This window comes from Macaca fascicularis, chromosome 18, assembly GCF_037993035.2.
Source record: "Macaca fascicularis isolate 582-1 chromosome 18, T2T-MFA8v1.1".
NCBI lineage: Eukaryota > Metazoa > Chordata > Mammalia > Primates > Cercopithecidae > Macaca > Macaca fascicularis.
In genome coordinates this window covers 16,255,933-16,328,021 of record NC_088392.1, presented here as the reverse complement: position 1 = coordinate 16,328,021, position 72,089 = coordinate 16,255,933, and the positions used below count along the sequence as shown (strand labels likewise).

The 72,089-nt window shown below is 36.1% G+C and overlaps 2 pseudogenes; both read right to left on the bottom strand.

Annotated features, from left to right (window-relative positions):
* Positions 1-42,268: 42,268 nt before the first annotated feature.
* On the bottom strand, positions 42,269-48,371 carry LOC141409032 (uncharacterized; annotated as a pseudogene).
* A 12,961-nt stretch (positions 48,372-61,332) lies between these two features.
* LOC123570100 (U7 small nuclear RNA) lies at positions 61,333-61,385 on the bottom strand (annotated as a pseudogene).
* Positions 61,386-72,089: the final 10,704 nt, after the last annotated feature.

The following is a 72,089-nucleotide window of genomic DNA, read 5'->3' as shown; positions in this document are numbered from 1 at the left end:
AACAGCGTCCTATCTTGAGATCCTTTAGGGAACCATTTTTGAATAGATTAAAATTATTTGCAATAAACATGTAGTTTGCCTTTAAGTAAAACAGAGCTTTTAAAGTATCCCCAAATATTGGTAAATTAAATTATGGCATATTTAAGCAACAAAATACTAAAAAATAACGTGTAAAAGAATATTTAATATCTTGGGAAAGGATTTATACCCTTCATTGAAGGAGAGTACAAGTTAATGTACAAAATAGAGCCTTAAATACGTAACGTCAGTACACATATTTATATAATTATTTCTGTCATTAGGAATATAGAGAGACTTATAATGGGGGACAACTTAAAGCACAACAAGCTGTTAAAAGTTCCTATTGTGGCATGGTAGGATTACAGGTCATTTCTATTTTGTTTTCATGCTTTTTTGCAGTATATAAACATCTTACAATTAGTAGCTACTAGTACTACTGTAATCATAAAAAAGAATGCCTTAAAATAATCTAGTGCAGGTGAAGTACAGACTGAAATATTACTTACAAATATAATATGTGTGTATATATGTAATATATACACAATATATAATATATATTATATATAAATATATATATATTTTATATATATATATATATATATTTTTTTTTTTTGAGATGCAGTCTCGCTCTGTCACCCAGGACGGAGTGCAGTGGCGTGATCTCATCTCACCGTAACGTCTACCTCCCAGGTTCAAATGATTTTCCTGTGTCAGCCTTCTGAGTAGCTGGGATTACAGGCATGCGCCACCATGCCCAGTTAATTTTTATATTTTTAGTAGAGATGGTTTCACCGTGTTGGTGAGGCTGATCTCGAACTCCTGACCTCGTGACCTGCCCGCCTCAGCCTCCCAAAATTCTGGGAGTAGAGGCGCGAGCCACCGTGCCCAGCCACAAGTATAATATATTTTACTGGTATAATTTTATCAAATACAGAAGAAACTTAATTTTTATATCTGGTAATTCTTATCCAAATGATCATGTTTCAATTAACCTTCAAATAAAGTTGCAATATTACTGCTTTGCTTTTGAATTTAAAAGTTTCCAGTTAATATTAGGTAACATAATTGCATTACATAATATTAGATATAAGAGTCTCCAAATGTTTTGAGAAATATAAATACAACCTTTGAAAACTCTTTGAAGTAAGCCGTGTTCTCACCTATTTATTAAGCAGTCCAAATGGAAGGACAGAGATTAATTGATTTCTTCCTAAGATTAGATGGTGAGTTTAGCTTGCAAGGACATTTTGTTTTTCTTCCCTTTGGGAGATGTTTTAAGCTGATTAGTGAAACTACAATATCAACATAATAACGTCTGTCAGAAAGCTTGATGAAATCTTTTTTAAAGACTTAAGGTACATGTCTTTATTATCTTTGCAAGTCTGAGAATATAACTAGGCATTAAAATATAATTGTTAGGAGATGTTTTTGACTTTGGGTTGGCTAGAAAATTTGCTTATTTAAACTATGAAATGTTATACTTTTCCAATAATTTCTTAAATATATATTTGAAAACATACATAAATGAAAATAGAAAATTATGTTTGCAGTGGCTACTAGCCAGTCACAAATCTCTTCGCTTAAGAAAAAAGAAACATTGAGGATGGAGAGTATAGATTCATATCTCTAATGAATTAAATGAGATTAAAAAGAAAGGTGGGGCAATAAATATTTCAAGTAATTCTAATAATGCCAAGTGAACACAAATATGGAACTGAAATTTGAATTTTTTTCCAGAGCACTATTTAGATTCTAGATCACGTGAGGGTGTGGTAAGAAGGAAAATTTTACACAGAGCCAGATTTATTCATCAAAATGAGAGAAGGGCAGAGTTGTGGAGAAAACAGTTGTGCAAAACTGTAGGACAAATATCTAAAAGAACTTCAGATGAATTTTAGATTTAATATTGTGGAAAAAAATGCTGGACCAGAAATTGGAAGATGGACTAATGATATATATCTGCATTGCTATCTTTGGAACTAATTTTTTCTTGCCTATGAAATAGTGGTTAGAAGAACTATTATCCATTTAAAATGATATAATTGTATAAAATAATCATTGTCTTTTGTTTTTCTACATGTAACTCAGGAGTAAATTTGCCCTATGTTGAAAATTGCATACTGGATACATTTTAGATTGTCTTTTCTTAAAGATTCATTGTAACATGTAGCATGAGACAAAATTGATCTTCAGTTCAATTTACCATCATAGGATAAAACTAATTCTCACTTAGTGCTATGTGGGTTTGGAAAAGACCTTGTAGTGACCCAACATATTTTCTACAAGACTGATGTGTTGTCATATTGCTTAATGAAAAAAGTATTCTTTTGTGCTGCAATTTCAAAGGCCAGGAAGTTCATGAACAATTAAAATAGGAAGATGTCATAATTATAATATGCATAGCAATGGGGAATAAGATCCTGTTTTATCAAAACCACCACGAGATCTGTTCCTTTCAAGTTATGTTTATTGGTTGACTTTTATAAACCACACAATATATTGGCTTGGAAGACACAAGAGTTAGTTCACTATCAAATAGAGAGAAACACACAAGGTACATCGACTATGTGCATTTATCTCTTCTCTCTACCAGAACATCAATGAAATGGACAAAGAAAATGGGATTGAAGGCAATAGTGGATAGAACATCTGAACATGTTTGACAGATAGGAGTCAGAGCAGAATTAATTGCGGAACAGAAGACAGCACTGCAGAGGGGCACATTAGTGAGAATCAGCAAAGTTTCATGTTGAGGACTCCAGGCACAGTTGAAGACAGGGCTGAACTCCGAGAATGAAAATAGGAAGATTAAGAGAAACTTCATACACTGAATTCTGATACTTCCAGCTAGCCAAGTCCCCTGCAGAGATTAAAATTTTATTCTTTGAGTCTCTGGTATAAAGACTGCTTTAAGGTGAGGATGACAAGTCTGCAAGGTGGGTCCTTCTACAGAATTTCTAATCATGTGTTTAGGGGTCTTGTTCTTATATATGTAAAAACAGCAAAACTATCATCAGACTTTTGGAAAAAACTTCTATGATGGAAGAGAAAACAAAGCACAAACAACACAAACAGAAACAAGGTTTGTGATGAGAAAAAGTTATTTTAGGGAGCAGACAAAAGAACATTTAAAAATATAATTAGTAACTTCAGATAGGCAAAGATATTATATCCTAAAAATAAAGATTAAAAAGAGCAATTAAAGAACAAGATGGGAAAAGTCAGAAATGTTAAATGACAAAGACTCAAGAGGTTTAACAAACAAAATGAAGTCAATATTTTAAAACAAAGAAATAATGTTTTTAAAAAAGAAAAATAACAGAGGGAAGGCATGAAAAATATGAGGCTTATTTAGTCTTTAAGTCTTCTAAATCTGTGGTTTACTTAATGAGAATTAGAAAAAAACTGATACAGCAGAAGCAGAAGGGAAAGAATTATAAAGAAAGAAAGCACGAACAAGTATTGCCTTGGTTTAATCCCCTCTTCTGCGAACCATGTCCTTCAATGGTACATAAAAGGTAATTGTTAAGTCCTTGTTTTTGTCAAAATGTGTCTTTCTTCTATATTCACAGTTGATTGATGAAATTTTAGGTTTAGATGTGTAGGTCATAGATAATTTCCCTCAGAATTTTAAATATTTGTTCCCACAATCTTCTATTATTGAGTGTTACTGTTGGGGGAAAAAATAGAGGATGCAAAAACAGAGTTCATCAAGGAAGAGAGGCACCAGAACTTCCCACAGTGAAAGCTGTCCACAGGCTTTTGTAGAAAACAGGCTACTTGGAACCAGGCGGACAGAGAGCTGAGGGAGGGAGCTCAGGGTGTTCTCCTGTGAGAGAGGGAGACAGGGTATTTCGTGAATAACAATCCTCAGAAAAAAATCATTGTTGAAGACTGACACATCTGTTGGTGCTTTTAAGATAAAAGAAACAACCTACACAAACAAACAACATAAAAATAATTGGTATAAGAGTAGATTTTAAGTGTTTGCACCACAAAATGGTAAGCTTGTGAGAGAATGCACATCTTAATTACCTAGACTTAGCCATTCCACAGTGTGTGTGTATGTTCAGGTGTATATATTTCAAAACATTGTGTTGTACCCTCAATGCATACATTTTTTTAATCTGTCAATTTAAAAATAAAACACAATAAAATAATTGGTATGAACTCCTTGAAAAACAAAATTTTACATGAGAGAGGGAACATTAAAAAAGATTTTAGTTTGTTTTCTGAAACAGGAGTGGGACTTTTTGGAAGAGGAATAGATAGTAAGCAAAGCAGATAAAATTATTATTAACTACAGGTAAAGTAACAGAAGTGGTATATGGATAGCAAGAATATGATCATGGAAAATTACTTCAGTTTGACTGGGCACAGTGGCTCATACCTGTGATCCTCGCACCCAGGTTAGAATTGCTTGAGGCCAGGAGTTCGAGACCAGCTTGGGTAACTCAGCGAGAATTTGTCTCTACAAAAAAACAAACACTAAAAACTAGCCCGGTATGGTGGTGGTGCATGCCTGAAGTCCCAGCTAATCAGGAGGCTGAGGTAGTAGGATCCCTTAAGCCCAGTTTAAAGCTGCAGTGAGCTATAATCAGATTACACCACTGCACTCCAGCCTGGGTGAAAGAGTGAGACCCTTTCTCTTAAAAAAAAAATAAAGAAATCATTCAGCATGGGACACCCTTTGCATAGTCATAAATTATAAAAACAAACTTGGTTTAGTAAAGATTTGCGACATAAAAACATTAGAAGAGAAGGGAATCAAGGAAGTGTGTGTGGTTATACTTAACACAGATACATTCTCAACTACAAGAAACTTAGGAGATACTATATGAGTTTCATAAAGAAATGTCAGCATATGCATATTATTTAGAAAAAAAACAAAAGAATTGAATTTGCTGCCTCTGGATATCAGACTTGGGGATTAAGGAGGAGGGAAAAGAAAACTACTATTTTTGTTTTATATGATACATTCATATAAAATATGTACCTCCATAGCTAACAAAAATTAACTTTCAATAAAATAAATTTTATTTTTACATATGTATGTATGTATGTATGTATGTTTTCAGTATGAATTACATGATTCAAGAATTGCAGAACATACACTAAAAAAAGCTAAACAGAAGGGTGTGCTTAGTATCTGGAAACCACTATAGTAGCAGAAGAGACATTATTGAAAGCATTGAAAAAAGACAGTGACAGTATACAATTTATATTTTAGCTTCTCTAGTCTTTTATTATGGAAGCACTCACTGTTTTGACTTCTATGATACGTCATTCTCACGGTATCACTTTCCTCAAGTGCTTTTCCAACTTTTTATTCTATTCTCATTCTAAACTTTAATACTAAAGTCTCTCATATTTTAGTACTAAATGCTTTTTTTACTTAATTTTTTTTTTAATTTTACATTAAGGGTATTCATGGGCAAGTTTGTTACAAAGGTATATTTCATAATGTTGAGATTTGAGTTTCTATTAATCCCCTCATCCAGATAGTGAACATAGTTCCCAAGGAAAAGTTTTTCAGCCCTTTATCCCCCTTTTCCCTTCCCCCTTTGGAAATCCTTAGTTTCTATTGTTCCTATCTTTATGTCTGTCCATACCCAATATTTAGTTCCTACATATTTGTTTTTCTGTTTCTGCATGAATTTGCTTAAGATAATGGCCCCCAGCTGCATCCATGTTGCTTCAAAGGTCTTGATTTCATTTTTAATGGCTGTGTAATATTCTATGGTGTAAATGTACCACATTTTCTTTAAGCCACTGTTGATGGGCGCAAAAGTTGGTTCCATGTTTTGATCATTATGAATAGTGCTGTGATAAACATCATGCAAGTGCAGGTGTCTTTTTGGTAGAACAATTTCTTTTGGGGTTAGATAACCAGTTACTGCTGGGTCCTAAAACCTTTTCTCTTTTCATTCCAAGCCCTTTTTTGAACTGACTACATGGACACTTAGAACATTAAGAAATAGCTGTGCTCTGAACTGACCAGTGATGTCTCCAGTTCAGAACTCTCTTCTAGGTTCAGCACCTGTGTATGCAACTGTTTATTTGACATCTTCATGTGAATGTATCTAACGGATCTCACTATTGCCATGTCCAAAACTGAACTCATGCCATTTACCCCACCACCAAGTTTTCTTCAGAGGTTTCAGTTCTTAGTGAATGCTACCTCTACCACATTGTACCTCAAGCAAAAAAGTGGGAATTTTCTTTGAGAAATGTTTGTCCCTTTCTTTCTGTAATGAATCTATCACTGTTGATTTTCCATTTTAAATATCTCTTCAGTGGATATATTAGTCAGTTTCATGCTGCTGATAAAGATATACCCAAGACTGGGTAATTTATAAAGAAAAAGAGGTTTAATGGACTCACAGTTCCATGTGGCTGGGGAGGCGTCACAATCATGGTGAAAGGTGAAAGGCACGTCTTACATGGTGGTGGCAAGAGAGAATGAGAGAGAAATGAAAACAGAAACCCCTTGTAAAACCATCAGATCTTGTGAGACTTATTCACTACCATAAGAACAGTATGGGGGAAACCATTCCCATGATCCAATTATCCCCTACTGGGTCCCTCCCACAATACATGGGAATTATGTGAGCTACAATTCAAGATGAGGTTTGGGTGGGGACACAGCCAAATCATATCAGATAGATATCAAAAATAGATATATTTTCTCTATATCTACTTGCCTTGCCTTATTTCAAGTGTAGATAAATACAAAAGCTAAGTGTTTTACTTGAAATCAAAACTGACTAGAATAAGAACAGTGGAGCAGGAAGGTGATTTGGGAGTTAAAGGAAAGTTGACAGGCCTTGAAATCACCATTGAGGCTGGGCACATCACTGGCTCGTGCCTGTAATCTTAGCACTTTGGGAGGCTGAGGTGGGTGGATTGCCTGAGCTCAGGAGTTCGAAACCAGCCTGGGTAACACGGTGAAAGCCTATCTCTACTAAAAATATTAAAAAATTAGCCAGGTGTGGTGGTGCACACCTGTAATCCCAGCTACTCAGGAGGCTGAGGCAGGAGAATTGCTGGAACCCGGGAGGTGGAGGTTGCAGTGAGCTGAGATCGTGCCACTGCACTCCAGCCTGGGCAACAGAGTAAGACTCCATCTCCAGAAAAAAAAAAAATAATAATAATAGAAAGAAGGAAATCACCATTGAGGAGAGTACACCAAATTTCATATAAGTCAAGTTTTTATGTGTTCCAGATTCTTCCAGATTCTTACAAATATTCTTCAAGTTGTTTGCAGTACCCTCTTCAATGTGTGTCCTCAAAGCAATATTCCATGTTATTAAAATTGTTTCTAACTTACTGGAAGTAACTGCAATAAGAAGAATCATATAATTAGACATCCAATTTGTTTTGTTTTCTGCCAATTATAATGATAATTGACTATATAATAACAATTTCTGAATATTAAAATATATTTCTCATTTTGCTCATGACTCTATCTGTAGATGAAAATTCACTTTCAAAAGCAAATGTCATTCTTTAAACAATTTTTTTTTAAAATAGGAGACTGCTGTTGCCATACAGAAATTAGTGCTCCCGGGCTGAATTGTGAGAGTATCTTATTTTCATGGAGATATCCATGTCTACAAGGGAAAAAAAGATTTCTGACATACTCCGAATGTCTAGTATGAGTATACTGTCCACTAGTTCTACTTGTCTGAAATTAAAATATGGCAGAACAGGAGAACAAAAGTTTTGGGGACGCTTGTCATTTTCACTGACTCTCTTCTCTTGCATGTAATCTACTCCACAAGAACTGAGAAGTAGAATTCATAGTAGTAGCAGGATGAAAAGACAGCTCAAAGAAGGGGAAAAAATCAATAGAAAAAAATCAATGTGAACGTTGTAAAAGCTATACCAATTAGCTCTCTAATATATGGCCTTTTGAAGTGCCAAAGAGCATTTTTAAGTGCTCCTTTTTATTTTTATTCGAATAGACTCACTGCTAATGGTACGGAAGCAATCATGTGAAACCAAAAAGAGACTAAACCCCAAAAAGAACCTTCAAAGGCTAAAGGAGTATTTATAGTCTATACGATGGGTCTTTTATATTCACACCTTGTTTTTCTTGCTTCCTCTGGGCCACCTTCAATATATGTGAACATAAGAACTTGCAGAGTGTGTTTCAATCTCTTAAATAGAGCAAAAGAACAGAAGAGAACCATAATTTGTACCTCTGTGTGATATTTTGGGAATACATTTATTGTTTTACTTAAACACATTATCGTTAAGGAGTTTAAATTCACAAAAAGAGGACTTTTGGTGGTAGAAATAATGAGACTGAATATCTTATTTTTAAAATCTCATTTGGATTCTCTGTTTTTTTATGCAAAGTGTCATAAAAAGATTGAAGGCTATATTGTTCTTCATTCACTGTAAACCTTTCATTCCCCCAGTTAAACTCTTACAAAGAAGATGAGAAAGGTGAAAGAAACTGATCTTGGGATAATAAATTACAACCAGTTTTAAATAATATTAACTCTTACTTACATAATTCTTATTGTAACCCAACACTGTTATCCTGTTTATTACCTTGTCAATTCTTCTGATCCTTATAATTAGCCTATGAGGCAGGACAGATATTGTCCCCACTTGTAGATGAGAAAATAGAGTCACAGAGAGTTAGTAGTTTTCCCAGGGCCAATGAGTAAGTGGTTTCATCCCTGGTGGTTTGGCTCTGTGCTCTTAAACGTTTAGATGCCTTTCAATAAAACATTATTTGATTGCTACAAATTATAGAACTTTATCTTATTTAGGATAGAGTAATTAGAGTAGCATGCTAACAACAAATACTGGGCTAGAAAATGTGTGGATTTCAAATCACTAAATTGGAGATAGTAGAAATAATTGCAATACAAAACCTGCTTTTATTATTCATTCCTGTATAACAAAAAAAAGACAGGTAGAGAACAGGCATTCAATACATATCTGTTGAAGGATTAATTAAATATGGTAGTTCTGTTGGTATTTTAAAAAATAAGGAGATTCTTTTTCTGTCCCCCAGGCTGGAGTGCAGTGGCGCGATCTCGGCTCACTTCAAGCTCTGCCTCCCGGGTTCACGCCATTCTCCTGTCTCAGCCTCCCGAGTAGCTGGGACTACAGGCACCCGCCACCACACCCAGCTAATTTTTGTATTTTTAGTAGAAACAGGGTTTCACCGTGTTAGCCAGGATGGTCTCGATCTCCTGACCTCGTGATCCGCCCACCTTGGCCTCCCAAAGTGCTGGGATTACAGGCGTGAGCCACCGCGCCCGGCCAGGAGATTCTTTTTTCTCTGACTTTCTCTGAGATTGAGTAGAAGTATAGATTACTGAGAACAAAACATACATCAAAACTATAGCAGACATCTCATCAGAAACCTCACAAGTAAGAAAAGAGTGGCATGAAATATTGAGGAGTTCAAAGAAAAAATACTGCCAACCTAGAATTCTATAGCCAGAGAAATTCTCCTTTAAATTGAAGGAGGCATACAGTTGACTCTTGAACAACGGTCTCCTTTAAATTGAAGGAGGTGTACAGTTGACTCTTGAGCAACACAGGTTTGAACTGTAGATCCACTTATACATGGATTTTCTTCCACCTCTGCCAGTTCTGCAACAGCAAGACTAGCCCGTCCTTTTTCTCTTCCTCCTCAGACTACTCACTGTGAAGATGACAAAGATAAAGACCTTCAGGATGATCCACTTAATGAATTGTAAATATCTTTTCTCCTTTATATAATTTTCTTAATAGCATTTTTTCTAACTTACTTTATCGTAAGAATACAGTATATAATACATATAACACATAAAATATATGTTAGTTGATTGTTTATGTTATTAGTAACACTTTCAGTCAACAGTAAGCTAATAATGGTTAAGTTTTTGGGGAATCAAAGTTTATATGTAGATTTTCCACGGTGCAGGGGCTGGCATCTCTAACACTCACGTTGTTCAGGGTAAATTATACTTTCTTGGGCAAACAAGAACTGAGGGAATTCAACACCAGCAGACCTGCCCTGCAAAACATGATAAAATAAATTCATCAGGAAGATGATATAGGTCAGAATATCTAATCTACATAAAGAAAAGATGAGCTTCAGAGAAAAAAATAAAGAAAACAAAAATATTTTATTTTTCTTCCAAATTGATCTGAAATGTGGCTGTTTGTTAAAGTAATAATAATAATGTATTGGGCAAGTACAGTATGCAGATAAGTAAAATAAATGTCAGCAATATCATGAGAAATTACTGGGAGCAATTGGAATTCTCTATTATAGGATTTGTGTATTATGTGTGAGCTAGCATAGTAATATTGAAGTGGAATTAGGTTAGCTAAAATTGCATATTTTAAACTCTAGAGAAACTACTGTTTTTTAAAAAAGAAGTATAATTGATATGCTAATAGGCAATGAAATGGAAATAAATAAAATGCTCAATTAAAACCAGAAGATGCAGAAAAAGTGTGGGGTGAAGTGGAGAAGTAAAATACAAAGGCAATGACAAGAAAAGGGTTATAAATATGGCAATTATTAATCTGACTTTATTAATAATGAATTTATGAATTTAAGAATGTACCAATAAAAAGGCAGAGATTGTAAGAGTAGATTAAAAAGACAAGATCCAACTATGTGTTGTATATAAGATCCTATTTTAAATATAGAGAATTAGATAGGTTACAAATACAAGAATAGAGAAAATTGTATCATGCTCACAGTAACCAAAAGGAATCTGGAGTTGCTATATTATTTTAGACAATGAAGACGTCAGAACAAGGAAATCATCAAAGATAAAAGTGGCATTGCATAATCATATAGGAATCAATTCTCAAAGAAGTCGTAACATTCTTAAACATCTATGTACGTAACGAGAGTGTTAAAATATGAGCTAGGCCGGGCACAGTGGCTCACGCCTGTAATCCTAGCACTTTGGGAGGCTGAGGCGGGTGGATCACCTGAGGTCAGGAGTTCAAGACTAGCCTGGTCAACACGGTGAAACCCCATCTCTACTAAAAATACAAAAATTAGCCAGGCACGATGGCGGGTGCCTGTAATCCCAGCTACGCAGGAGACTGAGGCAGGAGAATCACTTGAACCTGGGAGCCAGGAGTTGAAGTGAGCCAAGATTATGCCATTGCACTTTAGCCTGGGCTACTGAGCGAAATTTTGTCTCAAAAATGGAAATAAATAAATAAATAAATAAAATATGAGGTAAAACTCATAGAACTGTAAGGAGAAATAGAAAAAACCCTGTTGTAGTTAAACTTTTTAGCACATCTTTCTTAGGAATATATAAAGAACAAGGGGAGAAAATCAGTAAGGTGTAAATGATGTGAATAGCACTGTGAATCCAATTGATCGATATTTAAAACATTTTCATCCTACAAAAATAAAATACACATTTTTTGAAGCTCACATGGAACATTCACTAAGACAGAACAAATTTTTAACTGTCAAATACACCTTAATAAATTTAAAAGAGTCAAAGTTATATCATGATTGCTCTGAAAGCATAATGAAACTATACTAACAATCAATAACAGAAAGATAGCTGGGAAGTCTTCAGATATTGGGAAATTAAGTCATCCACTTTTAAGTGGCAAATAACCAAATGAGGAAGTATCAAGAGAAATGAAAAAATATTTTGAGATAAGTAAAAATGAAAATAAAACAAAAACTTGTGGAATGCAGCGAAAGCAGTGTCTAGAGGAAAATCTATAGCCTTAAATGCATATATCAGAAAAGTAAATTAAATAATAAAATTAGTAACTAAGCAAGCAACAATCTTCAGGAACTAGTGAAAAAAGAACAATTTAAGCATAAATTGTAGAAGAAAATAAGCCATACAAAGGGAGTAAAGAAATCAGTACAATTGAAATCAGGAGAACAATAGGGAGATCATGTGAGCAAGCAAGAGCTGTTTCTTTGAGAAAAATCAACTAGAATTAGTGAACCTATAGTCTAACGCAGAAAAAATGAGATTAATCATAATTTTAAGATATCAGAATAGGAAGGGTCATTTCTACTAGTCCCATGTACATTATGCCCACACATTTGATAACAGGTGAGCTGAATCAGTTCTGAAAAACATACAGTACCATATCTCACATAAAGAGAAAGAGATCATCTGTAGAGTCTTATGTCTCTTAAAGAAATTAAAACTGTATCATAAACTTCAAAGAAAACATCAGTCTCAGGTAGTTTCACTTCTGAAACGTATTAAGGAAGAAATAATTTCTTCCAAATAGTACAATACAAAAATGTGAATAAAAAGCATAGCTTTAAAGTGAAGAAATTGGACAAATTCTATCTCAGATCAAGAGTATTAGTAACAGTGATAAGATATGTTGATTTTATGTTCCTTTGATCTGATACAATGAAAATGACATAACTGGTTTCCTCCTAAAAACCCATGACCCCAGGTTGATCATAAGAAAAACACCATATGACCCTAACTGAGAGAGATTCTATAGTATACCTAAAAATTTTCAAGTTTATCAAAAGCAAGAAATTTCTGAGAAACTATGACACCAGCAGAGGAGCCTGAGACATCACCACTAAATGTAATGTGCTATCTTAGATAAGCCCTGGTGAAAACTAAGGTCAAAATAAAGTATGAACTTTAGTTACTAATAAGGTATCCATGCTGGTTCATTAATTGTGGCAAATGTGCTGTTCTAATATTAATATAAGCTTTTGGTAATAGGGAAAACAGAGCATGGAGTATAAGGAAGTCTAATTTTTACAATTTTCTCTTCATCTAAAGCAATTCTAAAATATTATTTGTTAGCATTATTTAAAAAACACTTAAGGAAAATTGTATTTTAGTAGAGGCTATGTCTTCAAAAATGAATATGTGTGAATGCTCTAACTAAAACAGTTTATTTAAGAAAACATAATTATCTAGAAAGAGTATATATTATGTATAAGAATGCAATTATCCATGTCACTTCTGGTTCTAACTACTTTATTTGCTTAAATAGTGCCCTTCAATAATGCATTAGTAGAGATTATTAAACATTAATATTATTAAAAAAAATAAAACTAATGATTTTATAACTATTATTTAAGCCACTGAAATGAGATTCCCAGATTTCTATTGAACCCCAGCTGGGTCTTGGAACTTGATATCTCAAAAATTCCTTACACAGTAGCAGAATGGAAACAATCACATTAATTAAGATCATATTACTCTATTTTTTTTTTTTGAAAACATTTACTGTCAATCCCTTTAATAAGTCTTTTCTAGAGTCATGGTTTTATTTTAATGGGCATATGAAAATATGAGAAAAGATGAAGAATCTGATTCCTATCAGCTGGATTTAATAAGTAATAAGGAAATAATAGTGGCCTGATCCTTGATTGTATATTTTACATAATTTCATACCCCTGGAAAATCAAGCCTTTCCAGATCTATGGCACACTTACTGGTTCCTTACATTTTGTCTCTTATAATGTACATATCAATAGCCAGATAGCTGATTCTCCTATCAAATAGGACAAATGGACAAGACTAAGCAGAAATAAGACCCCTCTAACTTGTCCCATGTAGTAGTTATTCCAGATTTTCCTCATTGTAACTCTATTTGACAAGTCATTTTGTCTTACCTGCAGCTATGTTTACATATCAGTAAAGTGTGCATAATCACACAGTACCTAACTCATACTTCTTTGGGAGTATTAAATTTTGTAATAGATAAAAAGCACCTCATATGCAGTATGTTCTCAATAACTGTCAAACACTGACATTTGTTTTTGTTGATCAGGGGAATTACTAAAAATATTATTGATGAAAACATAAAGTTGAGTTCAAAATAAATGAGTTACCAACTCAAGGTAAACAAAAACAACAACAACAAAACCAACCACAATATATGGGGAGCTGAAAATACTGTCTTCAAGAGGGGTTTCACACACATAGTAATTTCTTAGCGTAAGGTTGCCATCTTTTCTTTTACTCCTTGGCCTCCTTAAAGCATATTTCTTAATGAGTAGAAAGCAATACACTTAGATTATCTTTGTCAAAATAGGCTAGAATGCTTTGTAAATCAGTTCCCGAATCTCAGTGACTTAATACAGTGAGGTTTATTATCCATCAGGTTGAATGTCTTTGAAGGTTGGCTGCTTGCCTTTGATTTGCTAAACTGAGTCATGTGGGATACCTAATTTCAATAGAATAAGGATGTGTAAGTCCATCAGGTGTTAAAAAAAAAATCAGAAATATTTGGTAAATATTTCTAATGATACGATTTGGTGTAACCCTTTTGACTTCTTTTCTCCTTTATGTATATCTATATACATTTCTTACATTTATGTATGGTTAAAATTAAGATCACACATTATAAATAAAAAATTTATATCCATCTTTTATTTAACAATTTATGGGTTTTAATTGCCCATGTCATTAAATGCAAATGGAAATGTGATTTTAATCAAATTTTATGATATGGATATCACAGAATATATTTAGATCCTGTAATATTATTAGACATATAATTTGCTTTCAACTGTTTCTATTTTAAATAACTCATGATGAAAATTTTCAGAAATACTCTTGCCCTTTCCTTGAATTTCGAGATACGTAATTTCTAGGTCAAATTTATGTGATATTAAGGAATCTGGATGAAATAATATCAATAGTTTTCCAGAATGGTTATTCAGCACTATGGGAGAATACCTATTCAGTGCAATCTTATCAACGTTAATAATAAGAGGTTAAATATCTTTGCACATTTCGTTGGTAGAAAATGTTGACTCATTATTTTAATCTCCTTCAACTCATGTTTACTGAGGTTTACTAATTGCCGGATGCTCTTTTAGTCACTGAAGATATAGAAATAAATTGTTTACTTTCATGAGCTCACAGTTTAGCTGTGATGACAAACAAACAACAAGCAAAAATACGAAATGTAGCTATCTCTCTGTATAGCTATATATATAGTATATGTATGCATGCATATATCTACACACATATGTATAATAATACAGCACATGTAATCAGTGGGTTAAGAATATTACACAACCCACCAAGTTAAGAGAAAAGTAAAGAGGGGGCATGCTATTTTATATAGATTGATCAGAGAAAGAGTCTTTGATAATGTAACACATGAAAAATGACCAAAATGAGAATGAGGTAAAGAAGGTATGAATGCAGGTATTTGGGGTTTGTTCTCTCCAGGCAGAATAAACCGCAAGTGCAAATAGAGATGTGAAATGCTTGAAAATTGAGTGGAAGAGAAGGCATCTGCAATTAGAGCAGTATTAGTGAGGGGACGGCATCACATTGGGCAAGGGAGGTGGTGTGGTTGGATGGGAGCTCCTGAAAATCACCTAAGGCCCTATAGGCTCTGACAAGGTGATATGGTTTGGATCTGTGTCCCCACACAAATCTCACATTAAATTGTAATCCTGAGTGTTGGAGGTTGGGCCTGATGGGACGTGATTGGATCATGGGGGTGGTTTATAATTGTTTAGCACCGTCTCTGTACAGTGGTTCTTGCGATATAGTTCTCAGGAGATCTGGTGGTTTAAAAGTGTGTGGTACCTTCCCAGTTTCTTTCTTCCTCCTGCTCTGGTCATGTAAGACATACCTGCTTCTCATTCTCTTTCTACCATAATTGTAAGTTTTCTTAGATGTCCCCAGAAGCAGAAGGCTGTATAGCCTGCAGAACCATGAGCCAACTAAACCTCTTTTCTTTATATGAGTGCAAGAATAGACTAACACAGAAAATTGGTATTGAGAAGTTGGACAATGCTACAAAGATACCTGAAAATGTGAAAGTGCCTTTGGAATTGGGTAATGAGCAGAAGTTGGAAGAATGTGGAGGGCTCAGAAGCATACAGGAAAATGAGGGAAAATTTGGAACATGTATGGACAGTGAAGTCTAGGCTGAAGAGGTCTTAGATGGAAATGAGAAACTTATTGGGAACCGTAGCAAAGGTCATTTTTGTTATGCATTATCAAAGTGGTAGGCTGCACTGTGCCACTGCTTTAGGGATCCATGGAAATTTGAACTTGAGAGTGATGTTTTAGGGTATCTGGTAGAAAAAAATTTCTAAGCAGCAAAATATTAAAGAAGTAGATTGGTTGCTTCTAAAATGCTATTCTCATATGCATGAACAAAGAAATTACCTGACATTGGAATTTATATTTCAAAGGGAAACAGAGTGTAAAAGTTTGAAAAATTTGTGGTCTGGCCATGTGATAGGAAAAAAAAAAAAAAGTGCATTTTCAGGGGAAGGATTAAAGAAGGTTGCAGAAATTAGCATACTAAAAGGAAGACTAATGCTGATAACCCAGAACGGGGAGGCCTCAAAGGCATTTCAGAGATCTCTATGGCAGACCCTCCCATCACAGGCCCAGAGGCCTAATAGGAAAGAATGGTTTTGTGGGCAAGGACCAGGGCCTTGCTGCCTTGTACAGCCTCAGGTCACTGCTTTCCATGTTCCAGTTGCTCCAGCTTCCCCTCATGGCTAAAAGGGCCCCAGGTATAGCTTGGGTGGCTACTTTAGAGGGTGAAAACCATAAACCTTGGTGCTTTTGACATGCTTTTAAGCCTGTGTGTGTACAGAGTGTAAGAGTTGTGGCTTTGGAGCCTCTGCCTAGATTTTAGATGATTTATGGAAAAGCCTGGATATCCAGGCAGAAGCTTGCTGCAGGGCAGGAACCCTCATGGAGAACCTGTACTGGGACAGTGCAGAGGGGAAGTGTGAGGTTGGAGTCCCCACACAGAGTCCCCACTGGGGCACTTGCTAGTGTTGCTGTGAGAAGAGGGCCACTGTACTACAATTTCCAGAAGGTTAGATCCACCAGCAACCTGGACACTGCACCTGGAAGAGCCATGGCACTCAATGCCAGTGCATGAGAGCAGCTATGGGGGCTGACCCCTGCAAAGCCATAGGGTAGAGCTTCTGAAGGCTTTTGGAGCTCATCCCTTGCATCAGTGTGCCCTGGATGTGAGACATGACGTCAAAGGAGGTTATTTTGGAGCTTTAAAATTTAACCACTGCCCTACTATGTTTTGGACTTGCATGGGGCCTGTAGCCCCTTTCTTTTGGCCAGTTGCTCCCTTTTAGAATAGGAGTATTTACTCAATACCTATACCTCTATCATCTTTTGAAAGTCACTAACTTGTTTTTGATTTTACAGGCTCATAGGAACTGTGTATCTGTGTTCCCACCCATAACTCATGTTGAATTGTAATCCAAGTATTGGAAGTGGGGTCTTATGGGAGGTAATTGGATCATAGGGGCATTTTCTAATGGTGTAGCACCATCCTCAAGTGTTGTTTCCATGATAGAGTTCTCATGAGATCTGGCCATTTAAAAGTGTGTGGCACTCCCGGCCACCCATCCCTGCTCCAGCCATGTAAGATGTGCCTGCCTCCCCCCTTTGCCTTCTGCCGTGATTGTAAGTCTCTTGAGGCCTCCCAGCTATGCTTTCTGTACAGTTTGTGGAACCATGAGCCAACTACATCTCTTTTCCTTGGAAAGTACTCAGTCTCAGGCATTTCTTCATAGCAGTGCAAGAATGGACTAATACATAAGGACTTCAATTTTTATTGAAAAAAGAGAACGACACAGAAGGTTTCAAGGAGAGAAATGACATGACTTGAATTGCATTTCTTTCATTTTAGTGGCAATGGAGAAATTTTCATATGTATATTGTGTTTCTGCATTTTAAAGACATTAACTATTTTCACTGTACTTACAATTTTTTTCCATTTTTATATTTGCCTTATCATTTTCTATTTGGTATAAATTCAAGTCCATAAATTTTTCCATTTTTATTCTAATATTTTTTTCAGTATAATTTATGCACTGTTTAAACATTTTTACAAAAGGAATTGTTTTTAATCTTCATATAATTATAATAAATAGATGTTTTTATAATTCAGAAGCAGAGCATTGCAGACAAAAATCACTCAAAATTGTAAAATTACAAAATGATGACCAATGAAGATATTAATGCATAATCTTTTTGACAGATACTGCTTCTAATCTTAAAATAATGTATGAAATTTAGAATTTTTATGTAATGTTTTGAGATACAAAAACTTGTATATATTATATGTATATAATTTGGTAAGTTTGGAGAAAAACATACCTGTGAAATCATTACTTCAATTTATGCCATAAGCCTATCCATCACCTCCATAATTTTATGAGTTTGACTATATTTACCATATGATTGGTATTATGTAGGATTTGTCCTTCTGTGTCTGGTTTATTTCACTTAGCAAAATGTGCTCCAGGTACATTCATATTGTTTCAAATGGCAGGAGTCCCTACTTTTTAAGACTGAGTAATATTCTGTCATATGTATACACATATTAAAAATCCATTCATCCTTTGGCACACATTTAGGTTGCTTCCATGTCTTGGCTATTTGAATAGTGTTGCAATAACTGTGAGAGTGCAGATATCTTTTCAATTTCCTGGTTTTATTACTTTTGGATATATATCAGGAAGTAGAATTGCTGAAACCTATGATTGGTCTATTTTCAGTTTTACAAAGTTCCAAGCTATTTTTATAATGGCTGAACCAATTTATAATCCCACCGAGAGTGTGTAATGGTTCCCTTTTCTCCACAAACTCACCAGCATCTTTTCCTTTTTTAATTTTAATTTATTTTAACCATTTTAGCACTGAGACTACGTGTTAATGACTAGAGTAGTCAACTGGTAGTGTGAGTATTACTTTGGTCATAATGATCATAATTAGACCATCAGATTATTTGTGAGGAGAGTTTATATAATTCGATATTTTTTTAACAAATATGTTGTAGCTAAATTGCTGCAGAACAATTAGAAATACTTTACATATCTGATTGAAGCTACTTTTGACACATTTGACATTTTTGTGCTGGTTTTATATCCTAAGATGTGGGGCAAGCCTGGCCTCCGCTGCTTTTCTCTTTTTTTTTTCTTTTTTTTGAGATGGAGTCTTGCTTTGTCGCCCAGGCTGGAGTACAGTGGCACAATCTTAGCTCACTGCAACCTCTGGAGGCCTCCTACATTCAAGCAAGTCTTGTGCTTCAGCCTCCTGAGTAGCTGGAACTACAGGCACATGCCACCATGCCAGGATAATTTTTCTATTGTTAGTAGAGACTGGGTTTCACCATGTTGGCCAGGCTGGTCTTGAACTCCTGACGTCAAGTGATCCACTCGCCTCGGCCTCCCAAAGTTCTGAGATTAGAAGTGTGTGCCACCATGCCTGGCCCTCTTCTTGATTATCTTAGGAATTATTACTTTGTTTTATTATTTTGATTTCTAAAATGTTGCTTTATTATTTTGATTTTTAAAAACCCACTATGTTGAAAGAAGATTTCATTGATTTTTACAGTTTGGGGTAAACTGAATCTTTCTTCCCAGAATCATGATGTATGTCTTTACTTACTGAACTTCTTTTGTTTTTAAAAGTTTTACAATTAACATATAATTATAGTGCATATTTTTGGAGTACATAGTGATGTTGTGATACATACAACCTGTAGTACTCCGATCAGGGTAATTGGCAAATTCATCCTCTCAAACATCATTTCTTTCTGGTTCTAGCTATTTGAAACTAGATGTTATTGTTAACTATAGTCTTTTATGTTCTCCAGGGAGATGTTGTACTCTCTACTCATCTATTTTTCATTTTTTGCTTTACATTTTCTTAAAGTAGTATACGTACATGCATTTACCAATGTGTATTTTACTTTTCATTGTGTTTTTAAATGGTAAACACTTTCATTTGAAAAGGGCTTTCTTTTTATTTTTAATTTTATTTTTGGTGTATAACCCACTACCTTATTAAGTATCATTGGCAAATAATCATCATTTTTACTTTCTAATATTTATTTATTCAGTGTACTGGTTGGGCTTAGAGAAGATTGTTGACTAACTGCTGTGACTGCAGATAGCTCTGTCTTATTATTTTCTTAAGAAGGCATTTTTTTTCTGTTTTAGAGAAATACTCTTTGTCATGTTAAGAAAAGAGATATATTTTTCTAGTATATTAATACATCTTACTAAAGGGTGATTAATTTTATTGTTAATCTTTAGCATCTATTGAAATAAATCATCTACCTTTAGCTTTGTTATCTTAAAGCATAATGATGATAACAGTTTGTTGATTTCAAGCAATCTCTGCAATTTTAATAAACTCTTTGGTGTCATGCTATGTTAGTCATATGGATTGCATATGCTAGTATTTTATTTAATATAAAAATATTACATCTGTGGCAATATTTGTTGTCATTCTGTAACAATATAATAGCACCAGAATCACTTTTCTTTAGGGTAGGACTTTCATCAAGTAGAATTCTTGGTTAGGGTCCTTTGAAAGCAGTTGTTTGATAATTGATCAGTTATAGCTCTCTTTCATTTTTTATTTTCTTTGAAAATAATGGTAATTTATATTTTCATATATTTTAAAAAGTTTTTTAGCATGTGGATATTTATTAGTATAATGTTTTATAACATTTTTCCCTTTATTTTTTAAAAAGTTTCCTCCAAATCGTTGAATATATTGCATTTCTTGACTTTGTTGTATTTAGTAATTTCTCTTGTATACATCCTTTTTTAGACATTTTTAGGGCTTTGACTGTTAATAACAATTTGAGCAACAGTTATTCCTTTATTTTATCAATGTAATTTCTTTATTTTGTTTTCTAGTCTCTGCTTATCATTATCCATATCTTTTATTTTTTTAATTTCTTAATTCTTGATTTAAATGCATTGTTTTCATTTATCTTCAGCAACAGAGGCCTTTAAATATTTAAATTTTAAGTTGAGAACAGTAGCATAAGTTTTGAGATATATTTTATTAATCTTCCTTTCATAATTTCTTAGTCTGTGGTTTATTTTTGACAAAGGAATTTTCAAAAGAAAATACTGAATTTATCATGTGTTTAGATTTAGAAGTCATGCTTTTGTTTGCAAATTTTACTATTGTTGACTTGTGGTCAGAGGGTTTGGCCTTAAAATTTTTTATGTTAAAAATCAATTTTGGTCAAGTTCAATATGTGTGTTTGTCTGTATGTGTATGGTAAATTATCATTATTAATTTTTATACATAACACACAGCATTTCACATCCTCACCTTCTCTTCATGTCAAAGAGGTTGTATATATATATAATATACAAACATGCATACATATGTGTGTGTATACATGTGTGTATAGGTATATATGTATATAATATGTGTGTGTGTATCTTAAATATTTTATTACAATATTTAGATGTTTTATGCCATTCACACTTTTTGAATCTCATACTACATTAGGTGGTAAATTATCTTCTCTAGAAGCATATAAAATATTCACACAAAATATTGTATATAAATTCAAGGAGTTCCTGAAAACCCCTCTGAAAGAAAATAATGAATTCCTTTATTCCTATGTCCATTGCCCACTGTTAAAACCATCTCCCCTATACGTTAAATTATGATATCTATTTAAGCAGTCAAATTCAGAAATGAATAGGTATTTTAATTTCCCATTATGATTGAGATTCATCAATCTCTTTTCATTCTTATAATAATTCAGGCATATATACATTGATATTATATTGAATATTACACAAAAATATATTACTGACATACTGTGCCTTCTCTAGGACTAGTACCTGGTGTCAGTAACCAGTAACCCTCTTTGTTCTGTTTAGGATTTCCTTATATCCATTTACTCATGTTAATTTTATGTTGTTCATTTTTCTATAACTTTTAATGAATCTGAATAGTGTTTAACCTGATTCTGTGGGATATTTCATGTATACTCACAGAATATGCAAATAATTTTATCTACTCATTTCTAGCATGCAACTTTGATTTCTGTACCTTTATCTGATTACATTAAACTATATTTACGTAATATTGTTAAGTAATAGAAGAAGGCATCCCTTTAATTGTTCTTTTTTTTAAATGAGCTTGCTTTATGTTTTACAGGGAGTTTAACAGTAACTGTTACTTTAAAATAAGTTTTCTTCATAATGTTAAAATTATTACTATACATTTAGCTTTATAGTATTTTAAAAATCAAGAATAGTTATTTAGCTTCTCCTAACAATCTTTGTCTTTGCTTTCCTCTTATTTTTTGAAACTATCAACTCTGATCAAGGGTATCACTGTGCTTCGACTTTTCAATTTACAAATAGAGCAACTACTTTATTTCTGTCCCCTTGCTTCCTTTCCAGAAATACACAACAACCACTGCTAACAACTGGAAACAAAGCGAACTCACTGTACTTCCATTAGTAGCAATTTCTGCTTCCCACAATTCCATACTAATTATGATTGAATGGTTTATTACTCAGAAACAACACTGCAGTTGACACCGATGTTACATATGAATGAAGGAGTGATTGGATTGAGAGCATGGAGTTGTGTTTGATAACCCACAAAATGCTTTCTGGTACAGCATAGGAGAAAACAATGCAGCCTCTGGATATTTCCTAAAGATGCTGAATGATTGGGTCTGACTAATGAAATAGGCTTTTTTTGCTCTTTTTTTTTTTTTTTGAGACGGAGTCTCGCTCTGCCGCCCAGGCTGGAGTGCAGTGGCCGGATCTCAGCTCACTGCAGGCTCCGCCTCCCGGGTTCACGCAATTCTCCTGCCTCAGCCTCACAAACTTTTCTGTATGAAGAATTTATTAAGTTGGGCGTATGAACAAAGTACATAATGAAAGCTCTAGGTGTTTGGGTTTAAAAGTTATTCTTTATGTTATTCCATGTTTTGAATTTGTTTTTTATATTTTAAATATTTATAATAAATTAGAAGACTTAATGGTAAGAAAAAAAATTTCTTCAAGCATATAATGAAGCTGTTCTTAAACAATTTTAACGGTGTGGAATGTGAGTAGTGTCACTTTTAAGATTATGGTTTACATTCATTCCAGATAAAGGAATAGTTTTCAAAATGGCATTTCATACAAAAGGGTAATTGCTAGATTGTAAATGTTTTGCTGGTAAAGACATAAGAGAGTATAATGTCTTTTTAAAAATCATACATAGAATAATGCTTTCTATTTAAAAAATTCAATTTATAATTATTGACTTATTTCTCTTCATTTTGCTAAAAACTGATGTATTCTAGGGGCAAGAAACTATTTTTAATCACCTTTTGGCTTTTTTTTGTTTGTTTTTTTGTAAGTTTCTGATGCCTGTAATGCAAACGACCAGTAAAAAATAAAGATACAGTTTTTTAGGCTGGAATATTTATAGAGGTAATGTTAATGACTGTTTAGTTCACTGTCTCTTTTGTAACTTGAAAATGTTTGGTGTATGATAAACACAATTTTTTGAATGACGGGTGTATTTGTGTCAGAGAACAAAATATCCCGGGAATATTTCTGCCCCTACATTGATTCACTCTGAGATGCAAAGCTAAGGTGGCTTATTGTCTATTAGGATGATACCTACTTGCCTTAGTCTAGGCAGGTGAGAGAGTAGACAAGCCACTGAGCACTAAGGGTTTTAAAAGCAGGATGCAGACAGATATTTGTGCTACATTACTCTGAAGTTTATAAGCTATGGGAAAGAATCAATCAACATTGAAATTTTTATTTCAATTTTTTTTCCAGCTAATATTGTTTGTAATGGACTCTAAGCCTGTCCTGAAATAGCTTGCCCTGCTCTTCCACAAGTGTGGTTGAGCGTGGGTAAAAGTGGGTACTGTGGGTAAAAGTAATGTCTACAGTGATGTTGTAAAATATGAAAATACTTTATCCAAGGAGTACATACAACTAGGATTAGATTTTAAGATTCAACATTTGAGGAAATATTATCCTGTTGTCAATTACCTTCATAAACCATGGCAACTTTTATATTTGTCAGGTTAGTTCCTTGCAACGTAATTGTGCAAATAAAGGAAGGAAAGTAAGAATTGCAGAGCTGAAATTTAAACCTAGTCATCTCTGATGCTAAATAGGATCCTTCTACTGCTTAATGCTATAATAGAGAACCTAAAACTTTATTTATAAATATAAACAGCTTTTTTTTTCCTTCCAGGAATTTTCATTTTTATTAGAATTGTTTTTAACCTGGGATGACTAAAAATCATATTTATAGTTTATTTTTTTCTGTCTCTGACTGGAATCTGATGAATGCAGGAATCAGCATTATTATCCACAAAGAGACAGAAAAGTGTGTAGGTAACACAAAGCCCTGAGTACCTGCCAGTGAGTGAACTCTCCAGAAGTTTCTTTTGGCCATATTCCAGGTACCTCTGGTTACTGCCTACTCTCCATCCCACAGCAGTGGCATGTGTCTAATGATGTAGTTTAGAACATTAACTTTCTTAGCAAGTATTGCAGTTATCAAAATTAAAGTTTTCATCAAGGTATCAACAGAGTTACTAAAAATATGAGCCTTCACCAATTTTATTTTTCTTAGAAATTAAACCTTATAATTATTGCTACTACTACAATTCATTGAGTGCCTATTGGGTGCCAAACGCTTTGTAAATTCATAAAAATACAATCAGAAGTGAGTTTTTAAAAATATTTTATTCTTATTATACTTTAAGTTCTAGGGTACATGTGCACAACGTGCAGGTTTGTTATATATGTAAACATGTGCCATGTTGGTGTGTTGCACCCATGAACTCATAATTTACATTGGGTATATCTCCTAATGCTGTCCCTCCCCCATCCCTCCACCTCACGACAGGCCCTGGTGTGTGATGTTCCCCTTCCTGTGTCCAGGTGTTCTCATTTTCAATTCCCACCTGAGTGAGAACATGCAGTGTTTGTTTTTTTTCTGTTCTTGCGATAGTTTGCTGAGAATGATGGTTTCCGGCTGCATCCATGTCCCTACAAAGGACAAGAACTCATCCTTTTTTATGGCTACATAGTATTCCATGGTGTATATGTGCCACATTTTCTTAATCCAGTCTGTCATTGATGGACATTTGGGTTGGTTCCAAGTCTTTGCTATTGTGAATAGTGCTGCAATAAACATACGTGTGCGTGTGTCTTTATAGCAGCATAATTTGTAATCCTTTGGATATATACCCAGTAATGGGATGGCTGGTTTTGAAAACCCCATCGTCTCAGCCCAAAATCTCCTTAAGCTGATAAGCAACTTCAGCAAAGTCTCGGTACAAAATCAATGTTCAAAAATCACAAGCATTCTTATGCACCAATAATAGACAAACAGAGAGCTAAATCATGAGTGAACTCCCATTCACAATTGCTTCAAAGAGAATAAAATACCTAGGAATCCAACTTACAAGAATTGAGTTGTATAATGCTCAGTTTTACAGATGAGAGAACTGAAGCTCAGAGGTCAAATCATTGCTGATAGAGTTTTGGCACAAATTTGATTCTCAGTATGCCTATTGTCATAGCCTATATTCTTCTCACCATACTTTGCTGCTGTTAAACTTAATAAATAAAATTCAGGCATCAGGAGAGGAATGCAATTATTTAGGCAGACATCTAGTAATATAAATACCTTTCATTTACTCTTCACAGTGTCTCATCTGTAAAATCTCATTTAACTCACTAACTGTGCAAGAGCAAAGACCAGGAGTGAAAGAAAGGAACGTGCAGGAATATGGAGTGAAAAAAAATGCCTGCTTTATATGGAGTCCCTAAAGGAAAGAAAGGTCACATTGCCAGCTGGTGCTATGCTGTCTGTCATCAGGTTTGATAACAGGGTGTAAACATGGGGTCTGTTACACTGAACAAGTAGGGAATACCTTATTACCTCCAAAAATAGCACAAATGCCAAGCAACTTTAACTGGCTTAGTCTCAGGAAATTTCTTCATTCCCTAAGCATGTAAGGTTACAGTAAATTACTTAGAAACTTAAGGTTTGAGTGTATCAAAAAGCTCAGCTTTTCTGCATTGTTTTGACGATGGTTGAGTATTACTTCAAATTAGATTTGCTACATTATTGAGTTAAAATTCTCTAAAGAGTCCTTAATATGAAATCAGGTGAAGAATTATGAAAACTAAACATAATATTCTATTAAATGAGGAGAGGAACTATACACACATTGGTGAAAACTCAGCTTGCTACGTTCCTTTGAATTTAGAATGAAGAAACTATTTCTCAGGCAAAGTTTGTCTACCAACAGTCATTCTGTAGGGAGGACTTGAAATGAAATTATAAATCCGCAAACAGAGATTTTATTATAGTGAAAAACCTTACAGAATCTTAACCACAAAAGTCAAACGCTGCAAAGGCTGTGATGAATACCAGGCCTGTACAGTTGTTAAGTGATTAGTACAACAAAGGGAAGAAAAAATTATGGATAATTTTATGTACATTCATACTGATTTCTTACTAAAAGAATATTTTCTTTTTATAAAATTAATTTTGATAATTCTCCTTGAGGTACTTCATATTACAAAACCACTTGAAAGAAATATTCTGACTTTGCAAAAACTTTTTCATTTAAAATAAAGTTTTTTTTTCCAGAAAAAAATTCAGCTTTACCAATCCTGTGATATTTTCTTCTAAAAGAGGAAAAGGTGTTTATATAATATCCATTTCCTCTCTCCTATTATCCATATGTCTTGTACCTAAGCTGACTGCAACTTATTTGGCAAAGGAATGTTTTTCTAACTTTAGCAGTGGGAGCCTATGTTCAAATGATACTGTGTGTAGAGACCTGATATGTAATGCAAGTGCAAAGTCACTTGGGAAGAGGGATAAGATCTGACCTTGCATTGCTTTTGTCCATTCCTCCTTAATGGCCCAAAGAAAGCTCCATGAAAACCCTAGGGATCTTCCAAGATAGTCTGAAACCATTGGTATATCAATAACCCAGCCATACTTTTAACTGGATTTGATTTGTTTAGGTTCCCTTCCATTTCATTTTCAGCTTTTAAATGCCTATTCATGTTTCCAAATTTCTCACACATATTTTTCTTCAGGAATAACAACAGTTATAAAAAAATCATTTTTTCTGTTATAAGGTTAAATGCAAGTTTCAAAGGTTTTTGGCAAAATATAATCATAAAAGTGTGGGTTATTTTATGAAAAAATACTGTAACAGGATAATGGATCAGTCAGAGTTCTCCAGGTGTCAGGTGTTTGAAGGTGATGTAAAAAGATTCAAAAGGCTCAACAGAACTCACCTGTCTATCTTCCCGCAACCCCCAGGAGGCCAAACTCCTAATGAAGGTCTCAGTCTCTACAAGATTTATGGTTTTCTGAGGTCTAAATTATCCTCTGAGCTAGCTTCAGATACCAGAGACTGGTTCCCTGGACTGGCCTATAGTACACTGCAAACCTCCAAGCACACCTGTCATTGAATTCTGTTGGGGATGTCTTCTGTAGCTCAGACAATAAGAATAGGTAATTGGTAACAAACACTTATTCGAGTCAAGCCCTGCTATAAATGCTTTCTATGCATCAACTCCTTTATTCCTCATAACAGCCCCTAAAAGAAAGTTCTATTACTACTCAACTTTTGCAGATGTGATAAACAAAACACAGAATAGTTAAGTGGTCCACAATCACACAGATAATAAAGACGGAGGTTTTTATTAAAAGTCTCTAAGCAGAGACTTGACCTTAGATCAAGAATATGTTACAGGGCATCCCATAGCTTGAGGATATATCACCACTGCATTATGCTGCCTTCAGGGAAGCTGCATGGATACCCGAGCAAGGAAGTGTGCCTAGCTAAATTAAATCTACTGTAAGTAGCTCAAGGGAAGTAAGTGTAAACAATCTAATCTAAAAGTGTAGCTAAGCTACGCAAAGATATATTTTTTAATGTTTCTAAAGAACATTTTCTCTGAAATTGTGTTGATGCCAACATCATAAGAAGTGGATTATCAAAGTAGAATTTAAAAGTGTGAACATCTTAGTATGGTGCTTTTAAACATTTTAAGCAGTTTATTTTGCTCTATCTTCAGAATCACTGACTTCCAAATGTCTTTAATTTCCAATTTGCAGTAAGACTGTACGCTTTTTTCTTAAGTTAAAACCGCATGATAACTCATGTGATCAGTCAGTTACTCACTGAGATATCTGTGCATGATAGTAAATCAGTTACGCTGCCACATAGGTTTGGCTTTAAAATAGAATTGGCCAATGTAAGTGATAGACTGACACTGATGACCAAGTGTGTCTGTTTTCTGTTATACATATCTAGACTGAATGACTATTATACATTAATTCATATGTAAGATTGAGGTTATTCTCAGGGTCTATGTAATGGGAAATGACACAAGTCATTTTTACATAAATATACTGAATTAATTAACTTCTAAATTTGTAGTTATTATTTTGGCTATTCTGACCTTTTGAACTTAACAAAAGCCATGTTAATTTTGATAATTCTCAGCTTGTTATATGAAGAAAAACTGTCTTTAATTAGACCTAATTAGCTTATATAATTAAAAGAAAAAAACTAAATATCTTTTGCTGTTATTAAATTAGGTGTAAAAACCTTTTTAAGTATATTATCTTGTATACCAGCTTTAATAAATTTAGAAGATTAATGACATTACTTCTTGAGTAAATTTAGAAAGAATCAGATTATTTCCAAAATATGTTATAGTGCATCCCATAGCTTCCAGGTATGTCACAAATTGCATTCTTTCACATCTTTATTTTTAAATGAGAGGGTGATCTAAATTGACAATCCATTGTAATCCTGCCACATTGCATTTTAACTGAACTCTACAAAATACAATCAGGAAAGGTCTCTGATGATCATCTAGTCACATATAATGAACAGCCATGTTTTACAACTCCAGGGTGCACCCGTTGTAGAAGTGTCTAAGCAAATGGTGTTCCTTGGGGCACAAATATCACGCCGTTCATGGTTTCTCCTGTGGTTGTGAACTTAAGGGGTCTTGTGAATACCTTGTGTACTGTAGGAATTCCACCTGCAACCTCCCTGACAGGTACTCATTCAGAGTTTCTTGTCCACCCAAAGCCTTTTCTTGTTTCCCTCTTCTTAGAACATCATGATCTTTGTATGGGTAGAGTCTTATCTGTCTTTAGGTCTTCACTCAAATATCATTTTCTCAGAGAAATTCCCTAATAAGTGAACGAGTAAAAGAATATTCAAGCAGCTCTAGTGACAATGGCATGTTGTCCCGTGGGTTCTTCATCTCATTGTTGGGCAGCTGTAATTTTTGAAACACCCGCTATAGAGAAGACCATTTTTGTGTTTGCTAGCACAGCCATAACAATATGTTACAGACTATGAAGCTGAAAAAAAAGTAAAATTTACTTTCTCATAGTTTTGGAAGCTGGAAGTTCCATATCAAGGTGTCAACATCTTTGGTTTCTCCCACGACTTCTTTCCTTGGCGTGCAGATGGACGCCTTCTCCCTGCTTTCTTACAGGTCTTTCCTCTGTGTGTGCCCATCCTGATGTCACTCTGTGTGTCCCAATCCCTTCTTCTTCTTCTTCCTTTTCTTTTCTTTTTTCTTTTTTTTTTTTTTTTGAGACAGTCTCACTCTCACCAGGCCAGAGTGCAATGGCATGATATTGACTCACTACAACCTCTGCCTCCTGGGTTCAGAATTGTCTGAATCATCAGAATCATCTATTTCAGAAAAATCAGATTCATCAAATGAATCTTTGGCCAACAACTGTTCTAGAATGATGTTAATATCACGCATAGGAATGCCATGATTTCTAGGATTTGACATTTTCAGTGATCAAGAATTACTATAATTTGTAAATGGGAATACCACTACTAAAAACAGAATGCTATAAACAGAATAATGTTTCTGTTTCCAAAGTCGATATACTAGAGTGGTGTGAAAATAATAACAGCAAGATATTTCGTGGCAAAGTTATCTTGAGGTAAACACTGCTGCGGAAGCATTGCTGGTGAGCATTCTCAGGGAAAATGGGAAAAGGGTTGATAAACTTATCTCCAAATGCAGTCACATTCTGGGAGTTCAACATCTGTATTTTAGGTTACACAATTTAGTATATAACTCCCATCTTTGCCTAAAGGCTTCTTGCTGCTTTCCGGATTCCCACAGCTTACCACCCTCTTCTATCTCGGCACTTTTCTTTGCAGTATTATCTCATGCCCTTGACCATATTACATGAGACTTAACTGATCTTATAGGAAAAAGAATGGTAATTACTATGGCAGATGAGACAATGTGGCTATGAGATTTCCTATTTCAGGGAGCATGAGTGACCAACAGCTTCAGCCACTGTGCTCTAGACCCTTCCCTGCATCTGCACCACAGTGAGAATTCTCTTAAGTGCTTCCAGCAGTGACTAAGTGCAGCACAGGGGCTAAGGCAGTCTCTTTCCTATAAGAAATAGGATTCCTCTGGTGGAGACTTTGGCATGGGGACCTCCCCCCCCGCAATTAATCTTCTCAAACTCTTAGAATCACACTGAAGTCTAACACCTTCCTTTTCCTTCTTCTTCACAGGGGTCAGATATGCACATTAGGCTGACAGTTTCCCATCCTTCTCTGGCTCCCTCATTTACTTTGCAGGCATTTCTCCCAAAAGTATGCTGCACATCTAATCATCTTGACATCTTCTTCTTGGAGGGGCCTGGTCATATTGCTTGTACATGTGTAAACGATGGAGGTCTTCTGTCTTTGGAGACTATAACTTAAAGAAAAGAAAAATCAAAGGTGGAAATTCTAGCTGACAACAGAGAATATATATTTCAGAAAGGCTAAATACCATTGAAATAATGCAAAACTCAATACAAGAATAACAAATTTAAAAAGAGTATTTCATATTTCTGAAAAAAATTACACATTTTGAAATATAACTTTCTTTTCAAAAAATTTATTCTGAACACAAGGATATTTTATCGCTTGTGTAGAATAAATATAATTTTCTTTTTTTTTTTTTTTTTTGAGATGGAGTCTCGCTCTGTAGCCCAGGCTGGAGTGCAGTGGCCGGATCTCAGCTCACTGCAAGCTCCGCCTCCCGGGTTCACGCCATTCTCCGGCCTCAGCCTCCCGAGTAGCTGGGACTACAGGCGCTGCCACCTCGCCCGGCTATTTTTTGTATTTCTTAGTAGAGACGGCGTTTCACCGTGTTAGCCAGGATGGTCTCGATCTCCTGACCTCGTGATCCGCCCATCTCGGCCTCCCAAAGTGCTGGGATTACAGGCTTGAGCCACCGCGCCCAGCCAGAATAAATATAATTTTCTGTATGAAAGTCATCATCAGACAAAAACATATCATCATCAGGAGTCCAAAGGGGTAAGACCAACACATTGAGGAAGGATAGACCCTCTATTTGATGTCTCCATAATGGTCTCAGCAAGGGCAAAATGGGACCTGCTCTCAAACAATCATAGCCTAGCTTCCACTGTCAACTTTGAGACCAGCCAGAACTAATCTCATTAGCTCGTTATCTGTTTGTGTCAGTCACCACAAGGAGTCCCAGGATTCTCGGTTTTCCCTCACTGCACACACGTTAATCACTCTACATTATTGCATATCCTTTATTATGTCCCTTTCTTCCGTTCTCTTTAATTCCTAAAACCTCTCTAGTGAGCCCTCTGGAATTTATGGTCCATCATAAATAAAACCTTCATGCTCTCTTCTCTAAAAATTACCTTCAACTCACTCTAAATGCAACTTAAATCTCCCTTAATGATGCTACTGCCTCTGCAGGCACTCAGTTGGAAGCTGTTTTGTTTCACACTGGGCCCACCTTTTCATAAGTGTCCTCTTTGTTCCTCACTGCTAATTTCAGTCTGTAATCTCTCCATGGTCTTAAGTGTCTATAACATTGATTAAAATGTCATTACCAGTTTGTCCACACATCGATCACTCAGTGAATTTTCTCCAACCCCAATGGTCTCATCGAATTTCTTCAAACTCACCAGAATACACAATTCTCAGGGCCTTAGGACTTTCTATTCTCTCCCTTGATAACATGCTTTCAAACATTTGCCTAGCTTGACCTGCTCTATCAACTTAATTTTTTAATCAAATTTCAAAGAAAGCTACCCTGTCTACAGTATATAAAATTGTCATCACTGTTTACTGTATTTCTTCTACTCCAGGTTTCTCATGTTTTCTTAATGGCAATAGTTTTCATCTGTATCTTCTATCAAGAATTTAAGCTACAGATGCATGGATCACGTTCTTCACTGTTGTATAAACAGGGTCTGCTGTAAAGTAGGTACTCGCTATGGTCTGGATGTTGGTGACTCTTCCCAAAGTCATATATTGGAACATAATACCCAGTGTGACAGTAGTGAGAGGTGGGGCCTTTGGGTAGTGAGTAGGTCATGGGGAGAAGCTCTTATGAATGGAATTAATGCTCTTCTAAGAGAGGCTGAATGGAGCTACATTGCCTTTTCTATCATGTGAGGATACAGCAATAAGGCACCATATCTGAAGCATAGAGCAAGCCCTCATTAGACATTGAACCTGCTGGTGGCTTGATCTTGGACTTTCCAGCCTCTAGAACTGTGAGAAATAAATTTCTGTTGTTTATAAATGACGCAGCCTAAGGTATTTTGCTTTAGCAGCCTGAACAAACTAAGACAATATTTAATAAATATTTACTGAATGAATGCAATAAGTTGAATTTATTGCAACTATAATCTTCCTCTCAAATCAGAGAAAAAGAATATCCATTTAAGATAAATAACATTGCTTTCTGTTTCAATCAACATATTTTTATCAGTTTCATCAGTTACATGCATGGTTCTCTGTTTATAATACATGAATAAAACATGATTTTATAGCTTGAACATTCCCTTTCCAGGTATATAAACACAACTGTAAACAAACAGTAATAATTATAGAGGTAAAGATTATTTACACATAGATTTCAGTTTTCTATAGCAACTATTTGGAAGATAGTTTTGAGAGGAACAAAATCAGAGACAGGTAAAACAATTAGGAATGTACACAGCCATGAAGGTGAGAGGTGATGGTACCTTATAATGAATTGATTAGTAGTGATGGAGAGGAACGGACAAATAGAACATATTTAAGTGGTACAATTAGGAAAAAATGATTTTTAACTTTATTTCCTCTCTCTTTAAAAAATAGGAAAGCATATCTAACAAAGAGATATTAGAGCAGTCAGTTGCAAGGGGAAAATAAAAAAAATTAACATTTTATTGATTTAATTTTGATGTGACACCAAGAAGACACCTAGAAAAATATCTCCAGAAATATTGGTCTGAATATAAAGCTTGATATAGGGGTCTGGGATAGAGAAATTAATTTGGGAGTGTTCGATATGCACAGGAGTAAATGAGATGGCCAGGGATAACATACAAAGACAGAACAATCATGAGACAAAGAAAAACACTCTAAGAATAAGAACTTAGAACATTTACTGAAAGGATACTCATTTAAGAGAGAGAATAAAATGTTGGAAGCAAGGAAGAAGAAAAGGAGGAGGGGGGGAGGTGAAGGAGGAAGAATTTAACAGTGTAGTGCATAGTGTGGTACATATTAGAAGTAAAGGGAGAGATTAGATAGTGTCAAGAATGAAAAAGGAAGCAAAATTCCCAATAGCACTAGAAAAGCTCAGTAGAATAACAAGTGAAATCCAAAATACATAAGAAACTCCAACTGAATAGTAAAACAAAAGCAAATGAAAAACAAAAACTCTGATTTTAAAATGGGCAAAGGAGTTTTATAAACATTTCTCCAAAGAAGAAACACAAATGACCAACAGATACATGAAGAGGTCATCAACATCACTAGTCATCAGGAAAATGCAAATCACAACTACAATGAGTTATCCCCTCACAGCTGTCAGGATGGATGCTATATATACAGAGACGTTAGGATGGATGTCTATATATATATAGACAAGTGTTGTGAGGGAGGGAACTTTGTACACTGTTGGTGGTTATGTTAATTGGTACAACTATTAGGAAAAATAGTGTGGAGTGTCCTAAAAAAACAAAACATAGAATTACCATATGATCCAGAAATCCCACATCCTAATATATACATATATCACCAAAAATGAAATCAGTAACTCAAAACATATCTATACTCCCACATTCACTAAGGAATTATTCACAACATCCAAGATAGAAACATAATGAAAATTTAGTATATACATGGAAAGAAATATTATTTACCCTTAAAAAAGGAAATCCTATCATTTGCAGCATCATGGATGCACTTTAATGAGATTATGCTAAATGAATTCAGTCGGAAACAGAAAGACAAAGACTGCAGGATCACATTTCTATGTGGAGTTGTTAAGAATCAAACCCATAGAAGTAGGAAAGGGAGTGGTGGCCCCCAGGGCCTGGGGAAAGGAGGAAAACAGGAAGTGTTGATCAAAGGATACAAAGCTTTAGTCATGCAAAATAAATAAGTTCCAGAGATTACTGTATAACACAAGGTGTATGGTTAACAATGCTGTGTTGTTGTTTTCTGTTTTTTGTTTGTTTGTTTTTAATTTGTTAGGAGAGTAGATCTTATATTAAGTACTTTTACCACAAAAGGAAAAAAATAAACAAAACAAAACAAAAACAGGGAAACACAAATAACCCAAGTGGGGCAGGAGTAAATTTTTTGAGGTGAGAGATAAGTGTATGACATTGTGATGATGATTTAATGGGTGTATACTTACCAAAAATGTCATCAAGTTGCATAAAATAAACATACACAGTTTTCTGTATGCCAATCAAAGGTCAATAAAGAGGAAGACAATTTAAAAAGAAAATTACTATTGGATTTAATATTAGGAGACCACCAATGGCTATCACAGAGTTTCAGGAGCACAGAGAGCAGCAGAACGCAGGATACTGCACATTGAATATGAGGTAAAGCTGTTAAGGACATGACAATAACACTTTGATACCAGATGAAAGTAGGAGCGGGAAATGGGGCAGTAGTTGGATGGGTATTAGGTAGGTAGAAGAGGTTTGAGTTCATTTAGAGGCAAATAAAAGGAAGTAGAAAGGGGGATGCTGAAAGTGCAGTAGAAAGAGTAGAAAAAGGGGGATGCTGAAAGTGCAGTAGAAAGAGTAGTTCTGGAAGCAATAGTGAGGAGTGGGATACAGAGCTGAGTTAAAAGGTGTAAGAGAGAAGGCAGGAAGACAGGACAGTCGTGAAAGTAGATGTGGATGTAGATTAGCTTGTAGGAAAGGTTCTGGTTAGTTTATGTAAATTAACAGTCTCATTTTGTTTTCCAGGCTGGAGTGCAGTGGGGTGATCTCGGCTCACTGCAACCTCCACTTCCTGGGTTCAAGTGATTCTCCTGCCTCAGCCTCCTAAGTAGCTAGGATTACAGGTGGGTACCACCACACCCAGCTATTTTTTCTATTTTTAGTAGAGATAGGGTTTTGCCATGTTGGCCAGGCTGGTCTGGAACTCCTGACTTCAGGTGATCTGCCCACCTCGGCTTCCCCAAGTGCTGGGATTACGCCACTGCCCCTGGCCATTTCTTAAAAGCTAAAGGAGGTAAGGTTGTTGCTGATAATTGTAGGCAGGGGTTTTGAATACTAAGCATAAGATATCTGTGTATTCTTGGAATACTCATAAAGAAGGATGAAAAAAAAGGATGTACTAGAGCAAGTAATTGGAATCAAGCCACAGATTTCTTGGGGCACCAAGCTTTACAGTGGTATAATATTCTATGATAATCAACAGCCATCCCCATGTGTAAATGGTAAGTGGGCTTTAATTCTGAGTTGCAGTTTGGCCAGAAAAGTGCAGTAAAATAAAAATTACAAGGTAACTGAGATACCTGATGGGGAAGGAGTAGATGATCAGTGATATGGTTTGAATTTGTGTCCCAGCCCAAATTTCATGTCTAATTGTAAACCCCAATTTTGGAGGCAGGGCCCTGGTGGGATTTGACTGGATCATGGGGGCGAATTTCCCTTTTGCTGTTCTCATGATGGTGAGTGAGTTCTCGTGAGATCTAGTTGTTTAAAGGTGTGTAGCAACTTCCCCTTCACTCTCTTCTTCTCTGTCCACGTGAAGATGTGCCTGCTTACCCTTCCCCTTCTGCCATGATTGTAAGTTTCCTGAGGCTTCCCCCGCCATGCTTCCTGTACAGCTTACAGAAGCATGAGACAGAAGCATTACAGAAGCATTAAACCTCTTTTCTTTGTAAATTACCCAGTTTCAGGTATATCTTTATAGCAGTGTGAATGGACAAATGCAATGAGTCATGTTGTATATGTGGGACTGAGAAGGAAGAGAGGCCAGCAGGAGTTGATAGATCAGAAGAAGATAAAACAGTCAAGAATATTTGCATTTCTTTAAATCTAAGAGTAGAAATGATGTGAGTTACATTATAGGAAACCTGGAAAGATAGGAATATAAGATCAGAGAGAAGGTTATTGAAGTAGAATTTCTCAAACATATTTGTTTCAGATGATTTCACTCTCAAAAAATTGTTTGATATGGAAAGGAGTAAATATTGTGATCATTAACGATGTTCATGAATTTGAGACTAGAAAAGATTTTGGAACCAAAGGAAAATATTGAAATATCCTTGTTTAGTTTTAAAATAAGTAATCTGTCAGAGAAATAACTTGTCTGTGGTCCCACACCTACTTTGTGGAGGAATTACAAGTATTTGTGGTGGAATTAGGAACAGAATTAAGATTCTTTTTTCAAATATATTAGCTTATTTATTTATTTATTTATTATTGTTATTACCTCTGTTACCTAATATTGGAGAGTGTATTAATATCTTCTTCTTTTTGTCACTGAAAATGAGGAATCAATTGCTTAAGATAGCAGTGAAACTTGTCAACAATACGTCTCAGAACAAATGATAAGCAATGGTAAAAAATAAAATGTTGCTTGTCTTTTGCTCATGAAACTATATCTGTCATTCATAAACTGAGCTCTCCCTCTCTCAGTGTTTGCATATACACCTTATAGAGGAGGGGTGGTAGAAGACAGGTTAACATTTGAATGGAATTTGTTATTGTCTTTTATTATTATACTAGTCAAGAAAGATATCTAATATAAAAAAGAAAACAATCTTTATATTTGCATATTGAATTGTATTATTTTTCTACTGTTGATGCAAATATTTTTGCTAAGTCTCCCATGTTGAATCAGAGTTATTCTAGAAGTCCAGAGTTTGCATGCTGATGTGCTGATTATTGTCTCTTGTGAAAAGAAACGTCTACTTTAGAGGCAGTGTTAAGTGACGCTGTGCACGTATTTGTATGTATTATTAACACTTTAACAACAGGGGCTGGTGTCTGTGGTGAAGGTAGAACAGGTGCCACAAGCCACTGGGCTGACTCTCATCATGGTTTCTAGTTAGATTTCAAAAGATAAAGAAAATTGCATACTCACCTCCCAAAGAAGATAATTCTTGGGCACATGTCAAATGACTGTAAATAATTCTATGAAATCAATTGTCACATGAATTGAATTCAGCACATCTTTCCTTTTGTTTTAGGTAGGGAGGCACTCTTTTCATAGAAACCATAAAAATAGTGTGATGAAATTTTCTGAGTCAATCAGACATTTTGAGTGATTCAGTTAAACTCTAACCCTATTATTGGATACCTATTACATATAGAAAACACAATAGAAGGCCAGGCACGATGGCTCATGCCTATAATTCCAGCACTTCGGGAAGCCGAGGTGGGCGGATTACTAGGTCAGGAGTTTGGAAACAGCCTGCACAACATGGTGAAACCCCGTCTCTACTAAAAACACAAAAATTAGCTGGGCGTGGTGGCGTGTGCCTGTAACCCAGCCACTCAGGAGGCTGAGGCAGGAGAATCACTTGAACCCAGGAGGCAGATGTTGCAGTGAGCTGAGATCACACCATTGCACTCCAGCCTGGGCGCCAGCGACAGAGCAAGACTGCATCTCAAGAAAACAAACAAACAAACAAAACCACACAATAGAAAATAACCCTAAGTCACAGAAATACTTGTAATGATTTACATTAACACTTTTTAAGTACTATATTCGTTTAGTACTGTATTCATTTGTTAGCTATTTAAGGCAAAGACATATGTACTTATCAAAGTATACAAGGTAGTTGAGAACTCAGCTTGATATGATAATAAGAATTTGGACAGTCTGTTCTAGGTGGAGGGAGTATGGAGGAGTAAAAAAGAAAGGGAAAAAACTACTAAATTTGAATTATTGCAACATAAATTTTAGAAGCAGAGATAGAGGCAATGCTACATTAAGCTGGAGAGATAGGCAGAAACTAGATTCTGAAGCAATGCTGATTAGATAAAGTCACAACAGAAATCAATCAAGGAGGATAGAAGATGCAAATGTCATTATGCACAAAAGCTAAAGTAAATATTGTAATTCATCATAACATTTTTTCAAATATTATAGGAATTTTAATGAAAATACAGTCATCCTTCAGTATCCCGATTTGTTCCAGGGCCTCCCCTTGGATATCCAAACTGGAAGATGTTCAAGCTACTGAAAGAAAATGGCATAATATTTGCACATTCTCCCAAGTACTTTCGAGTATTTCTAGATTACTTGTAACACATGATATAATATAAATTCCATGTAAATAATTATTGTAGTGTATTGTTTAGAACATACAAACAAGAAGAAAATCTATACATGTTTAGGATGGATGCAATTTTAAAAACAGATTTTTGATGCACAATTTGTTGAATCCATGGATGAGGAACCCATGTACAAGAAGGGCCAATTGTATTACTTTACATAATCTGTTTAAAATATTTCCATTTTCCAAAGAATAAAATATGTACACATATATTTTAAGAGGCATAGTACTTAAAATAAAATTGTGTGGCCTCTTCTCAGTTCTTCACCTATTGGTTACTTTTTAGTATTTTCTAGTATTAAGTATTATCGCCCGCCATTGTAACTTTAATTTGATGATAAAAATATAGTCTACTTATGTCTTGAAAGCCTTCCTGAAGCCTTTTTTTCTAGCCCAACCTAATATTACTCCTGCCCTTTCTTGAATTATATTCAGTAAATAAGTCTATTAACTGCTTCTGCAAGCTTACTCTGAGTTTCTGTGACTATCCCTGCCCCACTCCCAACACATTTTTCTTCATAAAGACATCCCTTTCCTTTAATTTCCACTTGTCAAAACCTACTCAGGTTCATCTCTGGAAAGATGCTACTCTTCACATGAAGCTCTAATTAACCAGGGAGAATTGGCCTCTACTTTTGCTCCCACAGATGTGGTTAAACCTTTATTTGAAGACAAGGATTGTTTCTTTCTTAAATTATGTATAAACCACCCAAACCTTTATACCAGATGCTGTTATTTGAAAGAAAGCTAGGCCTTGGCTACTGTTACTTCTCCAACATCATCCTCCTTGTTTGGTTCTGACCTCTGCAACCCTCTGCGTCTCATAGGCAGGATGCTTCACCTCCACCAGAATTACAGTCTAATCCCAGTGCTCAGGACTAGTTCTGAACAAAGCAGCCTTTAGGCATAATCGATTTAAAGATCAAACCCATTTATACTAGCCACTGACATATTCTATTTCCTACTGAAACACTGTGAACCTTTTTACCAGTTACTCTACATGGTTACTTAGTTGATCATTCCTCTATTATCTCATGCTGGACTATTCTGTCAGTTTTTATGGTCTGAAATAATATATTTGAGTCCTTCAGTCTCCAACCAGGGCACTGATTATTGGAGTGGGTGGACATTAAGTGTTCAATAAATGTCTTTTGAGTGAATGAATGAATGAGTGAAGTACATGCAGAGACCAGTGAATGAATTGTTAAGACTTTGTGAAATCATGTACTGATTGCCACTGCCCTGGGAATTACACTCAAAAGAGAGGCCACTCCTTAGTTTCATGCAATTTTTCCCACTATGCAGCCTTCTTTCTGATAAGGGGTATGTTATTGCTAAGGAATGGACTTGCCAAAGTAAATCCTGCCCTCCCTATGTGATAAAGAGAAGGAGGAGAGAGTCCTTTGATGAATAATGTATCTAATATTCAATAATGTTACTAATTACAAGTATCAACATTGCAATATACACTTTTTAAAGTAGTAAGAAAGCATCAAGATTACTTACAGTTCATCCTTTATACAGAAGAGTGTCTTAAAAATAAGAAAAGTTGAGTTATTTGCTGAAATTTCGTAGTAAATTACAGAAGAATTGAGAAGACAACCTTGGTTTCCTATCTCACCATCCGGTGCTCTTTCCATTATAAGCATATTTACAATTATGGCCTTAACAATGAAGTGAGCTAATATGACTTAATCTTCATACTTCTTGACTAGTGATTACATTTTTACTTTTTTGCTGTATCACGAAGTTGCCAAGAAGCTTTATAAAAAAAAAAAATTGTACAAACTGTGATTTTATGACACATCAGTCTTTTCTTGATACCAGCTAGGCTGAAGATAACATTTTTTGCCAACCCTTCTCATCTGCCAAATAGCTTTTTAAAAGCAGTAAATATAAAGTAAAATTTCAAAGCAAATGCTCACTCAATTCTCAAGGCAACAATTTAGAAAAGGAAAGCAACAGAAATCTCAGGAGGAGCTTCTAAGAGGTCATGTGGCCTTGGATGGAACTTTGCACTCTCTCAAATCCCTCGAGGAAGGGAAGTCATTTGTGCTGGCAGTGCTGGGGCAGAGTGGTCCCTGAGAGTCAGCTGCGGAGCTGCTTGGGATGTGCTCTTCATCCTTTTCCTCCCCAGGAGACTTCTTAGAACACTTGGAGCAATAAAAGAAGGAATCAGTTCAACTCTCCTGCTTGTGGAACAGATTAGGAGATACGGACTAGTGTAAAATACTTTCATTTTCACACTGCTAGAATTTGTTATTACATTGAAGGCTGTTGTATTAGTTTGTAAGGGCTGCCATAGCTAAGTATCATAAACTGGGTAGCTTAGGACCCAGAAAAAATCTATTTCCTCACAGCTCTGGAGGCTAAGCTTAAGATCAAGGTGTCAGCAGGGTTTCTTCTGAAGCTTGGCTCATAGAGTGTCATCTTCTCTTTGTCTCCACACAGCCTTCCCTCAGTATCTCCCTGTGTCCTCATCACCTTTCCTTTTAAGGACATCAGTCATTTTGGATTAGGACCTACACACATGACCTCATGTTACCTTAATTACCCCTTTGAGATCCTGTTTCCAAATACAGTCACATTATGAGGTACTGAAGGTTAGGGCCTCAATATAGGAATTTTGGAGGAGCACAATTCTTTAACAAATGTCTTTTACTATAGGTCCAACTTCCAATACAAAGTAGAGAAAATTTGGGGCCATGCTTTTCGGGAATATGACAATTCTAGATAAAGTGCCAACCAGCCCTCTGCTTTTCTATTGGCAGAAAACCTGGAAGACAGTTTTGAATTGAGCCCCTGCTTAGGTAGCTTGCAGTTAGATTCCAGGACCCTAACATTGAAAACTGATACTTGTTTGTTATTTCTATAACTTAATGTCTATGTTAAATAAAATTCTTGCTTAAAGTTAGGATGGGCTTATGTTAGTGATAGAAGCTTGATTCAAGTGTTCATTTATAATAAAACATCAGCTATTTATTTTTTGATGACTGGTTTATTATGGTGTATTAGGGTTCTCTAAAGGGCCAGAACTAATAGGATAGATGTATATATGAAGAGGAGTTTATTAAGGAGTATTCACTCACACAATCAGAAGGTGAACTTCCACAATAGGCTGTCTGCAAGCTGAGAAGCAAGGAAGCAAGTCTGAGTCCCAAAACCTCAAAAGTATGGAAGCCAATAGTGCAGTGTTCAATCTATTGCTAAAGGCCCAGAGCCCCTGGCAAACCACTGGCGTAAGTCCAAGAGTCCAACAGATGAAGAACTTGAAGTCAAATGTTTGAGGACAGGAAGTACCCAGCACAGGAGAAAGATGAAAGCCAGAAGCCTCAGCAAGTTTAGTCTTTCCACGTTCTTCTGCCTGCTTTATTCTACCCACATTGGCAGTTGATTAGATTTTGCACACCCAGACTGAGGGTGAGTCTGCCTTTCCCAACCCACTGACTCAAATATTAATCTCTTTTGGCAGTACCCTCACAGACACACCCAGGATCAATACTTTGCATCCTTCAATCCAATCTAGTTGACATTCAGTATTAACCATGACAAGTCCACCCCTTGTCAACTTGAACCCATACATATCTCCTGGAATCATATATAATATTCAAATAAAGACAATAATAAGGTCATAATTACACCTAACATAATACAACTATCCTTCATACAACCAGAAGTGTACTAATCCTTAACTTAAATACTGTTTCATGAAGTTAACAACACTTAAATGCTGACATGAAGTCAGTCATTCTTATGTCACATGATTAAGGAAAAAGGAAATAAAGTGAAGATATTTTATTAGTACAAGTGTATACATTCACGAACATGTTCTTAACAAAATAAGAAGGATATACTCATGACAATTAGTCCTCGTTTCTGCAACTGGTCATGTTGTTGTAAGCTGGTATTGATGACTACCTTCTTCTACTTTCTGTAGAAGTACATTCTGTGTTTCCTTTGCCTTCAGCAAGCACCTCAGCAGGTTGTAGTTTTTTACCTGGTGGAGTGACCCAAACCTTCATTCCCGAAGAGTCTGGTCCATTTGTAGTCCTGCCTGGATTGGGTTGTTGTAGTTTCCCATTGACCTTAATCACAGGGCATGGTAATACTAAGAGACAATGGATCTCTTGTATTCCATGTATACTCTTCCTTACCTCCATGATGGAGTAGTACACAGATTTCATCTTGGTAGTCTGGGTAAATCACCCCAGCAAATACTGTAACTCTCTTCTAACCTGTTGACTTAGAGGTAGGAGAAGCCAAAAATGGCCAGATAGTAAGCTTAACTTCCAGTTTAACGGAATCATTGTTGTATCCCCTGGTGGCAGCATTCCTCTCCCTGGAACTAAGACTTCTAAGCCAGCAGAACATAATGTCATGGGAACATGAAGCAAGAATTTTGCTAGTGTGTCACTAGAGGTGATGGTGATGATGAATGGTGCCACTTCCACTTCCATCACTTGATTCCTGGGCCTGGGAATCCTGGTTATGGGAGAAAGAGTACCATATTTTGGATGCTGATTCAGAGTATACAAAGATTTCTGGAGAACTTTGCCCCAGTCCTGCAAAATGTTGTCACATAGTTAGCATTAGAATTGTGACTTCAAAAGACCATTCCACAGTTCTGTCAATCCAGCTGCTTCATGATGATGGGAAACATGGTAAGACCAGTGAATTCCATGAGCATGAACCCATTGCCACACTTCTTTAGCTGTGAAGTAAGTGCCTTGGTCAGAGGAAATGCTGTGTGGAATACCATGACAGATAAACCATTCTGTGAGTTCATGGGTGGTAGTCTTGTCAGAAGTATTGCGTACAGAATAGGCAAACCCATATCCAGAGTAAGTGTCCATTCCTGTGAAGACAAACTGCTGCCCTTTCCATGATGGAAGAGGTCCAATATAATTGACCTGCCATCAAGTAGCTGGCTGATCACTCTAAAGAATGTTCCCATATCAGAGGCTCAGTGTTAGTCTCTGCTGCTGGCAAATTGGGCCCTCAGCAGTGGCTGTAGCCAAGTTAGCCTTGATGAGTGGAGTTAGCCTTGATGAGTTCATGTTGCTGAGCCCATGCATAACCTCTATTCTTGCCACCATGACCACTTTGTCATTGCGCAACGGGCCAATGACAGGGGTGGCTGGGGAAAAAGGGTTAGTGGTATCCACAGAATGAGTCATCCTATCCACTTTATTATTAAAATCCTCCTCTGATGAGGTCACACTTTGGTAAGCACTCACATGGGATACAAATGTATTCACAGTTTTTGACCTCTCAGAGAGGTCTATCCACATACCTCTTCCCCAAATTTCTTTGCCACCAATTTTCCAATCATGCTTTTTCCACGTCCCTGATCATCCAGCCAAACCATTAGCTACAGCCCATGAATCAGTGTATAATTGCACATCTGGCCATTTCTCCTTCCAAGGAAAGTGCATAACCTGGTGCATTGCTCAAAGTTCTGCCCACTGGGAAGATTTACCTTTGCTACTGTCCTTTAGGGATGTCCTAGAAAGGGGCTGTGGTGCTGCAGCTGTCCACTTTTAGGTGGTGCCATCGTATCTGGTATCATGCATAAACACCTGTAAACCAGGTTTGGTATCGTGCTGAACCATCAGTAAACCAGGCCCTAGTCTTCTCTTCCTCGGTCAATTATAGAGAACTCCCCATGAGGTCATTGGTGCAGGCTGTGGGAGGGAAGGCAGAAGAGCAGGAGTGGAGGTCATGGGCATTTGATCCACTTTATCATGTAACTTACTTTTGCCTTCTGGACCACATATATACCATTTCCATTTGATGATGGAATGCTGTTGTGCATGCTCAACTTAATGGCTAGGTGAGTCAGAAAGCACCCCGTTCATGATAGGCAGTTCAGGTTACATGGTGACTTGATGACCCACAGTTAAATATTCAGTTTCTACCAAAGCCCAGTGACATGGTTTGGCTGTGTCCCCACTGAAATCTCATCTTGAATTGTAGCTCCCATAATCCCTATGTGCCAGGGGAGGTGCCTGGTGGGAGGTAATTAAATCATGGGTATGGGTTTTTCCATGCTGTTCTTGTGATAGTGAATAACTCTCATGAGATCTGATGGTTTTATAAAGGGTAGTTTCCCTGTGCATGCTCTCTTGCCTGCTACTATGTAAGATGTGCCTTTGTTACTCCTTTGCCTTCTACCATGATTTTGAAGGCCCCAGCCATGTGGAACTGTGAGTTCATTAAACCTCTTTTTCTGTATAAATTACCTAGTCTTGGGTATTTCTTATAGCAGTGTGAGAATAGACTAATACAGGAAATTGGTCCTAGTAGAGTGGGGTACTGCTATTAAGATACCTGAAAAGGTGGAAGTGACTTTGGAACTGGGTAACAAGTAGAGGTTAGAACAGTTTGGAAGGCTCAGGAGTAAACAGTAAGATGTGGGAAAGTTTGGAACTTCCTTGAGAATTGTTAAACAGTTTTGACCAAAAAGTCCTGGCTGAGGTGATCTCAGATGGAAATGAGAAACTTACTGGAAACTGGAGCAAAGGTGATTCTTGCTATGCTTTAGCAAAAAGACTGGTGGCATTTTTTTCCTGCCCTAGAGATCTGTGGAACTTTGAACTTGGGAGAGATGATTTAGGGTATCAGGTGAAAGAAATTTCTAAGTAGCAAAGTATTCAAGATATGACTTGGGTGCTCTTAAAAGTATTCAGTTTTATTCATTCACAAGGATACAATTTGGAATGGCTTAGGTTTGAAAGGGAAGCAGAGCATAAAAGTTCAGAAAATGTGCAGCCCGATGATGCACTAGAAAAGTAAAACCCATTTTCTGAGGAATAATTCAAGCTGGCTACAAAAATTTACATATGTAATGAGGAACCAAATGTTAATCACCAAGACAATGGGGAAAATGACTCCAGAGCATGTCAGAGGTCTTCACAGCAGCCCATCCTATCACAAGCCAGGAGGACTAGAAGGGAAAACTGGCTTCGTGGGCCAGGCCCAGGGCCTTGCTGCATTGTGCAGTTTTAGGACTTGGTGCCCTGAATCCCAGCCATGGCTAAAAGGGGCCAATGTACAGCTCAGGCCATAGCTTCAGAGAGTGTAAACCCAAAGCCTTGGTGACTTACACTTGGTATTGGGCCTGTAGGTATACAGAAGTCAAGAATTCAGATTGGGAAACCACCGCCTAGATTTCACAAAAATGTGTGGAAATGTGTGGATGTCCAGGCAGAGGTGTGCTGCAGGGGTGGAGTCCTCCTGGATAACCTCTGCTAGGGCAATGTGGAAGGGAAATATGGGGCAGGAGCCTCCACATGGAGTCCCCACTGGGACACCACCTTGTAGAGCTGTGAGAAGAGGGCCACTGTCCTCCAGACTCCAGAATGATAGATCCACTGACAGCTTGAACCATGCACCTGAAAAAGCCATGGACACTCAATGCCAACCCATGAAAGCAGCCAGGATGGGGGCTGTACCCTGAAAAGCCACAGGAGCAGAGCTGCCCATGACCACAGGAACTAACCTCTTGCATCAATGTGACCTGGAGTCAAAGGAGATTATTTTGGAGCTTTAAGATTTGACTGCCCAACTGGATTTTGAACTTACATGGGGCTGGTATCCCCTTTGTTTTGGCCAATTTTTCCCACCAAGAATGGATGTATTTACCCAATATCTGTACTCACATTTTATCTAGGAAGTAACTTACTTGCTTTTGATTTTACAGGCTCATAGGCAGAAGTGACTTGCCTTGTCTCAGATGAGACTTTGGACTTGGAGTTTTGAGTTCATAATGCAATGAGTTAAGAATTTGGGGAACTGTTGGAAAGGCATGATTGATTTTGAAATATAAGTATATGAAATTTGGGAGAGGTCAGGGGCAGAATGATACGGTTTGACTCTGTGTCCACACCCAAATCTCACCTTGAATTGTAGCTCCCATAATCCCCATGTGTTGTGGGAAGGACCTGGTGGGAGGTAATTGTCTCATGGGGAAAGGTTTTTCGCGTGCTGTTCTCATGATGGAGAATAAGTCTCAAGAGATCGGATAGTTCTATAAAAGGCAGTTCCCCTGCACATGCTCTCTTGCCTGCTGCCATGTAAGATGTATGTTTGCTCTTCCTTTGCCTTCTGCCATGACTTTGAGGCCTCCTTAGCCATGTGGAACTGTGTTCATTAAACCTCTTTTTCTTTGTAAATTACCCAGTATTGGGTATTTCTTATAGCACTATGAGAATGGACTGATACAACCAGCAACAGTCCAAGAGCTGTCTCTCAAAAGGAGAGTAGCTTTCTGTGGAAGATGGCAGGGCCTTGCTCCAAAATCCTAGAGGCCTCTGCTGTGATTCAGCTATGGGGGGCCTGCCAAAGACTCCAAACAGCATCCATACCTGCCTCTGACACTGCAAGCACCATTGGATCTGCTGGATCATATGGCCCAAGTGGCAGAACAGCTTGCACAGCATCCTGAACCTGTTGCAGAGCCTTCTCCTGTTCTGGACTCCACTCAATACTGGTAGCCTTTTGGGTCACTTATTAAATTGGCTGGAATAACACACCCAAAAGAGGAATGTGTTGCCTTCAGAATCCAAATGGGCCCAGTAGGAGTTATGCTTCTTTCTTGGTTTTAAGAGGGGCCCAGTGCAGCAACTTATCCTTCACCTTAAAAGGAATATCTTGGCAGGCCCCATGCCACTGGACACCTAGAAATTTTACTGACATAGAAGGTCCCTGAATTTTAGTTAAATTTATTTCCCATCACCTGACACACAAATGTCTCACCAATAAGTCCAGTGTGTTTGCCGCTTCTTTCTCATGGATCCCATCAGCATAATGTTGTCAATGTAGTGGACCAATATAATATCTTGTGGAAGGGAAAAGCAATCAAGATCTCTGTGAACAGCATTATGACGCAAAGCTGGAGAGTTGATATACCCCCTAGGTAGGGCAGTGAAAGTATATTGCTAGCCTTGCCAGGTGAAGGCAAATTGCTTTTGGTGGGCCTTATGGAATGGAGAAAAAAGAATGGAGAAAACAGCATTTGACAAATCAATGGCTGAATACCAAGTACCAGGAGATGTGTTAGTTTGTTCAAGCAATAAAACCACATCTAGTACAGCAACTGCAATTGGAGTAACTACTTAGTTAAGCTTACCATAATCCACTGTCATTATTAAAGATCCAACTGTCTTCTGCACAGGCCAAATAGGAAAGTTGAACAGGGATGTGATGGAGATCACCACCCCTGCATCTTTCAAGTCCTTGATGGTGGCACTAATATCCGCAGTCTCTCTGGGAATGCAATATTGTTTTTGATTTACTATTTTTCTAGGAAGAGGCAGCTCTAATGGCTTCCATTTGGCCTTTCCCACCATAATAGCCCTCACCTTTCCAATCAAGGAGCCAATGTGGGGAATCTGCCTGCTGGTATGTATGTCTACGTCAATTATGTATTCTGGCACTCAGTGCCCTCAGCCTCATTGGGGTCTTCCCACACATCCTGCATTCCAAGTTGCAGAGTCCCATATTTTTTTCCAATTAATACCCTCACTTTAACAGTAGACACCTGGTGAGGCTGAGCGCTTACTTTTGTTGCAGGTCAGCCACCAGCATGATAAGAGCTTGTGTCTGATTTTCCACAATTTCAGCACTTTGTCTACAGGAGATCCGATTCTCACCCAGGGCAATCTTTTAGAAGATTTGAAGCTCAGTGTGTGCTCTGGAGCTGGGAGTTAGAATCTCTGAGCTCATCATTTTCTTTCATCATTTTGTCCAGCAAACATAGAAGCAACAAACCAATTTCATTATGTTCCATGGTTCTCCACATATGGTCAAAGATGTCATCTATAGAGTCACTAAACTTCTTGCCTCTCATGAGCGGTGAATCAGGAGTATCAAATGTACTTATTTTGCATAGCTCTCTCAATAATTCATGCAAAGGGCTATCAATGTTCTCCATACTATTAGAAGTAGAGTCCTTATCATTTTGGGGTCTAATAATATTAAGCAGTCAACTCTTGAAACTCTCAGACCAACTAAAGAATTCCATCCTTAAAATTCTGTTCCTCTCAAACCACTTCTGGTATCAAAGTCTGTTTTAGTCAAGATTCTCTAGAGGGACAGAATAGGATAGATGTATGATTAAAAGGGAGTTTATTAAGGACTATTGAGTCACACGATCACAAGTTGAAGTCCCACAAGAGGCTGTCTGCAAGCTGCGGAACCAGGAAGCCAGTCTGAGTCCCCAAACCTCAAAAGTAGGGAAGCCAACAGTGCAGCATTCAGTCTGTGGCCAAAGGCCCGAGAGCCCCTGGGAAACCCCTGGTGTAAGTTCAACAGTCCAAAAGCTGAAGATTTTGGGGTCCAATGTTCAAGAGCAGGAAGTACTCAGCATGGGAGAAAGATGAAGGCCAGAAGACTCAGAACATCCTCTTATTCCACCTTCTTCTGCTCGCTTTATTCTAGCTGCACTGGCAGTTGATTAGATTGTGCCCACCCACATTGAGAGTGGGTCTGCCTCTTCCAGTTTACTGACTCAAATCTTAATCTTTTCTGGCAACACCCTCACAGATGCACCCAGGAATAATACTTTGCATCCTTCAATCCAATAAAATTGACATTTAATATTAACCATCACATATAGATAGTGAAATTTTCTAGGCAGTGAAGATGTGATATGCAGAAAAATGCTCCCCAAACATGTCTCTGCCATAATCTTTTGTGAATATGTTACCTTTGATAAAAGCAAAACATCAGCCAAAACACATTTAAAGGAGTTTAATTGAACAATTAATGATTCACGAATTGGGCAACCACAGAATCACAGCAGATTCACAGAGACACCAGCACAGTTAAGTGGTAGAAGAAGATTTATAGACAAAAATAGGGACATGACAAACAGAAATTGGAAGTTAGGTACAGAATGGCTGGATTGGTTAGAGCTCAGCATATGCCTTATTTGAACACTGTTTGAACACTCAGTAATATACGAATGGTTGAAGTATCACTGCTGGGATTGGCCAAGACTCAGCTATATTATAGACACATATTCCTAAGTTAGGTTTTCAATCTTGTCTATTAAGCTGGATTACAGCTTATCCACAAGGACTCAAATATAGAAGCACAGTCAGGCCATATTTAGTTTGCCTTAACACCTTACATGGCAAAAGGGACTTTGCAGACAGAATTAAGGTTAAGGACCTTGAGATGGGGATATTATCTTGGATAAGTCTGATAGGCCGAATCTAATCATATGAGTCTATAAAAGTGGGGAAACGTTCATGTCTGTAGAGAGCCAGAAATACCGTAGCATGAGAGAGAGAGAGTTTCCATGTTACTGACTTTAAAGGTGGAGGAAAGTATCATGAGCCAAGAAATGTGGGAATTGTCTAGAAGTTGGAAGAGGCAAAGAAACAGATTTATAACTTGATAGTCTAGAAAAGAGCACAGTACTGTCAACATCTTGATCTTAGCCCACTGAGACCTGTTTTGAACTTCTGACCCATATAACTCTAAAATAATAAATTTGTGGTTTTTGTTTAAGCCACTAACCTTCTGCCAATTTATCATGGCACAATAGAAAACACATACAATAATTTAACGTTATAATTATTTGAAGATTTTTGTGCAACTTTGTCTAAAAATACTATCATTACATGAATTTATCTTCTTATTTATAATAGTCTTAAATACAGCAAGTGACATATACATTTAAAGATTCAAACCCCTGATAATGTTATTAATTTTGATCATCCTTTATTTAACACAGATCTGAATGTTATTCTACTTTTTATGTAAAAAATTTCTAAGTCCTTGGGAAGTACAAATAGTTGATTTTTATACAAGATTTTAAAAGATACATGATAAAGCAAAGATTTTGGTAAAATCTATTATTGTAAAGAATACTGTAGAAAAGCAGACTGGAACATACTTGATTACTAGATAAGGCATGCTGCCTACATCTGTTCATTAAACACAGAACCCTGAGAGTAATAGTATAATAAAGATGTGAGAAGACATTACTTTGTCATGTTAAATGCATTAAAAAGAGAAAACATGACTTCCTTCTTTTTATGCCTACATAATATTCTGCTATGTATGAATACTACATTTTCTTTATCTAATCCACTGTTGATAGGTGCCTGGGTCGATTCCATGTCTTTTCTATTGTGAATAGTTCTGTGGTGAACGTACTGTGCATGCATCTTTTTGGTAGAATATTATTTTCCTTTGGAAATAGATGAAGCTGAGAACTCCAAAGTCCTAATTCACCTGATTCTCTGTCACCAGGAGTGCCAGTTCATGTACAACTCATCTGAAGAAATTAGTCTTCTATATATGCACACTGCTTATATGAAATGCACACACTGCTTTTTTGAAGGGCATTGCATTGAGTAATAATTAAAATGACCACTGGGTTATATTGCTGTTTTATCTCATGTCCTTTTCTAACAGCGTGTTTATTTTTACTGCAGTTGCTACTTTTGTTTCCACAACACTTGGTGTCACTTTTCTCTCCTACAGCACTTCTAATATTGCTGATATAAATCATTTTCTCCTCTCCTTCCCCCTCTGAAGATGATGGTGATAGTGATTAATATGGTGATAATGTTGATAATGATGATGATAATGGCGAAGTTTAAAGAAGAGGCTTTTAATTATTTTATTTTATATTTTTAACATTTTAACTTTAAAACTGATTAGTGTGATTTCTTACCTGAACATTTGACTATAGATTACATATAATTATGTGATTTTAACATTTATTTTTCGAAGAAGAATATTTTAATTTTGTAGTTTTTGATTAAGTCAGTAAGTTATTTCCTAATAAGTATCTTCATGTTCTGGGAAAATATTTAAGTCATAAAGCAGTGACCTGTAATTGACAATTACATTAATTTTTTCAAAGAAAGTATAATAAATATATAGTATTCAAGATATTTAAAAACATCAATCTGAATTTTAATCAGAGTTACCCAAATCTAAACCTATTTAAACACAGATGAGTCAAACTGCCAGTGAGTCCTGGGGGCCCAGGGCAACGACAGGATTTGTGCTTGGATTGTTCTTTCGGTAGATTTGATCAAATGGTATTAATGTGATTTGAACTCTAAAATTCCAGCCAGAGCCTAGAAAATCTTTTATTTAATTCCCCTGCTCCCTGAAAGCACTGAGTTTAACACGCCTCCAGTTCTAATCCATTAACGTTAACAACCTTCAGAGCCATTAGCGATAACAACTTCCTCCGTCACAGTTTCTCATAGTAACCCCCTGTGAAGAATTTATACAAAAAGTAGATAAAGGGAGAATAAACAGATTCACATCTTTTAACACACTGATGCTAGCCATGGGGACAAAGTGTGTGGTCAAGGCTTCTGTGCACACACATCAAGCTAAGAATTCAGCAGACTCCATTGCCGCCGTTCCCATGTTCTTATTTACTTCAGGATGCAAATTCATGTCCTACGGGGCAAGCTAGGTTTATAATGCCACCTTTCTCCCTTCTGGAGTTTACAAACAACGGTCAGATGGACAGAGAGCCAGTGGTGAGGGACGCTGCAGAGTTGCAGTCATTTGCTGTGAACTCAATTCTTCTTCCTTTCTGCCTGCTTTGAGATTCTGGAAGAACCAAGTAGTTTGAAGATTGCCCCTTCAAATCATGAAAACTTTTAAATGCCTCCTCTCGTCTCACCTGGACATTTGGTTTTGATTTTGCATTTGCAAACTAGGGGTGGATTTAGTATCCCATTCTGGCAGTGGTTTTAGACCTGCCGCTGGGCCTACATTGCCTTTCCTCTTCTCTCTTTTGTTGGCCTTTGTTCAGGACATTGCCAGGCAGCAAGGTGGGACTGGGGTTTGGCCAGCAGAGACAAGCGCTGGGTTTAAGTGATTTTTCTTTTTTACTTACTGTTATTTAAACTCTGGATAGTCTCTGTCTTAAATCATATTGATGGCCTTGCATTTGTGTAGATTTTTTTTTCTTTATTTTTCTCCATTGTTTTTCAGCTACCTGGAAATTTCCAATTTTTTAAATCATAAAAACAAAAGTCATAATCGGAAAGTTCTTTAAGGGGTCTTGTGGTCTAGTCTCCTCCCTTCGGGTGGTTTATGAAGTGCCACCCCATTCAAGTGCTGTGGTGTGTGAACTCGATGAAAAAGTATTCTGTTAGAAGTAAGGCCTGTGTAGAAGCCTAACACATTGTAAAACATTCCCTGGTATCTAGAACCTCATTACATTGTTTCATCTTGCAAGTTTCAGTAATTTCAGGATGACATTCCGAAATTTGCGCAAATATAACAAATAGCATGCTATGGTTAAAAGTTAATTGCTAATGAAAATGCAATAATTAAATTATTTTTGTTATATTACAGGGAAAGGAAAAGGATTTTATTCATTGGTAGAACTGCAAAGATGTAATAATTTTAATAAATAATTTTTTTTTTTCTGAATTCTTTATTTCTGAACTAGCTGGACAGATTTTTATTTGAGTTTCCCCTAACATAGAGGATAACTAACTTGTCGCAAATACTAACTGAATGGAGTTAAAAGCCAAAATTTCAAGGTTCTTGTTCATATTCAACTACATATTTCCAATGTTTTGTTAGATTATTTTAACTTTATTCATAGTTATCAATATCAATGATTTATAACCTCAACTTCTTTGTATAACAACAAACATTATTGTTACCATGAAGGAATCCTGATTCAGACCCCAAGAATGGGTTCTTGGATCTCACACAAGAAAAAATTCAGGTTGAGCCCACAAAGTAAAGTGAAAGCAAGTTTATTCAAAAAGTAAAGTAATAGAAGAATGGCTACCACCTAGACAGAGCAGCAGTACAGGCTGCTTGTCTGAGTATACTTACGATTATCTCTGGATTATATGCTAAACAAAGGGTAGATTATTCAATAGTTTCCTAGGAAAGGGGCAGGGATTTTCCCCAACTGAGGGTTCTTCCTCTTTTTAAAATGTGTAGGGTAACTTCCTGATGTTGCCATGGCTTTTGTAAACTGTCCTTGGGCTGGTGGGAGTGTCTTTTAGCATGCTAATGTATTATAATTAACATATGATAAACAGTGAAGATGACCAGGAGTCACCTTCATCACCATCTTGGTTTTGGTGGCCTTCGGCTGGCCTCTTTACCACATCCTGTTTCGTTAGCAGGGTCTTTGTGACCTGTATTTTGTGTTGATCTCCAGTCTCATCCTGTGACTAAGAATGCCTAGCTTCCTGGGAATGCAGCCTTAGCCCCTTTTTACCTAACCCCTATTCAAGATGGAGTCACTCTGATTTGAATGCATCTGACACTATGACCTCATTTTGTTGTTGTTGCTGTTGTTGTTATAGTTCAGGTAAGTGGATTGCATGCACTTTGTGCTTCACTGTGGGTAATTTTGATCCTTCACTCATTTGGTGGTATGGCTGATATGTACTTTGGCACTATTAATTTTCAAATTATGTGTACTGCACCATGAGGATGATAAAAGACAAAAGAACTCAGAGCCATACTGCACATGCCTTTAGAGCCGTCGGCACGCCATGTTAATGGCTATATAGTCTGCCAAGCATCCTCATGCTAGCAAAGATCTTAATATTCTTATGGCTGATGATTTAACGTGAGATAGAATAAAAAGGATCACAGGCTCTAACTTTAATTTCATTATTAAGACACCCTGATCTTCACCACTTTAGAGATTTTTTTTGTTCCTAGCATCACCAGCTTTGTCTTTTTAAATAAAAGCTTCTCCCATTTATGTTCTCTCTATGACTTCTCCTCTAACTCTCTTCTTTTAACCCCCTGGAAAAAAGTTCTCAATGAATCCATACTTCTTTTTCAACTTATACCAATATTTAAAGAAGCACGTTTCTTTTTAGCTCTTTAGACTAAAAATGGAAATATATTAGTTACTGGCCTATGGAGCGATACATTATTATTTAGGGAGTTTTGATGTGAGAAGGGTATGAAAACTCAACATTTCAAGTTTATCTTGTGAGCTAGATTCTATCATCTATTTCCTTGATTGCTGCTGTTTTATAGGCTAACTCGTCACTGTGGCCCCTTTGTAGTCTCAGATTTGTATTTTCTGTTTTCTTTTTTCTGGCTTTATGCCTGTTGCTTTGCTAGCTTGATTCTTGTTATAGGTTTTTACCAGAATCCATATCTTTGCTTTGAGATAAAGTTTTAGCTAAGAGTTTGGTGTGATCAAGAAAACCCTATTATCTCTGCATTAGTTCATTCATTTATTATGACAACTTCATTAATTGAACATGACGTGATAACTACTGTGGTAGAAACTAAAGGTCCAGTCCTGATGCTTGCTATAAAGAAACTCAATGGCGTAGAAAAAATATTAGAATACAATATGGGAAGTGATACGATTGAAGTGCGGGGTGTCTTGAGAATGCAGACAAGGCACAGTACAAGGGAAATACTAAATTTATCTAGGAGTGGAGTCAAGAGAGCAGTCAGAAAACTGTGCAAAAGAGGTGGCTTCTGATCTGAGTCATGAAAAATTAGCAGCAGTTCAATAGTGAAGTCCTTTCACCCTACTAACTCTTTACTTTCAACAAATATCTCCAATGTTACGACATCATTTTTTCTCCTTTATGTTTTTCTCCTGTTACCACCCTATTTCACTTTTTCTCATCAGGGCTCACCTTCTTGGAAAAGTCATTTAGATTTTCTCTATTTTCTTAAAAACCAGACACTCATCAATCATAGCTATCCAGATGCTGCTCCAGCCACTACACAAACACTATTTGTCAGTCTTCAGAGGTGACATCCTAATTGCCAAATTCAATAGCAGCTTTTCTCAATTATCTTATTTGACCCGTGTGTATTGTTTGGCACAGGTTACCACTTCCTTCCTGAAACTCAGCCATTCGTTCACTTTATGCTATCACTTTCTCCTGATTTTCCCCATTTCTGGATGCATATTTAAAATCTTCCTTAGGCAATTTCTCTTTCTCCTCATCCTTTGTAAACAGTGATAGAGAACATACAGCTCTGTGATTCTCTTTGATTAATACATTACATTATTTAATAATAGCTAAGTATAAGATTCCTGATCTATAGAACTGATGACTGGACTTGTGTTTCTCTGGTCTAGAGAGCCAGACTGCAGAGGCATTATTATTCTGACGCCAGTTGATCTGTGTGTAGTGTTTGTAAGGGGCCTACTTTATGTAAGATTCTAAGGGTAAGAAACGTGTATATAGCTCGTTAACAAATCATATGCCAATAACAACTTAGGATTATTTCCTTTTCTTCTCCTTCCATTAGTGTTCTTGAATGCCTTATTAGTTTTGAAAATATAATTTCAGTTTGATTTATATTTCTACTTGTTTGTATGAAATCCATTTGCTTTCTTGTTGTTTTCTATTTACAATGTATCTCAGAGCAACTGTGGGCTCAGTGCCTGTCCAGTCTTCAATCATGCATTTATTCACTCCTTTCATGTCATTAAGGATGAGGTTAAATGGGAATAGGATGATGATCCATCCTAAGAGCGCCTCATTAGACACTCCTCCCCAACTGTAGAGTGAGCTGTTTATCCAGTCCCTGTGACCAGCCTTCTCTCACCTCCGTTTCATCAATAGCTACTTTAACTAGGCTGTCATCATTGCTCGATTTCCCAAATTTCCTTTCTTCATTTTTCTCTTTAAAAAATGAGAGCTGTATCTAACCCATTATCAATGGCTCATTGATTTTTATGTTCCTCCTTATTTGTTACCAGGCTTGTATTTTCTCTGCCCTCTTTTCTTCTCTTTCAACATTTAAAAGCTCTACTCGGTGGTATTATTAATATGTCCCTGTGTTGCTCTTCACCAGTGTTCCTTACTGAAATTTCCTATCTTGGATTCTGTTTTCCATTTTTAACTGACTCTTGTTTGTTCGTATGTCTTATATAATAAGTTAAACTGCTGGAAGGTAAAATAAAAAAACAAAAGCATGTTGTACGTGCTTTTGAATTGAGCATTTCATAAATTATGTTTTTTGATCATCACAAACATCTTTCACACGATTTTCCCCAATATTGTTCAGCAATTGGAAACTCTTTTTTTTTAGAAATATTAGTGAACTGCTGTGATGTAGAAGAGATTGGAAAAACTGAGAAGAATCTGCAGCTGCAGGAAACACAGTTGAAGAACTTTGCCTTTGATTATCATCTTGCTGGTAGAACAGGTATAGTAGCTGTTGCTAATGATGTTCCTGGGTGCCGCAGAAAACATGCTCCAGAAATCAACTTCATTTGCCAAGTTTTAGGACTGACAAGAGAAAGTTGCTTTTTTATAGTTATTCATTAAAATTTTTATTTTATTTTAAGTGGAATCTTATGCAGCATTCATTCTATGTATTTAAATATTATCATTACAAATATATTTTACTTTTCATGTACTCAGGGATTTTTTAAAAGGGAATGCCTATACATTAAATAAAACAGTAATTACAGAAAATTCCATGGACAGATTTGTAGAAATATCTGAATTATCCAATATATGAGTTACACGTCTCTTAACTTTCTGGAGGAAAAAACATACAATTAAGCATTTCTTATAATATAGAGATATAAAGAGAGGAATTAAATCTTATAGCTCTATAAAGATAACGTTCAGACGTTTTACCTTTCTATTATTAACAACGTTGTTATATTTTATTTGTACCTACTAAATCAGTGACACCTTTTCTATTCCTGTTCTTGCCTATATTCCTGAATAGTACATAGGCTTTCTGTATCATATTTTATAAATCTTATATGCTTTTACTTTATTAAAAAATTTAAAATAATTTCGCAGTACTGTTAATAATTGACATTTTTTCCTTTGAGTATTCTCTTTCTCAATATTTTTTGCTTCCATTTATTTTGTTACTTTTCAAAGTTCCTAAAAGGAAATGTGAGTGTACCTGTGGAAATTTGGGAAATTAAGTTATTCAGTCTTAATACAATAACCCACACACGCTTAATTTTTGTGACCTCCAATTTTGACTTTTTTTTTTTCATTTTGAGAATAGATATTTTCTGGAGGTACCTTTCAACTTTGTCCTTCTGTACCTGGCTTATCTAACTTAACATGCCTTCCAGGCTTATTCATGTTGTAACAATAGAAATATTTCCTTTTTATGATTACATAGCATTTTATTGTACGTGTCTGTCATGTTTTCTTTATCCCTCTGTGGACATTTAGATTGCTTTCATATCTTGGTTATTGTGAATAATGCTGCAATGAACATGAATGTGCAGATATCTCTTTAAGATACTGATTTCATTTCCTTTAGATATATGCCCTGTAGTGGGATTGCTAGATCATATGGTAGTTCTATTTTTAATTTTTGATGGAACCTCCATACTGTTTCCTTAACGGCTGCACTAATTTACATTAACAACAACACTTTTATCTCCATGCTTGCCAACGTTTATCTTTTGTCTTTTTTGATAGAAGTGACTTTAACAGGTGTAAGATAATCTATTGTGGATTTTTTAAAATAGTTTTTTAAAATAGTTTTATATATTTGGGGGATACATGTGATATTGATACATGCATATAATATAATGATTAAACCAGGGCAATTGGGAGATTCGCCTTTTATATGTAGGGAACATTCCAATTCCTCTCTTCCAGAAATTTTGCACTATACAACAAATTATTGTTAAAGTTACCCTACTGTACTATTAAACCTTAGGTTTTATTTCCTCTGTCTAACTGTATTTGTGTATGCACTAGCTAGCCTTTCGTCTATCCCTGGCCACTACACTTCCCAGCCTCTGGAACTACCCTCTAATTCCATGGGATCCACCTTTTTAGTGCTCACTTATGATTGAGAACAGACGGTATTTATCTTTCTGTGCCTGGCTTATTTCATTTAACATGACTTCCAGTCCCATCCATATTGCTGCAAATGGCAGGATTTCAATTTTTTTTATGGCTGCAGATATCTACCACATTTTCTTTATCTGTTCACCCACTGATGGATACTTAGGTAGATACTGTATCTTGGCTGTTGTGAATATAGCTGGAATAAACAGAAATACAGATATCTCTGTGATATACTGATTTCCTTTCTTTTGGAGAGAGATATATATATATATATAGAGAGAGAGCGCGCAGTGAAATTGCTGAATCATGAAATAGTTTTATTTTTAGTGTTTTGAGTACCATCTGTACTGTTTTCCTTGGTGGCTGTACTAATTTACATTGCCATGAACAGTTTATGAGTGCTCCCCTTTCTCTACACCCTTGTCAGCATGTTTATTTCAGTCTTTTAGGTAAAAGCCATTTTAACTGGGGTGAAAGGATAACTCATTGTAGTTTTGATTTACATTTTCCTGGTGATTAGCAATGCTGAGGTTTTTTTTTTTTTTTTTTCATTAAAAAAGCCATTTATATGCCTTCTTTTGAGAAATGTCTATTCGGATATTATGTTCATTTTTATTTTTAACTTTCATTTTAATTTCAAGGGTAGAAGTGCAGGATGTGCAGATTTATTACATAGGTAAACGTGTGTCGTGGGGGTTTGTTGTACAGATTATTTCATCACCCAGGTATTTTGTTCATCTTTAAATTCAATTATTTGTGGGTGTTTTCTTCTTTTTGCTATTGAGTCCTTTGAGTACTTTATGTATTCTGATTATTCAACCCTTTTGGGATGGATCATTTAAAAAAGTTTTTCCCTATTCCATTGGTTGTCACTTTACTTTGTTAATAATTTCCTCAGCTGTCTAGAAGCTTTTTAGCTTGATTTAATCCCATGTGTCTGATTTTGCTTTGGTTGTCTGTGTTTTTCAGTCAAACCCAAATAATCTTTGCCAGACCAATGACCTGAGTGTCTTCTTGATATTTTCTTTTAGTAGTTTCATTGTTTCACATCACACATTAGAGTCTTTAGTTCATCATAATTTGATTTTTGTAAATGATTATCCAATATTCTCAGCACCTTTTATTTAAAAAACTGTCCTTTCCCCAGTATATATTCTAGGCACTATTCTCAAAAATGAATTGGCTGTAAATGTGTGAGTTTCTATTTAGGTTCTCTATTCTGCTCCACGAATCCATGTGTCTGTTCTTATGCCATTAATATGCTATTTGGATTACTATAACTTTTCAGCATATTTTGAAGTCAAGTAGTGTGATGTCTCCAGCTTTCTTCTTTTTGCTCAAGATTGCTTTGGCTATTTGGAGTATTTTTGGTTCTATATGAAGTCTAGGATTGTTTGTTCTATTTCTGTGAAGAATATCATTGGCATTTTGATAGAGATTGCATTGAATCTGTAGATAACTTGAGTAGTTTAAGCATTTCAACAATATTAATTCTTCCAATCATGAGCTGGAATATATTTCCATTTGTTTATGTTCTCTTCAATTTCTTTCTTTACTGGTTTATAGTTTTCCTTGTAAAGAAGTATAGATTTTTTACTTCTTTGGTTAAATTTACTCATAGGCATCATTTTTGCAGCTATTGTATTGTGATTGCTTTCCTAATTTCTTTTCTAGATTGTTCACTGTTGGTGTATATAAAGTGCTACTGAATTTTATATGCTCATTTTGCAGCCTGTAACTTTGCTGAAGTTGTCTTTAAGTTATAATAGCATTTTAGTGAAGTCTTTAGGTTTTTCTAAATGTATCATGTCATATGTGAAAAAAAATAACGATTTATTTTCCAATTTGGATGCCCTTTATTTCTGTTGCCTAAATGCTCTGATTAGAACTTCTAGTACTGTGCTGAATAAAAGTGATAAAAATGAAGATGATTTTCTTGTTATGGATCTGAGAGGAAAGGCTTTAATTTTTCACTGTTTAGCATGATTGATGTTGGCAGTGTGCTTGTCATATATGGTGTTTATTGTTTTGAGGTATGTTTCTTCCTCATTTTGTTGAGAATTTTTATCACAAAGGAATGTTGAATTTTGTCAAATACTTTTTCAGCACCTACTGAGATGATTATATGATTTTTGTCCTTCATTCTGTTAATGTGATATACCACATTTATTGATTTTCCTATGTTGAAATATCCTTGCATGCCTGGGATGAATCCCACTTGATCATGATAAATGATCTTTTTATCGTGTTTTTGTATTCAGTTTGTTACTATTTTGTTAAAGATATTTACATCTATGCTCATCAGGGATATTAGCCTGTAGTTTTCTCTTTTTGTTGTGTCCTTGCGTATTGTTGGCATCAGGGTAATTCTGGCCTCGTAGGATGAGTTTGGAAGAATTTCTTCCTTTTCAAATTTTGTAACAGTTTGAGTAGAATTGTATTAGTTATTCTTTCAATGCTTGACAGAATTTAGCAGTGAAGCCATCTGGTTTTACTTTGATGGGTATTACTGCTTTGATCTCATTACTTATTATTAGTCTGTTCGGGTTTTCTATTTTCTTCATAGTTCAATCTTGGCAGGTTCTTTGTGTCTACTAATTTATCCCATGCTAGGTTTTTCCATTTTGGGGTGTATATTTGTTCATAATAGTTTATAATTTTTTTTGCATTTCTGTTGTATCAGTTGTCGTATCTTTTTTTTTTGTTGTTTCTTATTAAATTTATTTGGATCTTTTTTCTTGGTTATTGTAGGTAAGTTTACCAATATTGTTTATCTTTTCAGAAAAAATCTTTTGTTTCATTGATCTTCTGTATTTTTCTTATTCCCCACTTTATTTCTTATCTGAAATTGTTATTTCTTTCTTTTTACTAATTCTGGGGTGGATTTGTTCTTCTTGCTTTGCTGATTCTCTCAGGTGCATCACAACGTTTTTTATTCAAAATCTTTCTACTTTGTTGATGTAGTTGTTTATAGCTGTAAACCTTCCTCTTACTACTGATTTTACCATATGCCATATATTTTGGTACATTGTATTTCCATTTTCATTTGTTTTAAAGTATTTTTATTTTCAAAATTATTTATTCATTTATTTTTATATTGGAGGGTTTCTCACCAGAAAATTTGCTAGACAGATTCTAAAAGAGCTGTAACACTTAATAATATATTTTTACATTTCCACCTTAATTTCTTCATTGACCCATTAATTGTTCAGGAACTTGTTGTTTAATTTCCATGTGTCTATATAGTTTCAAGTTCTTCTTATTTTTATTATCTAGTTTTATAGCATTGCAATAATAAAAGATACTTGATATGATTTTGACCCTTTTGAATTTGTTGAAACTTATTTTGTGACCTAACCAATAGTCTCTCCTTGAAAATGCTCCATGTATTGGTGGAAAAAAAAATGTGTATTCTGGCCGGGCGCGGTGGCTCAAGCCTGTAATCCTAGCACTTTGGGAGGCTGAGACGGGCAGATCACGAGGTCAGGAGATCGAGACCATCCTGGCTAACACAGTGAAACCCTGTCTCTACTAAAAAATACAAAAAAACTAGCCGGGCGAGGTGGTGTGCGCCTGTAGTCCCAGCTACTCGGGAGGCTGAGGCAGGAGAATGGCGGGAACCCGGGAGGCGGAGCTTGCAGTGAGCTGAGATCTGGCCACTGCACTCCAGCCTGGGCGACAGAGCGAGACTCCGTCTCAACAAAAAAAAAAAAAAAAAAAAAAAATGTGTATTCTGTAGCAGTTGGATAAATTGTCTGTAAATGTCAATTAGGCCCATTTGGTATAGACTGTAGTTCATTTCCAATGCTTCCTTGTTGACTTTTGTCTGGATGATCTGTCCGTTACTGGAAGTGGGTGGTGACATTTTCTACTATTATTGTATTGCAATGTATTTCTCCCTTTAGATATATTAAAATTTCCTTTATATATTTGGGTCCTCCAGTGATGGGAACATCTATATGTACAGTTTTTATACCCTCTTGCTGAACTGACTCTTTTGTCATTATATAGTGACTTTTCTCTTTCTTACAGGATGCTGCCTGTTGGGTGGAGACCTGTCCAAAGCTGTTGGCCAGAACATCTACAGGTAACTTTGTTTCTTCACAACCTGATGTGCAGGGTACAAACACAAGAATCTTGAGATAGAGATAGTCTATTGGAATATAGTCAAATTGTCTTTTAAAAATAATTCTTGGAAGTCATAAAACCTGTTTTTTTTTGGTGGAATTCTGTTGTCAATATTGCTAAAACACTTTGAAAGATACACTCGGGTTCAAAGGGAGAAAATAGATACCCCACCTCTTGAAGGACTGTCAGGGTAAGTACATGTGGGATAGAATATGTATCAGTGCAGTTGTTGTTGGACAATTCCATCTAAATACAAGGTATACAAAAGTCAACTATATTCCTATATATTAGGAATGAAGAGTTGGAAAATGAATGATTTGTAAAACATCATTTATAATAGCTTAAAAATAACATGACCTAGTTAGATTTAAATTAAAATTGCACATGTAAGAGCTGTACATTAAAAACTACACAATATTGTTGAGATGAGTAAGAGTGCCTAAATACATGCGAACATATTTCACAGCCTTGGATTGAAACTCTCAGTGTTGGTAAAATCTTAGTTTTATCCAAATAGGTCAGTTGACTCAAGGCAATTCCATTCAAAATGCTAGTAGGGTTTTGTTTGTTGTTATTTTGGGTTTTTGTTTGTTTGATTTTGTAGACAGAGAGTAGAAAATGACAAATAGAGTCTAAAATTTATATAGTAATGCAAAACGTCTATATCAGTAAAAATTGGTATACAGAAATAAAAGTTGTCCACTACCAGAACTAGTGGAGGAAAACTCTGGCAAAGTCTGCAAAAGGAATGGCATTAACACTTTCTACATGTTTGCAGGTGACTTTTTTTTTAAATGATAGCAAACATTTGCTACATTCATAATCCCCTCTGTACATTTTTTTAAAAAAATACAAACACTTGTGATACAAATTTTTTGTGCAGATATATGCTATGTAAATGAGAATATAAACTTTTATTCCCAATTTGTCCATTTTCATTATTACAGATGGTGCTATATGCAAAATCATTTATATGATGCCTAATATGAAATGAATATTTTTATTTTAATTAACAATAAATTGTATATAGACAAATTAATCCCTTACTTTCTATAAAAATGGTAAAATCTCAGGACAAAATGTTATTTGCCAAGAATCATAAGCTAGGCTACCATGACTTTACAATTAGATATTGTTCTAGAAATGGCTTTTTCTGGCTTACTTAGATTCATATGAGAGACTTCATTTGCAGTTTTAGATGCTTGATGGAGACAGAAACTTAAATATTGAACTACAAAAATAACAAGGTGATGGATATAAATTTTTCTAAAACGCTTCTATTAAATGATGGATATATGATGAAGAATAATACATAAGTATCACTTCACAGTCTCAAAACTAGTAGACTAGAAATATGAATCTCCTGACACCATCTACCCATCTATCCACAACTAAATAAAAGTATTTTATTTGTATTTAAATTTATGAAACCATTCTGGGTTTCTGTGATTCTCTCCATTTGAGCTATATGATTCTAAGTTTTTTCTGCCCCCATATCAGTTATTTCCTTTGATTAGAAACAAAATCAGTTAGTCATTTTGGATGTCCTGATGTTAAAATAATACATATTTCTGATTTTTAGGAATCAAAAAATTCATAGCTTCTATCCTATATTTATTTAAACTCTTATGTAATAATTAGGCAGTCTCTGAAATAGCTCAGAAATATTTTTTACTGTTATAATTTGCTATCTCATTTAATATGCTTAAAATATTTAAAAGTATATTAATCTTTTAAATTATGTGTATTATTTTATGACACTTTCAAAACTAACATTGTTTTTGGATATTAGCTTTTGAATTTCCTGATTTGTGGGTTTAATTTTAACTCTAATTGCTCATAATTATACATATTCCCATTGAATTCATGAAGGTATTTTATTAAATGCTTACTTACAGTTGAAAAAATGAAACACACAACATTGTCTTCTTTTAAGTAAGTACTTTCAAAAATCATTTCATTAGAGTATTATAAATGGCACTAGCAAATAGAGACTGCATGTAGGAATAATAATTTGCTTCCCCATGGATATTTTATGTTGTGATAGAATAGAACAAGAGCTTTACCAAATTTTTTTATTATAGAGATCAAATTAGATACTATTCTAAATGTTGTGAAATTATTTTGTTTTAATATTGTGAAATTTACTATCATGTTCTATGAATAAAGATAATAATACTCTCAAAGAAAATATTATTTGTTAATTTTAGAAGAGGGTGAATGCTTGCTATCGGGGCAGCTCTGAACTGTCGTTGGTGACTATTAAGCATTTACAAAATATTGGTGACTGCAAAGGTTTTTATGTGGATAAACATACTACTCACCAAACCTTACAAAACATATATTAGAAATAACTTCAAATAAAGAGAACTTAGCTAATTTGTCCAGAGTTGAATAGAAGGAAATAGGAATACGACTTGAACATTTCATTGTTTGACTTGTCAAACTGAGCTCAAAACAATAAGCTGTACTCACTGGGATTGTCAGATTGAAAATATGGTATATGTATTACAAATACATATATTTTTAAAACTCGTCTAATAAATATTTGCTAAAGAAAACTATGTACCATGCATTTATGAAAGATAAATGTTGTAGTTTTGTGCCTGATGTTTGAAACTAGATTTATTGTTCTAGTGTGGTCTTGCAAATATTTGGATCTATTTGCAAGAAGCTTGTAGTATTCTCTCACAGCCTTTTTTTCAGAATCTAGTGATGAGCGAGTAGGGCTTTCCCTGCTTTTCATGTATGTAGGAAACTTGACCTCAGTCATCATTGAAATGAGGGGTCCTCAACCAGGGAGCTGCAGACTAGTATTGGTCCGTGGCCAGTTAGGAACTGGGCTACACAGCGGGAGGTGAGCGGCGTCCAGTGGTGGAGGGAGCATTGATACCTGAGCTCTGCCTCCTGTCACATCAGCAGCAGCAGCAGATTCTCGTAGGAGCGCAAGCTATTGGGAACTGCGATACAAGGGATCTAGGTTGCACGCTCATTATTGGAGTCTAATGCCTGATGATCTGATGATCTGAGATGAAACAGTTTCATCCCCAAACCACCTCCCTCACCCGAAACCCCACCCCTGCGGTGAAAAATTGTCTTCCACGAAACAGCCCCTTGGTGCCAAAAAGGTTGGGAACCACTGATCTAAAGTACTTTCTTCATTGTCCTTAGTTTTAATGTTGTACGTACCCCGTTTGCTATTCTCTTACTTTTTAAAACAAATTTCATTCTGTTCTTTCTCACAAATTGTTACATCCTTGATGGCGAACCCCAAATCTCTTCTATCTTGTCATACCAAGTACTTAGAAAAGCACCTTTGCATACTAAGTACTCAAAATCGTTACTGAATGAACGTTTGTTATATACAATTAGCAGTAGTTTAACAATTTTTTTTGTGAATGCAAAAGTAATACAACTTCATTATCATAGAAAGCCATAATGGTTTGGTTCATCAATATTTGAACTATCCTATTACACACTTAGAAAATTTGTTACTAAGTGAACAAATTTGAAAATTGAATCTAATTTGTTACTTAACCATTTCCCTGGAATAAACACATGGCTGTATTTGTTGTGAAACAATTTGCGTTTTATAAATGAAAAGAATGAGACATGTTGTTTTCTAAAGTTAGTGGATTTAGATATCTTTGATCTTTAAGGGTCTGAAACATGCGGTTCATACTTCAGATCCACTATCTCCAAGTTGCAACCTTAGCTTCTCTGAACCTTTTTTCTCATCTTTAATATGAGTATAAACATATTTGCCTAATATAGGCATGCAAGCAAGAAGAGGATATGACACCAAAGAAAATGTAATTGTTGGTGATTATTTTAAGGTGGTCAGGAAAGATTGGAGTTATGTGATCTACTTAAACACCTCTATGTCCCTTTGCCCCATTTTGACAATAAAAGGACAAATGTAGCAATTCCAGCCAAATACAGACACAGTGGCCTAGGGGAGAGGGGATAATGGAAGGAAACAGATATTTTCATGGATAGTGGAAGTGGGCAGTGCTGAAATCAGTTGTGGCCCGGCACAAGCTGTGTTAGTGGGGCTGTAGTTTGTCCTACAGCTCCTCCTTATTTAAGTTTTCTCCAGGAAGATTTGTAGAAGAGCTCTTTTCAGAAAGTATATAGACAACTGAATCCAAGCGGTGGCATGGATGGACTGTGGTGGACTCCCAGATGTTCCTTTAATAAAAGTCTTCTTTCCACAGCTGCTAGGCATGCATCAAAGCTCAAATTCTCTCTATGTCCAGCCTTATTTCCGTTCTTTCCCTTCCACAGGTGTTGACACCGGAGGTATTCCTTAGTACACATCCTATGCTCTAAGCTCCATCTGAATCTCTGCTTTCTGGGGAACCCAAACAGTGACACCTCCCCATTCTCTGTCATATGTCTGGCCGCAACTCTAGGGGACTTGCTTTGGGGAGTATTCTCTCACCTTTACCATCAGCTCATCACTATTATCTCACTATTTCCATCAGCATCTGAACGTACATCTCCTGATCTAAAATAAACAAACAAACAAACAATCAAAAAACAAAACAAATCTTCACCTCAAACCCATACAATCTTTGAGCTCAATCCCATTTTAGGATAAAAATCTTTATAGAACTGTTATTGCTTGTTATAGACTGAACTCTGTCCCACGCTGAACTTCCTACATTGAAGCCTAAATCTCTGCCCGATGTGACTATGTTTAGAGGTCATAATGGTGGGACTCTAATACAATAAAACTGATGTCCTTATAAGGTGAGGAAGAGACAGAAGAATGTAATGTAAGCCAGAAGCTTATACCTGGATAATATTATCTATCTATCTATCTATCTATCTATCTATCTATCTATCTATCTATCTATAAAATAAATAACAAATATTTTATTGATGCTAAAAAGAGTACTTAATTCCTGAAAAAAATTGTTTAGAAAATATCGCATAGATACCAGAGGAAAGGTAACTTATCTCTTTTGGAAAATAAGGCTATTATATTTACTTTCCAGTGTCCTAGTAAACAAACATTCAAGGTTACAACTTACAATGTATTTTTACGGTAACAATATTTCCCATTAAGCACAATACAATACATCTTTTTAAGGATTTTTTGGATGGATTTTTCTCTGAGCCGTATTTAGCCTTGAACAACGCATCCTGATGAAAAAATCTCCTAGAAACTGATGTTGAAAAACAAGAGCTTATGAAATTCCATTTTATCTACAAAGAGATGGCAGTGGAAAAGAAAAAAAAAACTTATAACCAATGAAAAATTGTAACTCTTTTGCTACTAAAAAGTTATTTTATTGTATTAACACACTGTCAGAACATATAAGCCTATTTCACATAGCAATCAATTCTAAAACAATTACACATCTTGCAACACAGCTCCAGAAGTGATCATTGAGCTGTCCTGGATGAAAGCATTCTCTAAAAATAATAGAACTTCATTTTTGAAGGGAGGGGCATAAGAATTGTACTTCTGTATGGAAAAGTATTAAAAATAAGTATTTAGACTTTTGTTTTATATTTTAGAAAAGTAGAAACTATATACATGCAAGACTAGAATTTAGATGTAATATTTGCTATCCAGTGGTAATTTCCTTTTCTTTTCCCTTCCTTCCTTCCTTCCTTCCTTCCTTCCTTCCTTCCTTCCTTCCTTCCTTCCTTCCTTCCTTCCTTCGTTCCTTCCTTCCTTCCTTCCTTCCTTCCTTCCTTCCTTCCTTCCTTCCTTCCTTCCTTCCTTCCTTCCTTCCTTCCTTCCTTCCTTCCTTCCTTCCTTCCTTCCTTCCTTCCTTCCTTCCTTCCTTCCTTCCTTCCTTCCTTCCTTCCTTCCTTCCTTCCTTCCTTCCTTCCTTCCTTCCTTCCTTCCTTCCTTCCTTCCTTCCTTCCTTCCTTCCTTCCTTCCTTCCTTCCTTCCTTCCTTCCTTCCTTCCTTCCTTCCTTCCTTCCTTCCTTCCTTCCTTCCTTCCTTCCTTCCTTCCTTTTTTTGTCTTTTTGAGACAGGCTATCACTCTGTCACCTAAGCTGGAGTGCAGTGGTGTGATCATGGTTCACTGTAGCCTCGATCTTCCGTGCTCAAACCATCCTCCTGCTCAGCCTCTTGAGTAGCTGGGACTACAGGAGTACATCACCATGCCTAGCTAATTTTTTTATTTTTTGTAGAAACGGTGCCTCACTATGCTGCTCATATTAGTCTTGAACTTCTGGGTGCAAGTGATCCTCTCGCCTCGATCTCCTAAAGTGCTGGAATTACAGGTGTGAGCCACTGCACCCAGCCTCCAGTGGTAATTTCTGTGTGCATTTGATTATATAACTGTTCGTTATTTCTTTTTGTATATATATTTTTTTCATTCTAAACGGAATGCTGCTAATTATCATGGAATCGAATTTTGTTTTCCTCCGCTTCCTCTCCACAGGGCTGGGAGCATGTAATCCTCATAGAGAAACTCCTTTACCAATGTGATTCCTGAGCAGTAGAGCAATAACGGCTGAAAGATGCCTGGCAAAAGCCACTTACGTGTCTCTGTTCTTTGTTGTTGTTGTTTCATTTTGTTTTTGAGATGGAGTCTCACTCTGTCGCCCAGGCTGGAGTGCAGTGGCGCTATCTTGGCTCACTATAACCTCTGCCTCCCAGGTTTAAGCCATTCCTCTGCCTCAGCCTCGTGAGTAGCTGGGATTACAGGTGTCCGCCACCACGCCCAGCTAATTTTTTTGTTTTTTTAGTAGAAACAGATTTCACTATGTTGGTCAGGCTGATCTTGAACTCCTGACCTTGTTGTCCACCTGCCTTGGCCTCCCAAAGTGTTGGGATTACAGGCATGAGCTACCGCGCCCAGCCCACATGTCTCTCTTCTATAATTAATTTGGAAGAATGTGTAAATAGTTACCCTGGGCATCTCTGGAGAAGCACAGAAGTTCCCGAGGTTGAGGGTGTATATCCAGATAAGCTAGAAATTGGGAACAGAAATGTGTACCATAGAACTAGAAGCTCTGATATATTCAGCACAGGATAAGTACTAAAAACCAGAAGGGAGCAGAAGAAATGAGTTACAACCAGAGAAGGCCACTAGCATGGAGAACAACACTCAGACCTGATGACCATCCCCAGGGTGACCAGATGCCTATGCCCTTCTGGGATCACTTCAGGAGAGAATGGGAGGTGATGACTCTCAGGATAACTGAATACCTATCCCAAAGAAACTCAAGTTTCAGTCAGATGGAACTAAGTTGCTATGAATGACAAAATGTATCTGTTTGCCAACAGTGAATAGGGGCATTGTGCTTTTAATGTATATTTGAATAAATAGATTTACCTCACTGCACATCCGAGACGGCAAAACTGTAACTACATATTTTAACCACTAGATATACATTCATTAATGTAATTTGGTTTTATTTCCAAATGTCAATATGTTATGAACATTATTCTACACTAGTAAGTATGTATATACCAAATAATTTTTAATATTACAGAATCTTTATTGTATGAATTTACATGTGATGTTTGCCCAGTTTCTTTTGTTTCTTACTTTTTTGTTTTATGTAGATTTTGTTTTTGTTTTATAGAGGTATATAGGTATTTAGACTTTACCAGATTTCCCATAAATATTCTTTGTTTCAGAATTCAACCCATAATATTATGTTTTATTTAATCACTACATCTCTTTGGCCTCCTTCAGTCTGTCCTACTTTCTCTTTTAAAAGAATTTTCATGACTGCAACTTTTGAAGACTACTGGTCAGGTATTTTGTAGGATGCTCTTCAATTGGTGTTTGCCTGATGTTTCCTCATGATTAGATTGGGGTTAATACAGGTGTGAATGAAAAATACAAAAAGGTGAGGTGTACTTCTAGTCTCATGTGTCAAGCTGGATGACCTGTAAGACACTCCTCAACTTATGACAGGGTTCGTTGAAAATATTCTAAGTTGAAAATACATGTAATGCACCTAACCTATGAAGAAACATCACAGCTTAGCCTAGGCTGCCTTAAACATACTCAGAACATTTACATTAGCTTACAGCTGGGTAAAGTTATCTGGCAATACAGTTCTCTAGAGTCTGATTTGTATATCCTTGTGATTTTGTGGCTGACTAGGAACTGCTGTTTGCAGCCACTCACCAGCATTGTGATAGCATATTGATAGCCCAGGACAAAGATGAAAAATTAAAAATTTAAAGTATAGTTGCTACTGGATGAATACTGCTTTTGCATCATTGTAAATCCAAAAAATCCTAAGTCAAATGATTGTAAGTTGGAGACTGTCTGTATTACCCAGTGATTTAATCAAACACTAATTTTTATGTTGTAGTGAAGGTATTTTTGTAGACATGATTTTGTAGACATGATTAACATCTACAGTCACTTTAAGTGAGAGAGATTGTCCTACACAATGTGGCTGGGCCTCATCCCAATCACTTGAAAGCCTTAAGAGCAAAAACAGGTTTCTTTGGGGAAAAGGAGTTCTGTTTAAGGCTGCATTGTCAAATCCTGCCTGAGTTTCCAGGCTGCTAGTCTCCCCTATAAATTTCACACTTGCCAGTCCCAATAATCACACGAGCCAATTCCATAAATGTATCTATCTATCTGTCTGTCTGTCTATCTATCTATCTATCTATCTATCTATCTATCTATCTATCTATCTATCTATCTATCTATCATCTATCCATACATCCGTCTATCATCTATGATCTATTATTTCTGTTGCTTTGGAGAATCCTAACTGAAACAATTTCTCATTGCATGATATTAGCAGTTACAGAATATCCACACGACTTGACTGGCGATCATTGATCATTTGGTTTACTTGGTGTCTATCAGGTTCCTTCTCTGTAAAGTTTCTATTTTTCTCTTATGTTGCTCTACATTTTACAAATGAGTTGTGAATTCCAGTCCACACTCAATGGGAGGAGAATTAAGTTCTACTTCTTGGAAGAGGGAGTGTCCACACATATTACTTGGAATTCTTTCATAAAGATTAGTTCTGTCTTCCTTGTTTATTGAATTATTTATTTATATTAATATTGACTCCTGTATACTCATTTTGTATTTTGGGTTATAATTCAATAATATCAGTGTTGATTTTCTGTTTAATTTTTTCCATCTGCGGACATTGAGAATTCTTTTAGTTGGCTCCTGTGTCTGATGAACCGCTACCTTTTCTGTTCTTTTACTTTCTGCCCTTCCTTCCTTCCTTCCTTCCTTCCTTCCTTCCAACCCTCCCTCCCTCCCTCCCTTCCTTCCTTCTAACCCTCCCTCCCTCCCTCCCTTCCTTCCTTCTAACCCTCCCTCCCTCCCTTCTTCCTCCCTTCTTCCTCCCTTCTTCCTCCCTTCTTCCTTCCTTCCTTCCTCCCTTCTTCCTTCCTTCCTTCCTCCCTTCTTCCTTCCTTCCTTCCTCCCTTCTTCCTTCCTTCCTTCCTTCCTTCCTTCCTTCCTTCCTTCCTTCCTTCCTTCCTTCCTTCCTTCCTTCCATCCTTCCTTCCTTCCTTTTGTTTAATATTTCTTCCTAACACTACAGGGTCTCCCAGCTCATCTTGTACTTTTTCTGCCCCAGGTTAGACTCAGCCATTTTCTAAAATCCCTCGCTTACACTTGTTGGAGAATGGTCTCTGGAAAACAACAGCTGAGTGCTGAATGTGCATATTGCTACTGCGGTGTCATTATTTCTAGGATCTCTCAGTGGACAGAGCTAGGGAGTGTATGTGTATGTGTAAGAAGCCATGGAAATGCACACCT